Raw genomic sequence first — 72,089 nt, forward strand, 5'->3', positions numbered from 1 at the left:
GGTTCCTTCGGGCGTCTTCACTCTGTGGTAATTCATTCACTCTATTTCGCTATGCATCGCTAGGGCTTGTATAGCCTGCTATTTGGTTGAATGCAGAATGTGCTGTGCTAAGAAACTATCCAGAAATCATTCTATGATCTCCTCATCTAGGCTATTTTCGGTCATCTGTTTCTTTATTCCAATCTATTTGTAAAATTAGGTCCCCCACAATTGCCTTACCTTTCTGGCAAACCCTCACTACTTCTTGTCTATATTGCATCCTGTAATGTAGTTATTGTTAAGGGGCCTGTACAGCATTCCCATGATGGAATTCCTGCCTTTATCATTCCTCATTTCTACCCGAACTGCTTATACGTCCTGGTTACTTAAACTTAATATATCCTTCTCTATTGTGTGAATACAATCATTAATTAACAGAACCACCGTCCACATTTTTCGGGCTTGCTATGTTTCCTTATTGTCATGTACCCTTCAATAGTCAGGGCCCAAACTATGTCATCCTTCTGCCATGCCTCTATCATGATTATTCGATCACATTCTTTTCTACTTGATGTACCAGATCGTATATGTTGTGTTGATTGTTACGTGCAGTGAGACAGAGTCTTTAGATTTATCCTTTTATATTTTTATAAGCTCTGGCGTTATGTGTTGATTTACTACTGCATTTTCTATCCGTCGTGCCAGTGTCTGTTTATCATTTCCTATATTGACATCTTTCTCACTTCCCTTAATTAAGCAGATCTTTCCAATTTCATTCCTCAAATCCTTAAACGGAGGCATTTGTGGCAATGATAGTTTCCTGGTTTTTAACCCTCGTAAGAGGGGCATGTTTTGAGTTGAGGAAAATTTCACACCTGGATGTTATATAACGTTCTTATATATCATTATAAGCCTTGAATTTTAGGTGTTAAGACTGATTCGTGAACGTACATCATTGTGCATAACTCTTTCATTCTTCTTGCATTCTCTCTCAAAAATGAAGAACTCGCAAATGGAATTAGCATCATAACTTACAACTTTTAAAAATCAATTTCGTTAGTGTTAATTCGAGATGGAAACCAATGAATTAAATATAGTGCGTTTCATTCTGTGGTATCTCTGACAACAATTAGGAAGGTGAACGTTTAGATATTCCACGTGTTACCAAAAACAGAAATAAACTCATCACATAGTAATAAACACACGTCTTCATCTTTTAGCTTGGTTAGAGTAAGGAAAACCGTTCCCTTTGAATTTTATGTGCCTTCTAACCTTTAAGGAACTAAATCAAAATTTGCAATATCTTTGTCATTAGTATCTGGATATTTTTGCCTCATTGATGTTAATACTGATATTGCCATTCAAGGATACCTTAATTAACTTTTACCTGAATAAAGATATTGAGATTTTCTCCTTAGCTTATCCTAAAAAAAAAGAAAACCGGTGGGCAGGAGTTGCTCGAGGATTGACCCAATGCAAATTACTGGACAGGCTCGATACGCACAGAAATGACCCATTGAACGTGCAGAGACGGGGCAGATTAAATTCGGCTCACTGTGTCATATGATGTGTAGAATTCCATGCTCGATGTATGGTCTTCAAGATGAAACTTGAATTAGGCCATAAATGATCCAACATGGTTATATTAATGTCACCTGTAGAGTGTTTCCATGTTATTTGTTTTGTTTAACTCCTTACTTTGAACATACGAAGAGTCAGTGGGTATGAAAATGGCACACACAAAAGTTCACAAACGTCATGCATTAAATATTAGAGCACCGAGTCTGGATTGCACGATCACAATATCATAAATACTCATGATAAAGTAGATGTTTACAAGCTGAGGCAGAAAATAGTAGACCTTTGGGATAGAGAATATCTATTTGGAAATCACGTACATAGTATCAGGTAGCAATGTCCTCAATGAACTGTTTGTGACTTACGAGTAACTAATTTAATCTAAAACAGATTATTCACCAACAACTCAATGCATTGTGTAAAGTCAGAATAAAAGCTGACTTTCACACATTTGATTCAATTACTACATATTATTTGTGGATATCATATAATATCTTTAGGAAGAGGTATTTATGTAAAAGGTTAGCATTCTCATTACCCCGAAGTTAATAATGCAGTTTGGCGTGCAATGCCTTCGTCCCATAAAGCTCTAGACTACTCTCGCCCACAAATCAAAGAATGGTAGAATGATCGAATGATTGTCTTTATTCATTTGTGGGACATGGGCATCGCTGGCTGGCTAGCATTTATTGCGCATTCCTAGTTGCTCTTGTTCAAGGGCAGTTGGGAATCAACCACATGGCCGTGGCTCTGGAGTCACATGGAGACCAGACCGGGTAAGGATGGCAGATTTCCTTCCCTAAAGGACATTAGTGAACCAGATGGCTTTTTCCGACAATTGGTAATGGTTTCATGGTCATCAGCAGATTCTTAGTTCCAGGTTTTTTGAAAAATTCAAGTTCTACCATCGTGGGATTTGAACCCGGGCCCTCAGAACATTAGATGAACTTTTGGATTAATAGGCGGCACGGTAGCACAGTGGTTAGCACTGCTGCTTCACAGCTCCGGGGACCTGGGTTCGATTCCCGGCTTGGGTCACTGTCGGTGTGGAGTTTGCACATTCTCCTCTTGACTACGTGGGTTTCCTCCGGGTGCTCCGGTTTCCTCCCACAGTCCAAAGATGTGCGTGTTAGGTTGATTGGTCATGCTAAAAATTGCCCTTAGTGTCCTGAGATGTGTCGGTTAGAGAGATTAGTGGGTAAATATATAGGGATATGGGGGTAGAGCCTGGGTGGGATTGTGGTCGGTGCAGACTCGATGGGCCGAATGGCCTCTTTCTGTACTGTAGGATTTCTATGATTTCTATAATAACACCAGGCCATCGCCTCCACATTCCAGCACAGCAGAAGGTCATTGGATGTATCGTATACGTGTTGTCTCCCTGTGAGAGCAAGTCTGTTCGTCCCGTGTATTTTTTCTCCGTAGCCCTTCAACTCTCTCTCTTCAGTTAAATACCCAAGCCCCTTTCGAAAACAGTGTTGGAATCAGCCTGCAGAACACTCAGAAGGTGCATTCCAGATCGTAACCACCGTAGCTTAAAATAAATGTTCTTCATGCCCCCTCTGGTTCTTTTAACGATAAGTTTGAATTTGTGTTCGCCATCATTGGGACCTTCGACCAATAGAAGCAAACATGCACTGTGGTATTACCCAGTTTAATATACATGCGATAAAGCACCAGCAGATCAACGGGGAAGGACTGAACTGGTAAAAGCCACAATTCATGCTAAAGGCTGAAACACTGTGTGCCACTTAGGGCTGTCAGCAAAACAGCAGATAAACAGATAGTTAGTGCAAGGCATTATAGCAATATAGGAAATGTGGTGATAATGTGCTGCTAATATATTTTAGGGGGAACTGCCTTAAGATTAATTGTTTTGTTGTAAATACTCGGTTTATCGAGAAGGAATACAGCAGATGCTGGAAGGCAGGATAATTACTCAATATAGCCATCTAAATGTTTAATTGGCAGAAGGCTTAATTAGCTTTTGTTTACTAATGAAGAGGACCCTTGGAATGCTTTCTTGATTGAATTCATACAAGGATGCGTCGGGTAAACAGGGTCATATAGACATATGATACTAGTAATGGGAGGAACTAGATTTGTAGCCGAGAAAAATAGCTTTCCCAGTTCAGTTCTTGGACAGATTGTTTAAAGATAGAAACTTTCAAATATCACTCTCTCTAAAAAATCACTCTGAAAGTTCCAAAGCTGTTAACGAACGTTAAATCAAGTATGCCTCTATTTGCTAACTGTTTTTAAACTACTGTTTAAAACTATAACAGAAATATTGCTTGATTGGAACTGAATAGCAGTAAGTGAGAAGTTATGAGTTGTTTATTTTCATATTTAAAGTTTGTTCAGTGATTAAGATTCAAACTGCTTCATTTTGTTATTGGTATATTTAAAATCTCTTATGAATAAACGTTTTTTAAGAGATTCCCAATTTGTCGGTTCAATTACTCCTGGCGTAAAATATCCTGTTCTCACTTTTATGCCAAAATAGATAAATAGTGGGGCCCAGTCAGGCTTCATGATATAGCTTGGGGTTTCTGATCTGGCATCCTAATATAAACTGGGGGCTCCTCCCAGATGAAAAATTACAATTCCTTAGTTTGGTTAGAATGAATGAATTCCAAGACAGTGGATGTTGCATTTGGTCAGTTCAAATGGGAAGTGCCTTGTGGAGAAATCGATTTCCCATTGAATAAAGATTTTCTGGGTCTGGAAGAGGGCACTCAGAGCGAATAGGTTGTTAAGGGAACACTTTTCGTTTTAGCATACAAGCTGCAGTTCACTGCATCTGGAGTGGCGAGGAAGGCAGAGATTTTCGTGATAACTTAACATTTAAAATTTGCAAAAAAACAGTCTAAACCATTGGACTTGGCTAAAATTCAGTTACAAATGATACAGTTGCAACAGGAGAATGGCACAGTGGCAGAGTGGTTAGCAGTGCTGACTCAAAGTGCCAGGGACCCGGGATTGATTCCCAGCTTGGGTGATTGGCTGTGCAGAGTCTGCATTTTCTCCTCGTGTCTGAGTGGGTTTCGTCCGGGAGCTCCAGTTCCCTGCCACAGTCTGAAAGACTTCCTGGTCAGGGCACTGACAATGTTAAATTCCCCCTCAGTGTGCCCGAACAGGCGCTGGAGTGTGGAGACTAGGGGATTTTCACAGTGACTTCACTGCAGTGTTCATATAAGCCTACTCATGACACCAATAATTAAACTTTAAAACTTTAAGAAAAATAATTGAAACAGTTGCAACAAGAAAGGGAAATGAGACAGATTGATTTAGAAGCAAAGGAAAGAGAGAGTGAGTCGCAAAAGAGAGAGAAAGAGAGGTAATTGTGGCAGAAAAAGAAAAGGATATTGCATTTGAACATCAGAAACTGGAAAAGCGAAAAGATGATCGACTCAGGATGGTGGTGGCAAAGGCAAACCTTGAGAAAAGTAAGGAAGACGTAGGCCATGTCTGTGAAGGAAAAACTGGACCGACGTTTAAACATATTCAAGCACTGCCAAGGTTTGACGAGAAGTATATAGAGACTATTTCATTTCATTTGAGAAAGTAGCTGTACAATTAGAATGGCCTCAGACCACGTTGGCATTGCTGATACAAAAACGAAGTCGTTAGTAGAGCTAGTAAATATTTTGCATCACTAGAAGAGGATGCATCTCGGGATTACAATAAGTTGAGAAAAGCCATCTTAAGTGCTTATGATCGCGTAGCAGAAGCCTACAGACAAAATTTCTGAAATCTACAGAAGAAACCAAGGCCGCTGTTAATAGAATATGAATAAATAAAACAAAGTAACTTTGACAGTTGGGTAAGAGCTTTGAAAATAGACCAGACATATGACGCTCTTAAGGAAACGTCTATTTTGTAGGAATTTTAAAAATCACTTCCCGAAGTAGTTAAAACTCATGTGGAAGAGCAATGTGTTAGAACTGCAATGTTGACAGCAGAAATGGCCAATGGCTTTGAGTTAGTTCATGAGTCAGAGATTTGGTTTTCGCCATCAAATTCAATCTGTGAGGGATAGAAACTGGGGAAAAGAGAAATCTCCTGCTGGTCAAGACAAATGAGGATTCGATGCAGATAATAAGGATAATTTACCTCACCTTAAAAGGAAATATATGAAGGTGGCAGAGGGATAGGAAACCTTAGATATTTTCATTGTAATAAAGTTGTACATGCAAAATTCGCAGAGTTGGGGGCTTAAGAAAGTACTGGGAAGATAGACGTGGTAAAACAATAAACCTGATGAAGGAGCAGCACTTTGAAAGCTCGTGATACCAAATAAACATGTTGGACTGTAAACTGGTGTTGTGAGACCTCTTACTGAAAACAATAAAAGCCAGTGGGGCTTGTTGCAATGGCAAAAGAAAGCAATCTTGAAGCTAAATAGGTGCAAAATAATATCCAGCCTGCTCAGTAGTTGGTTGATAAGCAAGTCTGCGAACTTTTTTAAAAATTATGTAGGTAAGGTTTACTCATGTGTACAAGGTGAAGTAGGGAAGGAAGTTAAAATCTGAAGAGATACAGGATCAAATTAATGTTTAATGGTGAGAGATGAGGATATATATATAGTTTGGAAGGAATACTGCCAGAAAAGGTGGTCATATGTGGAATTAATATCTAAAAGAGTAGTGTTTTCCTGAAGTAAGGTAAGGTTGGAGAGTCTACTGAAAAGTCAAGTGATGGAAGGAGTAATAGAGAAATGATCTTGTTCAAGGGCACAGTTTATCCAGGGTAACGATATAGCTGGATCAAAGGTGGGACTGATACCCACTGCTGTTGAAAAGCCAGTAGAAAATCAAAGAACTGACGTGTGCAGGAAGCATAGCAAGGGATGATTCCCAACTGTGTGGTAACAAGACCACAAAGCCACAGGGTAAGACCGGAGGAGAAGTGCAAGAGAAAATATAAGGAGATTGAGGTGCTGTTATCAGAAACCATCTTTGACCAGATGATTGACAGTGAACAAGAACAAGTGGAGGATGAAGAGGATATCTTTTGTTCAGGAAGGTTGGCATAACTACAGCAGAAATGTGCAGAGATAAAGCAGTTGTCTCAGAAAGTATACACAGAAGAAGAATCTGAGTGTATACTGGAGTCTTATTGACTTCGATATAAGGTCTTAATGAGGAAGTGGAGATCTTTGCATATTCAGCCAGATGAAAAATGGGCAGAAGTGCATTAGGTTGTGTTACCAGCGGGCTATAGAAAGGAGGTTTTGCTGGTAGCGTACTAAATTCTAATAGGAGGTTATTTAGGAGTGAGGGAAGCTCAGACGAAAATACAAAAACACTTTCATTGGACTGTATTACATAACGATGTAATTGAATTTTGCCGTATGTGTAACTCATGTCAGGTCATAAGAAAACCCCAAGTGGCATTTAATCCTGCGGCCTTAATACCCATCCAGCATTTGAGGAACATTTTATAAGGGTTATAATTCCTTGTGTGGGACACCTCCTAACATAAAAAGTGGGAATCAGTATTTGTTGACCATAATGAGTGTCCAGTAGATTTCTGGAGGCCATTCCACTACATAATAATACAGGTAAAAGGATCGTAGAAGAGCTACTTATGTTTTTTTCACCATATATACTGCCCATAGAAATTCAATAAGGCCAAGGATCCAATTTTCCATCTAAATTATTGAGGGGGGGGGGTATGGATAGCTTAGGAGTAAAGCAATTTAAATGAATCGTTTCCCATCCACAATCACAATCAGCATCACAGAGTGGCATCAAACTTTAAAGAGAATGTTGAGGGCATATAGTCAGAATTATCCAGAGGATTAGGATCAAGAAATTCCGTTTGTACTTTTAGGAATTAGGGATGCACCTAATCAATCAACTAAATCCAGTCCATTCGAATTGATTTTTGATCATGAGGTAAGAGGACCACAGAAATTGAATAATGAGAATTTGGTGAGTCAGCATACTGAGGCTGCATTGTTCGGATATATGTCAAACCTTAGGGAAATATTGACTAGTGCCAATCAGTTGGTTAGACAGCTTTTTAAATGGGCGCAGCATCTGATGAAAAAAGAAACAGATAAGTGACCAAAAATCCTTCGCTTTTGTTAGGGGCAAGAAGGACTTGTATTATTAACAATGGGGAGGGGGGCGGTGAACCATTAAAGGCAAGGTTTAGTGAGCCTTATCAAATCAAAAGAAAACTAAGTGAGGTGAAATATTTAATAAGACAGGACACACACGGATTGTTAACATGCATGTTAATATGCACAAATGCTATTTTGATAGGGAAGCAAAGCAGAAAGAGGATGTGTTAATTGTTACAACTAGGAGTGAAGACACAGATTATTTTCAATTTGACATTCTGCAAATTAGACTGGGCAATGAGGAAGTAATCAGAAATTGAGATAAATTACTGAGTTACCTTCCAGAAGAACATTGAAATAACCTGAAAGAGTAATTATAAACACATAGAGCTACATTTGGGAATTAACTGGGAAGTACCGAAGTAATTGTGCATGATGTAGATGTAGAAAATGCTGTTCCAATTAAACAACATCCATATAGACTGAATCCACTAAAGTTGTCACAGGTTCAAAAGGAATTGAAATGTGCGTATGAACAATATCATTAAAATAAGTTGCAACGAGTGGACCTCTCTCATAGTGGTATTACTAAAACTAGATGTTACATAATGCATGGACTATAGAAATGTCAATGTAATTACGAAGTCAGAGTTGTATCCTATTCCTCGAACGGAAGACTGCATTGAAAGGGTGGGCAAGTCAGTTGAATTGCTAAACTTGATTTACTTAAAGGATACTGGTAAGTATCGTTATGAGAAGGCGTGAAGGAGATTTCGACTTTTGTGACGCCAAATGTTCTGTAACAATTTAAAATCGTGCCATTTGGAATTCAGAATGTGCCAGTGACTAACCAAATTGCTCATTTATGGACTAACTAACTATTCCGTATAGATAGACGATCTGGTGGCTTTCAATCAAACGTGGAAGGATCATCTGGAACATTTAAAAGAATTGTTCATTTGATTACAGGAGAAGGGTTTTATGGTAAACGTGGCTGAAGGTGAATTTGCAAAAGCCCAAGTCGTGTTCTTAGGCCATCCAATTCTACATGGACAGATGGCCCTGCGGAATATGAAAACTAAAGTTATTGGCGAGTTCCCAATGCCGTCAATGAGAAGATAAGTGCTGAGATTCCTAGGCACGAGTTTTTCCTCAGGACATTCGTGCCAAAATTACCAGTGTGATTGCTCCACTGACTCAACTGTTGGAAAAGCACAGAAAATGTCAGGATGCATTCCCAAATTATGTTATGAATTCAGCTTGTCATGGTAAAATATCCCAAATTTGTTAGTGGAATTATCCCTGGAGTAAAACATCCTTTCCTCACATTTATGCCAAAATAAGAAAAATGTTGGGGTCTAGTCTGGCTTCATAATCTACCTTGGTGTTTCTGATCTGGCTTCCTCACAAAAAGCAGTTAGAAACTAACCTACCGTGCCTTCTGCTAGCAGTGGAAGCATTTGGTCAGACATACCAAAACGTCCGTTAATTAGATAAACATAACTCATCATTAAAATGAATTACCTGTGTGCATTAGAGTTGCTGTCTAAATTAGCTGATCACATTGGCATCCCGGATATTCACTTCACTGAATGGCAAAGTAGGATGGCAGGGTTTCAGAAACAGGAAATCGCTTTTCGAGGACTCTGGTGATAAACAGACAGTGTACCCAAAACCTTCAGTTTGAGCAGGCCCGCTATAATTCAAAGGCGGCTTTGTTGCAGATCTCTGATTAAAAACGTTATTCGAATTGCTTCTTCTGTAAGGACAAGCTGTAGAATTGTAGTTTTCTGCAATGTTTCTCTTTTGTGTAAATTTCAAGACGATCAGAAAAATGATGGTCACGAGAAACAAAAATGAAGTCGATCCAAAAATGATGATCAAATAATGATTTAAATCGGAGAAATATTCCAACTGGTTTGGGGCGTTACTTTGTCCAGAAGATGTTTTAGTAATATTGGGAACGACTGAAAATGAGACTGTGACTGTACTGGAGAGGCTTGGCTGTCCATTATCCTTCACACTGAGGATCAATCGTTCCGTAATTATGTCTTGCTCTCTCAATCGTCTAGTTGCTCTTACTTCTCCAGTCAGGGACCCAACGGTGAACAGACTGGGATCAGTGGTCCCCAGCAATTGGTAGAAAAGCCTTGCATTCTGACCTGAATCGGCATCAGTCGCGATTAGCTTGGTGATCAGGTAACCTGGATACACTGATTGAGGGCTAATCTCCACTGATGCTGAACTGTTCAAAGTTACAGGTGAAACAATAACAGGAGCGTTGTCATTTTGGTCCAAGATGATAATATTCACGGTGGCAGTGCTGCTGAGCGGGGCAGATCCAGCATCCTCAGCTTGAACTTTGACATTAAAACGCTTCAGTTTTTCATAATCAAAGGACCTAATCGCGTAAAGTTTCCCATTTTTGGAATTAATTGTGACGTAAGCTGACATCGGTTCCTCATCTACCTGATTGTCGATAATTGAATAGAGGACCTCCCCATTCTGATCCAAATCTGGATCCAAAGCAGTAACCGCAAATACAGATCCTCCAGGAGTATTGTTCTCCATCAGATACACGTTATATGAGGATTCTATAAAGCGAGGTGCGTTGTCATTTATATCTGAAACAGAAACCAAAATGGTTTTGCTTGTATGAAGAGGGGGGGACCCTCTATCCCAGGCTGAAATAGATATGTTGTATAGTGGGGCCGTTTCGCGATCCAGAGTATCGCGTGTTACCAATTTATAGTTATTCGTCAAAAACCTTTGAAGTTTAAATGGAATATCTCCGGAAACCTGACATTCCACCTGACCATTTGCTCCAGAATCTAAATCTGTCACACTGATCGCAGCTATTACCGAGCCTGGTGCAGCATCTTCGGGAATGATGTTGGACACCGAGCTCACCTGTATCTCAGGGACGTTATCATTCATATCAATTAGATGGACCATAACTTTGGCATGTGCTGCCATAATAGGTGGAGCGCTGTCCACGGCTCGCACATCAAGTTCGTAAACACTTGATTCTTCAAAATCCAATACAGCCTGAACTCTGATCTCTCCAGTTATTGGGTCCAATTGGAACAGCTCGAAAATTCTTTGGGACACGTGACTTGTGAAAGAATACGTTATCTCAGCATTCACGCCTTGATCTAAATCTACAGCCTTGATTGTTGTTACTGAGGTACCTTGAGGGGCATTTTCTGGGATTATTGCCTTATAGACTTCATGATCAAATACTGGTGCGTTATCATTGCTGTCCATTACAATAATTAGAATCTGTGTGGTGCCGGATCTGTGCGGAATCCCGCCGTCAATTGCGGTCAGTACAATATGAAAACTGGACTGTTGCTCACGATCCAATGACTTCTCTAATAACAACTCAGCAGTTTTGCTTCCATCTGTTCTTGTCTGAACTTTAATGCCGAAGTGCTCGTTTGGGCTGATTTCGTAAGTGCTGATTGCATTTGGACCTGCATCTGGATCGCGCGCTCGCTCGACTGGGAAGCGCGCACCTGGGGTGCTTAACTCACCGATTTGCAGAGAGAATTCATCCTTTGAAAAACTAGGTGAATTGTCATTTACGTCCAATATTTCCACGGCGACATGATGAATTTCCAAAGGATTATCAAGGGCTACTTGAAACGAAAGGGAACACAGAGCGCTTTGTCTACAGATCAGTTCACGGTCGATTCTTTCATTAACATATAAAATCCCATTTTCTTGATTTACCGCCATGTATTGTTTCTTGTCATCAGAGACCAACCGAAATTTGCGAGCCGGTAATTCCCAGACTTTGAGTGTTAAATCCTCAGCGATATTCCCCACAAAGGCCCCGTGCTCCAGTTCCTCGGGAATCATGTAACGAATTTGTCCAGAAACCAGGTCGGCCACACAAAGCAGGAAAATGAAAAACGCCCCGCTCCTGAGTATATTCGCCATTGCTGTGACTGCAATTTGTCGTAAAATTTCAAAACATCGGCCAACCATTTATATTATTTTTTTCTTCTGCGACATGAATAAAATATATTTCTAAATGCTAACATTAAACTGAGGACTGAAAAGACCCGACCTGAGCAGCTTCTTTGAGCATGGCCGCCCAACAAAAAGGCAGGCACTGTCTGTCTCTTCTCTTCTGTTGTTTCTCTGCGGGAGGAGGCGGGTAGATCACTGCCAGTCTCTCAGTTCCTTATTGGTAGACAGCGACACGAAGAGACTTAACCAATAACTGCAGCTACTGTACTTAAAGCTACACTGTTCCGAAATGTTTAATATTTCAGAGTGAGCAACTTAAAATCTAATAAATGGTCTGGTGGCGCAATATGTGCCGTCTCCACTGTGAGCCTGAAGCACTGGACTTGAGTCCCGCACAAGGCGTAATAACGAAGAAAGGTGCGTTTATTACGCAGTGAAACAGGATGATCAACCTGCAAATCCTTCCAACGTATATATTGCAGGTATTATGAGTGGAAGAGCCTTCTGCTGAACCATGCTTGATGCAGAGTGGCACACGTTTGGCTTCAAGAAATGAAATCTGCAGAAACAGACTCCGAATGTTTATGTATCCCTCGACACGGGAAATCTAATGGAAAACTCCGCAGAAACAACTTTTAAAATATACATTTTATTTCAGCCTTATGTTTTAAAATGCTGGGGATACACGCGACTTCTTCCACGCCAGCAATAGTCAAGGATAACCCAGCGTGCTGTTGCCGTAACGATCGACATACTTACAACCTCTGACTGCAGAACCCCTACAATGTATGTAGAACAACCTGGAAATCATCCGTAGAAGCATCCTGTCATTGGTGAGTAAGTTTCCTACAATAGGGGCGGCACGGTAGCACAGTGGCTGGCGCTGCTGCTTCACAGCTCCAGGGACCTGGGTTCGATTCCCGGCTTGGGTCACTGTCTGTGTGGAGTTTGCACATTCTCCTCGTGTCTGCGTGGGTTTCCTCCGGATGCTCCGGTTTCCTCCCACAGTCGAAAGATGTGCGGGTTAGGTTGATTGGCCGTGCTAAAATTGCCCCTTAGTGTCCTGAGATGCGTAGGTTAGAGGGATTAGTGGGTAAATATGTAGGGATATGGGGGTAGGGCCTGGGTGGGATTCGTGGTCGGTGTAGACTCGATGGGCCAAATGGCCTCTTTCTGCACTGTAGGGTTTCTATGATTCTATGATGAATTGCCCAACGTCAATGATACATCCGAATAATTAGGCAAAAATTGTGTAAGGTTGGGGCATTTCAAAAATAAGTTCTTCAAAGCAAATCGTGCAATAATGAATCTAGTGAATAGGCTTTCGAGGAACAATCTTTAATTTCAGTGAAGTTTAAGCTTGACAGATAAACTTTTCACACAACTATTCTACAGGAAATTGGTCATTAGCAACATTGCATTCTGTTTTACATGTTGAACAAGTGCATCAAATCAACATGTGAAATAAAGCACGAGCAGATTATAATGTCGGAAAGCTAGGTAACATAGTGTTCTACTAATAGATTGGCGCTATTTTCCATTAAGACAGGAGCAGATTAAGATCACATTCCTGAAAAACTTTAGGCAACTTGTGCCTCTAGAAAATGAATCTAATAGTTTATTTTTGGCCGGACCAGTTCATGATAACCATTGATGCATCTTGTAGAAGAGACTGACCCTGAAATGCAGCTTCGGCGAGTTATTTGACTCTATCCATCTTCATCATGTGCAATACCCAAAGAAAACAGTCACTAATTACCATCAACCCGGTAAAATAGAATCATTTGCTACTTCCCATTCAATCCATCTCAACGTAATCAACTGTTTTGGATGTGCCATATTTTTCCTTCCTTTGCCATAAGTGATATGATTTCGTTGCTGAACGTGTAAAAACGAATGGCGTGTGCTGTTAGGGGACAAGGTCCGTTTGTGAAGAACAAGTAAACCAAATGTTTACATTTTGAGCCTCAATAATCGGGGCGGCCACATAGAATAAGCTCAATAAAGAAGCTTATGACAAATGTAATAATTACCTGTTAATCCGCTATAATCAATGTGTCTCTCCGGTTTCTTTTCCGAAGTTCAGCCTTTTGGCGAATACTGCATGCACCACTTGCGTTTTTGCTTCAGAACACAAACTGAGAAGTGCAATGAAAGGTAAAACCATCTATTCACTGCTCCATTATCATGTTGAAATTGCCCTGGAGTTGATTAACCATTGTCAATCGTCAAATTCATGTAAAGTTGTTGTTAAATCAATTTTAGAAACATCGTGGTGGGATGTTGAAAATAATTCTTCGGAATTGTTCGCCAGCTCATGAACAAATTGAAATATATTCCACGTGCGTTAATAGTGAGCACATTCATTCATAAACTCATTGACAATTGCTCAACATTTCGCGCTGAAACACAACTCCCTGATCTGACGTATTTGGCATCTGGACGCATAATTTAGTGCACGTTTGAGAGTGTTTTCTTCCGATTCGTTGGTCCAGTAAATATCACATGACGTTCCATCACAATAATTATCAGCAATAACTTTTGCTTCCGATCACTATCGCTGTAAGCTTTCTATTAAAAGTCTGAGTGGTGAACTGTCATTCACAACTGACATGGTAATTCAGGTGTCTGTTTCATCTTCAACAACATTCCAACAATGTAATTTTCTCATTCAATGACGGACAAACATGAACTGGGAGCTGTAAGTCTTTGAAATTGTCATGGAAAGGCTGGTGTTTAAAATAAATTCCAGATGGAGTTGAAAGTCAAAACTTGCTTTGCTGTTGTTTAAATCAGTAACAGGTGTGAGCGATAAGGAAAGGTGCGGAACAATGCTTCTTATTTATTACGATCTATAAAAGCGGGAAAGGCCGAGGACACAATTTGACAGAAATGGCCCCTTAAAGAACATACGCCAAAACGGAAATTAATGGTGTGACCAAATGATAGTCAAACAAGTGGATTTTAAGGAGAGTTTCGGAAAAGCTAGAGATGTCGGAAGATCGAAATGTTCAACCACGTTGTTGACGGAAAAGCCGCAAATATTTGATTTGACTGGATGTATTTTGATTTATTATTTTCAGATGTATTGGAATACAGTGAAAACGAATGTTTCTTGCGCGCTATACAGCCAAAACATACCGTTCATAGAGAACATAGGGGAGAAAGAAAGGAGAGTGTGCAGGTTATATTGTTACAGTCATAGCTAGCGTGTAGAGAATGATCAGCTGAATATATGGTACGTCCATTCAAAGATCTGATCGCAGCAGGGAAGAAACTGTTCTTGAGTCGGTTGCTACGTGATTTCAGACGTTTGTATCTGTTTCTCAATGGAAGAAGGTGGAAGAGAGTGTGTCCCCGGGGACCTTGTTTATGCTGGCTGCTTTTCCGAGGCAGCAGGAAATGTAGGCGAAGTCATAAGGTGGGAGGCTGATTTGCGTGATGGACTGGGCTACGTTGACACCTCTTTGTAGTTTCTTGCGGTCTTGGTCAGAGCATCAGCCATTCCAAACTGTGATACATCCAGAAAGGATGTTTTCTATGGTGCATCTGTAAAACTTATTGAGAGTCGGAGTGGGCATGCCGAATTTTCCTCGCCTTCTGGGAAAGTAGAGGGGCTTGTCATTTTTATAAATGACCTGGATGAGGGCGTAGAAGGATGGGTTAGTAAATTTGCGGATGACACTAAAGTCGGTGGAGTTGTGGTCAGTGCGGAAGGTTGTTGCAAGTTACAGACGGGCATAGATAAGCTGCAGTGCTGGGCTGAGAGGTGGCAAATGGATTTCAATGCGGAAACGTGTGAGATGATTCATAAGAACATAAGAACATAAGAAATACGAGCAGGAGTAGGCCATCTAGCCCCTCGAGCCTACCCCGCCATTCAATAAGATCATGGCTGATCTGAAGTGAATCAGTTCCACTTACCCGCCTGCTCCCCATAACCCTTAATTCCCCTACCGATCAGAAATCCATCTATCCGTGACTTAAACATATTCAACGAGGTAGCCTCCAACACTTCAGTGGGCAGAGAATTCCAGAGATTAACCACCCTCTGAGAGAAGAAGTTCCTCCTCAACTCTGTCCTAAACTGACCCCCCTTTATTTTGAGGTTGTGCCCTCTAGTTCTGGTTTCCTTTCTAAGTGGAAAGAATGTCTCCACTTCTACCCTATCCAGCCCCTTCATTATCTTATATGCCTCTAAAAGATCACCCCTCAGCCTTCTAAACTCCAACGAGTACAAACCTAATCTGCTCAATCTCTCCTCATAATCTACACCCCTCATCTCCGGTATCAACCTGGTGAACCTTCTCTGCACTCCCGCCAAGGCCAATATATCATTTCGCAAGTAAGGGGACCAAAACTGCACACAGGATTCCAGCTGCGGCCTCACCAATGCCTTGTACAGATGCAGCAAGACTTCTCTGCTTTTATATTCTATCCCCCTCGCGATAAATGCCAACATCCTATTTGCCTTCTTGATCACCTGTTGAACTTGCAGACTGAGTTTTTGCAACTCATGCACAAGGACCCCCAGGTCCCTTTGCACAGTAGCATGTTGTAATTTTTTTCCATTTAAATAATAATCCAAGTTGCTATTATTTCTCCCAAAGTGAATAACCTCGCATTTGCCAACGTTATACTCCATCTGCCAAATCCTCGCCCACTCACAGCCTATTCAAATCTCTCTGCAGACCTTCCGCTTCCTCCACGCAATTCACGTTTCCACTTAACCTTCGTGTCGTCAGCAAACTTTGTTACCCTAAACTCAGTCCCCTCCTCCAGATCATCTATGTAAATAGTAAACAGTTGAGGCCCCACTACCGATCCCTGCGGCACGCCACTAGTCACCATCTGCCAAACAGAAAAGCACCCATTTATTCCAACTCTCTGCTTCCTGTTGGATAGCCAATCCCCAATCCACGCTAACACCCTACCCCCAACTCCGTGTGCCCCAATCTTCTGTAGCAACCTTTTGTGAGGCACCTTATCGAATGCCTTTTGGAAATCCAAAAACACAACATCTACCGGTTCCCCTCCGTCAACCGCATGAGTCACATTTTCATAAAAATCCAGATTCACTTTGGAAGGAGTAACAGGATTACAGAGTACTGGGCGAATGGTAAGATACTTGGTAGTGTGGATGAACAGAGAGATCTCAGTGTCCATTGGCATAGATCCCTGAAAGTTGGCACCCAGGTTGATAGGGTTGTTAAGAAGGCGTATGGAGTGTTAGCTTTTATTGGTAGAGGAATTGAGTTTCGGAGCCAGGAGGTCATGTTGCAGCCGTACGAAACTCTGATGCAGCCGCACTTGGAGTTTTGTGTACAGTTCTGGTCACCGCATTATAGTAAGGATGTGGAACCATTGGAAAGGGTGCAGAGGAGATTTACTAGGATGTTGCCTGGTATTGTGGGATGGTCTGATGAGGAAAGACTGAGGGACTTGAGGTTGTTTTCGTTAGAGAGAAGAAGGTTAAGAGGTGACTTAATAGAGGCATACAAGATGATCAGAGGATTAGATCGGGTGGATAGTGAGAGCCTTTTTCCTCGGATGGTGATAGCTAGCACGACGGGACATAGCATTAAATTGAGGGGTGATAGATATAGGACAGATGCCAGAGGTAGGTTCTTCACTCACAGAGAAGTGAGGGCGTGGAATGCCCTGCCTGCAGCAGTAGTGGACTCGCCAACATTAAGGGCATTTAAATGGTCATTGGATAAACAGATGGATGATATTGGAATAGTGTAGGTTCGATGGGCTTTAGATTGGTTTCACTGGTGGGCGCGACATCGAGGGCCGAAGGGCCTGTACTGCGCTGTAATGTTCTATGCTCTGTGGTTGGTGGGCTTCCCTAACTAATTGCAATGGTAAGAAGCTTGTACCAGCGGCCTTTAGTCGATACCTTGGTAGGTATTCAAATTTTCCTTCGGAGAAAATTCGCCGAAAGCACAATGACAGTCATGCAATCCAATAACATACAATCTGTAAAGTGATCGATGTTGATGATGCAACGGTAGAATGGTTTCCAACAAAATAATATGTAGAATCTGGCCAAATATATATAAATGATGCCACCATTGAAAATAATCCCCTGAAGGCAAAGCAGAAGTGAAATGGTCCAAGTGCGGGGAGAGAATGATCATCCAGTGAACTGTATTACACATTATCAACGTTTATTGCAATCAACAAGCCAGGGAAGTGACAAGAGAATATTGGTCTGATGAAAGACCATGGACCATAAAACGTTGGCTTTGTTCTCTCCACACATGCTGTCTGATCTGATGAGAATTGCAACATTAATTGTTCTTATTTCAGAATGCACGGATCGTAGTATTTTGTGTTTGGTCGTGCAAGTATGGAAATACAGTTGGGTAATATATTCTGGTCCAAGATGTGAAAGGCCTCAGTGAAGAAAGGAAAGTCGCGGGAGGACACTGCGGTGACAATCATACAAGACAATCATCTGTGATTTTGGTCACTTTTGTTGCGATCATGTGAGTGGAAAATATCCGGAGAGATTATACTGAATAATCACGGAAAGTGTATCAGCGTTTCTTTTTATTACAGGGTGCATCTGAAAGCAAATGCTGGAATCCCCCTATTCGCAGTCACTCGCAGAAATGCAAAGGTTGCTCTCAGAGGCTCCTCCAGAGGGCTCGCCGTTGGAGATCTCGCTGATAGATGCAGACCTGAGGTCACTGGTGTGAATCAGGGTACCTTCACTTTTGCCCTACACTTAGGGTGACTGGAAAATTAGGGCTCATGAATTTAAGTTCATATGCATTTTCAAGGGTGCAATTTAACAATGATGAAGTTTTAATAATCTCTGGCGATGGAAAAAAAGCTACCTGGATAAGTGCAAAGTCACATTACCTCAGAAGATAATCAAAGTTGCAGAGCCAAAATAAAGCATCTTTCATTAGTACACACCACTTGGACATCCACCCCAGCACCCGGAACCACGTAAACGCCCAACCTCGCAGCTCCCTCCTTCTAACACACACCACCTCAACAACCACCTCCCCCCCCAACCACCTAAAACACGACAGAAGCAGAACATCACGCTTCCTTTTCCCCCACACATCACCCCACACAAGAAAAAACTAACACGGATAATAATGTATAATACATCAGAAGAAAAAGGCCCAGGAGGCAAGAAGACAACAAGCCACAGAATAAAGGCAAGGTATCACGGGGAGCAACAACGATTGGACGTGAGCCGAAAGAAAAGTGGCAGAGCACGAAGAAAGGGGGATATATCCTCTCTCTGTCCTATCCCAAAAATCTGTCAATATGTGTGACACGCCCAACCCGCCCCCCAACGATGCACAGCCAACGAAAAGGAAAGAAAAAGCCCAAAATATGAAGAACACAGAAGGGATGGAAAGAGGTGTAAGAGTAGACCTGCACGGTGAGTGCTGCCGGGCTGTGAGGAGTGCTTTTGGAGTTGGATGGAAACAGGGAGTTAAGTGAAACAGGCAGCAGAGGCCACAAGGGAGAGTGCTGATTGGTAAGTAAGTGCTATTCTTGATTCTCTGAAACTGACAGTGAGTTCGGACTAAAGAAACTTAGAAGTGACAAAACAGAAGGGCTGTGATTTGATTGGCTAATTGGGGGCTGTGCTAAATTTGAAAATCCATTTAAATTACTGGTTAGAAATTGCGTTGAGACTGAGGTAATAAGGGGATATATAATTTTTAAAAAGTTTAAGTACGAAGAATTAAAACCCAAATTAAAAAATTAATTACATAAAATAGAGATGGAGGGTCAGGTGATGTGTTGTCCCTGTATGATGTGGGATCTGGTGGGCCCCATTGTGGTTCCCAGTGAGCATATCTGCAGTAAGTGTTGGTTGCTTGAGGAACTCCGGCTCAGAGTGTATGAGCTGAATTCTGAGCTCCGGACGCTGCGACACGTTAGGGAGGGGGAGGGATGCCTGGACACTGTGTCCCAGGATGTAGTCACACCACTGAGATTAAATACCTTGAATTTGTCCAATGGCCAGGGGAGGTGAGTGTGGCTGCGAGTGAGGCGGTAGATTGATCGAGCAGGTAGGGTTGCAGGATCCTCAGTCCCCGAACTTGTCCAACAGGTTTGAGATTCTTGCTCCCTATGTAGACGGGAAGGGGTACTGCAGGGAGGATGAGCGAACTGACCACGCACCGTGGTACACGCAGCTGTTCAAGTGGGGGGAGAAAATAGAAATGTAGTCGTCATTGCGGATAGTATAGTTAGGGGAATTGGCACTGTTCTCTGTGACCAGGATCGAGAATCCCGAAGGTTGCGTTGCCTGCCTTGTACTTGGGTCCGGGATATCTCATCTGGGCTGCAGAAGAACTTGAAGTGGGAGGGTAAAGTTCCAGTTGTCGTGGTCCACGTAGATACAATGACATAGTTAGAACAGGAACAAAGGTTCTTTTAAGGGAATATGAACAGCTAGGAGCTAAATTTAAAAACACAACCGAAAAGGTAATAACCTCTTGATTACTACCTGAGCTACGAGCTAATTGGCACAGGGTCAATAAGATTAAGGAGGTGAATGCGTGGCTCAAAGATTGGTGTGGGAGCAATAGCTTTGAATTCATGGGACATTGGCACCAGTATTGGGGAAGAGGGGACCTGTTCCGATGGGATGGTCTTCAACTGAATCATGCTGGCATCAGAGTTCCGGCGAATAGTATAACTAGGGATGTAGATAGGGCTTTAAACTAAATAATGGTGGAGGTGGTGGGGGGGGGGGGGGGGGTGGGTTCAGTTGTATGGGGAAGTAGAAAATCAAACTTCAAGGGGAAGGTACAATTGCGGGTTAATGATGAGGGCTTTCAACGAGTTAAAGGAGACGAGGGCTCAGGAAAGGTTAGTAAATTTTCAAGACCACGTGATAGAACAGAGCGTATAGAAGGTGGCAGGAAACTAACCGCAGTCAGAGCAAAAAAGGTGACAATATGAGAAGGGACGTGGACAATGCAGGACTGAGGGTGTTGTACCTAAATGCGCACAGTATATGGAACAAGGTAAATGAGCTGGTTGCGCACATTGAAATTGGCCGGTACGATGTTGTGGATATCACAGAGGCGTGGCTGCAAGTCTATCAGGGCTGGGATCTAAATATCCAAGGATGTGTGTCCGATCGAAAGGACAGGCAGATGGGCAAAAGGGGCGGGATTGCATTGTTGGTAAGGAATGAAGTTAAATCGATAGCAAGAAACGATATAGGATCAGAAGGCATAGAATCTCTGTGGACAGAGTTGAGGAATCGCAAAGGTAAAACGACCCTGATGGGAGTTGTGTACAGACCCCCCAGCAGTACTCAGGATGTGGGGCAGAAAATAAATCAGGAGGTAGAAAAGGCATATAAAAAAGGCAATATTACCATAATCATGGGGGACTTCAATATGCAGGTGGACTGGGAAAATCAGATAGGTAGTGGATCCCAAGAAAAGGAACTTGTGGAATGTCTAAGAGCTGTTTTTTTGGAGCAGCTTGTGACAGAGCCTACTAGGTAACAGGCAATTCTGGATTTAGTGATGTGTAATGAGGCAGACTTGATTAGGGGACTTAACGTAAAGGAATCCTTAGGAAGCAGTGACCATAATATGATAGAATTTACCCTGCAGTTTGAGAGGGGGAAGCTGGAATCAGATGTAACGGTATTAAAATTAAATAAAGGTAACTACAAAGACACGAGGGAGAAACTGGCCAGAGTTGATTGGAAAGGGAGTCTAGCAAGGAAGACCATGGAATGACAATAGCAGGAGTTTTGGGGGTTATTCGGGAGGCACAACAGAAATTCATCCCAAGGAGGAGGAAGCATGCTAAGGGGAGGACGAGACATCCATGGCTGGCGAAGGACGTCAAGGACAACAAAGAAGCAAAAGAAAAAGCATATAAAGTTGCCAGGATTAGTGGGAAACCAGAGGATTGGGAAGCCTTTAAAAGCGAGCAGAGGACAACTAAAAAAGCAATAAGGGGTGAGAAGATGAAATATGAGTGTAAGCTAGCTAGTAACATAAAAGAAGATAGAAATAACTTTTTTCAATATATAAAAGATAAGAGAGAGGCGAAAATAAACATTGGACCACTGGAAAATGAGTCTGCCGAAGTAGTAATAGGAAGCAAAGAAACGGCAGAGGAATTGAGTAGTTACTTTGCATCAGTCTTTACGGTGGAAGAGACCAGTGGGATGCAAGAGCTCCAGGAGAAACAGGGGTCATAGGTGAATGTAGTGGCCATCAGTAAGGGGAAGGGCTGGGGAAACCGAAAGGTCTGAAGGTGGATAAATCACCTGGACCAGATGGACTACACCCCATCCGGTTCTAAAAGAGATAGGTGAGGAACTTGTGGAGGAATCACTCGAGGCAGGGAGGGTCCCAGAGGACTGGAAAGTAGCTAATGTAACAGCACTGTTCAAGAAGGGAGGGAGGCAGCAAACGGGAAATTATAGGCCAGTTACCCTGACTTCGGTCATTGACAAGATTTTAGAGTCTATTATTAAAGATGAGATCGTGGAGTACTTGGAAGTGCGTGATAAAATAGGACTGCGCCAGCCGGGCTTCGTCAAGGGGAGGTCATGTCTCACAAATCTGTTAGAGTTCTTTGAGGAGGTAATAAGGAATTTAGGTAAAGGAGAACCGGTGGACGTGATTTATTTAGATTTCCAGAAGGCCTTTGACAAGTTGCTGCATAGGAGACTGTTAAATAAGTTAAGAGCCCATGGTGTTAAGGGTAAGATCCTGGCATGAATAGAGGATTGGCTGACTAGCGGAAGGCAGAGAGTGGGGATAAAGAGGCATTTTTCAGGGTGGCAACCAGTGATTAGTATGTGCCTCAGAGATCGGTGCTGTGACCACAACTTTCCACAATATGCATTAACGATTTGGAAGAAGGAACTGAAGACACTGTTGCTACATTTGCAGATGATACAAAGATATGTAGAGAGACAGGTAGTATTGAGGAAGCAGGGGAGCAGCAGAAGGATTTGGGCAGATTAGGAGAGAGGTAAAGAAGTTGCAGATGGAATACAATGTGGAAAAATGTGAGGTTATGCACTTTGGAAGGAGGAATGGAGACATTAACTATTTTCTAAATGTGGAAATGCTTAAGAAATCAGAAACACAAAGGGACTTGGGAGTCCTTGTTCAAGATTCTCTTAACATCAACGTGCAGATTCAATCGGCAGGTAGGAAGGCAAATGCAATGTTGGCATTGATATCGAGAGGGCGAGAATACACGATCAGGGATGTAGCTCTGAAGCTGTATAGCTCTGTCAGACCCCATTTGGATTATTGTGAGCAGTTTTGAGCCCCATATCTAAGGAAGGGTGTGCTGGCCTTGGAAAGGGTCCAGAGGCAGTTCACAAGAAATATCTCTGGAATGAAGAGATTGTCATATGAGGAATGGTTGACAACACTGTGTCTGTACTCGTTGGAGTTTAGAAGGTTATGGGGGGATCTCATTGAAACGTACAGGATACTGCGAGGCATGGATAGAGTGGTCGTGGAGAGGATGTGTCCACTAGTTGGAGAAACTAGAACCAGAGGGCACAACCTCAGGCTAAAGGGACGATTCTTTAAAACAGAAATGAGGAAGAATTTCTTCAGCCAGAGAGTGGTGAATCAGTGGAACTCTTTGCCGCAGAAGGTTGTGGAGGCCAGGTCATTGAGTGTCGTTAAGACCGAGAGAGATTGTTTCTTGATTACTAAGGGGATCAGGGGTTATGGGGAAAAGGCAAGAGAATGGGGATGAAAAAAATATCAGCCCTGATTGAATGGCGGAGCAGACTCGATGGGCCGAATGGTCTAATTCTGCTCCTATGTCTTATGGTCTTATCATTCGGCATGACGAGTTTGCTGCACAATTCAAACAGATCATGGCTGATTATCAACCTCGTATGCCAATTCTCCCACTATCCCCAGATCTCTGATGCCATTGGTACATTATCGATTTCTGTCTTTAACATATTCAGTGATTGAGCTTCCACACCCCTGTGGTGTAGATAATTCCAAAGATTCATCAGCCTCTGAGTGAATAAATTTCCCTTCATCTCATCTTGAAATGACTTGCCCCTTATTTTGACACTGTGTTCCCTGGACCTAGACACAACCGTGAGGGGAAGCATTCTATCGACATCGAAGTAAGTATGTTGTAAGTTTCAATGGATCACCTCTCGTTCATCGAAACTCTCGAGAATACAGGTCTAGTTTCTTCTATCTCCCATAAGACAATCCCGCCATCCCAATGATGAGTCCGTTTACCTTCCATTGCAACGCCTCTATGGCATACACATCCTTCCTTAGGTAAGAACGCCAAAATTGTACACAATACTCCAAATGCAGTCATACCTAGGCTTGATGCAATTGCATCAAGATATTTTTACTCCTGGACTGAAACAAGCTTGCGATGAGGAACCACGTATCATTTGCCTTCCTAATTACAAGCTCAACCTGCACGGTGTCTTGTGTGACTCATAAACAAGGACACACAGTTCCCTGTGGACTTCAATGCTTACCAAGCTGCCGCAATTTAAGAAATGCTCTGCCCTTCTGTTTTTCTGACCAAAGTGGAAAGCATTGCACTTATATCCCATCTACCATGTTCTTTCCCATTCAACTAGACTGTCAAAATCATTTGGATCCTCCTGGTTTCCTCCCTATATCCTACATTCCCACCTAGACTGGTGTCATCAGCAAATTTGGAAATATTGCATTTGGTCTCCACATCCAAAACATTTGTGTATATTTTAAATAGCTATGTTCAAGTTCTATGGGAGGCAAGGCCGGAAATAGCAAGGGCTCTGACACAACAGCTGACGTAATTCCACTTTTCAAGAAGGGTGGTAGAGATCAACGGAGAAATTAAAGACCAGTGAGTCTCACGTCACTGGTAGAGCAAAGTTTGGGGAAATTTTCGAAGGAGAGAATTAATCTCCACTTGGAAAGGCACGGGTAAATTAGTGATAGTCAGCAGGGCTTTGTCAGAGGGAGGTTACGCCAAACAACCTTGATAGAATATTTCGAAAACTCCTGTGTGGATGAGGCAAGGGCAGTTGATGTAGTTTATTGGGATTTCAGCAAAGCTTCTGACAAGGTTCTAGGTGAGAGGCTGATTGAGAAATTTGAAGCACATGGAATTTAGGGGAACTTGGCGAGATGGACACGAAACTTGCTTAGTAATAGAACAAAAAGAGTGGTGGAGGAAGGTTGTTTTACTGACTGGAGTCTGGTGGCATACCAAAAGGTTCACTGCTGGGTCACGTATAGTTTATTATCGACATAAACGATATAGATGAGAATGTGGGGGGGAATGATAAGCAAGTTTGCAGATGGCACCAAGATTGGTAGGGTGGTAAATAGTGAAAAAGAAGGTCGTAGGTTACAGGAAGATATAGATGGGTTGGTCAGATGGGCGGAGTAGTGGGAGACATTTGGTATCCCTGAAAAATGGGAGGTGATGCACTTTGGAAGAAGTAACATGACAAAGGAGTTTTTACTGAACGGCTGGACATTAAGACGCTTAGAGGAACAAATGGAACCTTGGGTATGTATTCAAAGATCCCTCAAGGCGGCAGAACAGGTGATTAGGATAATTAAGAAGGCATATGAGACACTTGCATTTATCAATGGTCGCATAGAGTATCATTACAAGGAGGCAATCTCGGGATTGTACAGAACTTTGTTTAGGCTAAACTGGAGTGCTGTGTGCAGTTCTGGTCATCTCACTATAGGAAGGATGCGTTTGCAGAGGAAATTCATCAGGATGTTGCCTGTGATGGAGCGTTTGAGCTGTAAGGAGAGACCGGATGGGCTTGGATTGTTTTCTCCAGAGCAGAGAAGGCTGGGGGAGAACATGATCGAGTTTTATAAGATTATTAAGGGTATTGTGAAGGGTACGGACAGGGTGAGTAACAAGCAGCTGTTTTCCTTGGTTGAAGGGGTCAATCACGGGAGGGCATAGTTTTGTGGTAAGGGGCAGGAGCTGCAGAATTTGAGAAAAACATGATTTCCCACTCAGAGTGTGGAAGGAATCTGGAATGCACTGCCTGGGAATGTAGTGGAGGCTGGAAATCTAACAACTTTTAAAAAGTACTTGGATGAACACTTGAAAAGTGATAACATTCAAGGATATGGGACACGTGGTAAAAAAAAGGGAATAGCCCGACTTTAGTGATAGTTATTGTCGGTGCAGACTCGGTGGACTGAAGGGCCTTTGCTGCACTGCATGACTCTATGACACTATGAGTACTGGTCGCCTGCTATCCTGAGGATGACAACTTCATTCTGACTTCTGTTTTCTGACTGTTAGCTAATTCTCAAGCCACACGAGTAAATTACCCCAGTTTCTCGTACTGTAATTTTATTGCCAAGTTCCTGTGTGGGACCTTCTCTAAAGCCTTCTGAAAATCCAAGTAAACCACATGCACGTGTTCTACTTTATAATTGCGTTAAGTAACATCCTCAAAAAACACCAACAGGTTTGTCAAAAATAATGTTCCTGCCATAACTCCGTATTGATTCATACTATTCATCATTATCTGTCCAGTTATGATACACTTTATAACAGATTCTAACATTTTCCCTACCACTGACATCCAACTATCAATTTTGTAGTTCTCATGTTTCGCTCTCCCTTCTTTCTTAAATAATATGGTTAAATTTGCAGCTTCGCAGTTTGCGGGAAACTATCCAGAATATATCGAATTTTGCAATGTAACCACCAATGCATCCGTTATCTCCATGACCACTTTGTGCAACACTCTGGAATGTAGCTCACCCTGGGTCCGAGAGATTGATCAATCTTTTATCCAAGTGATGTTTCCAGTACTACCTCTTTATTTAATGCCAGTCAGTCTAAATTCCCTATTTTCACTCGTCCCTTGGATCACGAATTTTCTCGGAGATTTTCTGCCTCTTCGTCCATTAAAACAGACGGAAAACAATTTGTTTATTTTCGCTGCTATTTTCCTATTTTCCATTATCAATTCTCCTGTCTTTGCATGAAATGGACCAACAATTGTCCTTGACAATCTTTTCCTTTTCACAGACTGTGACGCTGTCACAGTCCACTGTTTGTTACTTGCTAGCTTACATTAATATCTTATTTTCCCTTTCTTCAGCAGCTTTTTGTCATTATTTGCTGGATTCTAAATTGCTCCCAATCATTGGACTTAATTTTTTTTCTGGCAATCTTACAAGCTATTTCCATTGATCTTCTTTTGTCAGCCACGGATGATTAACATTTCCGTTTGAGTATCTATGTCTTAAAGGAATGTATTTTTTGTTGTAGACCGGGAAAAATATATATACTTAAATACTAGCCATTGCCTTTCTACAATTAAATCTTTTCATCCATTTTCCAAATCCAACATAGCCAAATTTCTTCTCATAAATTCATAATTTTAGTTGCTCAGATTTCAGACCCTAGTTTCAGAATGAACTATGTCACTTTCAAATTTAATGTAAAACCTTTTCATATTGCAGTCATTATTTCCTAATGGCTGCTTTACAGGAAGATTATTACTTCGCCCTTTCTCATTAGATGATGCTGAATCAAAAGTGGCCAAGGCCCTAGTTGGATCCTCAACGGACTGCTCCAGAAACGCATCTCATTCACATTCCAGCAAGTCATCCACCACAGCATTAGTGCTCATTAGGGCTACCCAGTCTTCATGTAAATTGAAGTCGCCTGTCATCATTGTAATACCCGTGCTAGATGCAACGCTAATTTACTGATTTACATCGTGCCAAACATTGCACCACAGTTTGGTGGCCGGGAAAAAGTCCCACCAATACTTGCTATCCCTTGCTATTTCCAATTCCACCCAAACTGATTTTATAGCTGGATTGGTTGACCTAAGATACCCTGGAACGAATGGGCTGATCTCGTCCCTTATTAACAGAGCTAGCCCACCTCATTTTCCATGCTCTGGCACTTCCTAAATGATGAATCACCCTGAATATTCAGTTGCCAGTACTGGTCATCCTGGAACAACACTTCTGAAATCGCAATTCAGTTATGGCTATTTACCTCTTACTTACGCCTTCAAATCATTGACCCTGGGGCAAATGTTGCGTGCATTCAGTTAAATTGCCCTTAACCTTGTCACTTTAAGAATTATTCTGCAGTCTAATGCTTTTGCTGCTTGCCTTCTACATGCGCTTGCGACGTTTCTACGTCATGTTCTTGTTTTGATTTTGTCCAACCTGACCCCCCTCTCAGGTTACATCACAATTCCCATCTACTTTAACCCCCCCCCCCCCCCCCCGCCTCCCCCCCCCCCCCCCCCCCCCCGCAAAAAAACAGTACGCAAATCTGCCTGCGAGGATGGTAGTCCCGGTTCTGCTCAGGAGCAACCCACCCATTATTACAAGTTCCACTTGTCCCAGAACCAGTACCAATGCCTCAGAAAACCGATGCCCTCCCCTCGACACCAATTCTTCAGTAACAAATTGAGACACTCAATCCACCGATTCTGAGCACGCAGTGTAAACCTGCGATAAGTTTCTGCTTATTAATTTATTTACTAACTCCCTAAAATCTGCTTTCGGAACCTCCCATATTCTTCTCTATTGTCTTTGGTACCTATGTGGACCACGACGTCTGACTGTTCACATGCACCACCTCGGCACTGAAACATTTGCTGAAACAGACTTATTACCTCATCTGATAAAACTTGGAAGCCTCTCTGGGTAGCTTCATCCAAGGTAAACAGAGTTGCTCCTTAGCTACTGAGACTGAAATCCAGGCCAATGAATATATTTTTTGCAGACAACCGGAGAAATATATCAGATCTAAAAAAAAAGTTAGGAAATATTCTCTGCGCTTTGTAGGAAGCGTGACGCTATTGCTCTGACTTTAAAGTTGTAGAAACAGTGCGCTACCGGCTATCACGGGAAAGCGTGAGACTCTTCCCTTGGGATATTACGAGTTCAGCAGCACCTTCAGAAATAACAGGCACTGGATTTTGAGCGTCTCGATTCCTAACATAATAACACATGATTACTGGCATATGCAACAAATCAAGTGTTTGACATTAACTCTGAAGCAAAGCTGAGAGAGTATTATTTCCTCAACACAATAGATATAATTTACTTTTGGAATATATGAGCATTTTCCGAGGGAGGTCGTTATTGTCAAGTATCAAAGTTCCTTCGGTGTGCGCTGATAAAACCATATCTGTAATTTCAATTTATCATTTAAAGAAAGGTTAATTCTATGAAAGGCCCTTTTGACAATCACCGAAATGATGCCTTGTGATGCCAATCGGTTTAATGCACACGCAGTAAAGAGCCACCACAGCAGCGGAGTCAAGAAAACAGAATAAAAACACATTGATATGCATTTCACCAAAGCACAAATTGAAACAGGTAAAAATCAGCATTCATACTAACGTTAATACAGTGTGCACTACTCAAGCCAGTCAGAAAGCGGCAGGCATATTTACATTATAAACTTTTAGGCCCAAATGACCAAGAGCAAAGAAATTGACCTATCGAGCATTCGACTCACATTATGAGGATTTAGGTCATAACACCTACCCATCAATTGTTGCAGTATACATTGTCCTCTACCAAGTTATTTATGTGGCATTCCAGTCATAAACTTATGTTTTTGAGTTGGTCTCGAGGACACCAATGTCATTGAAAGGCAAGGTCGGGTGACTGGGCTTCAGAAACAGGAAATCACTTTTCGATGATTCTGGAGATAAACAAACGGTATATCGATAACCTTCGTTCTGCCCAGGTCCGGGATAATTTAACGTTTCGTTTACTGCACGCCTCCCACTAAAAGGATTATTTGAATTACTCCCTCTGTAACAACATGCTGCAGAGCTGTAATCTTCATCAATATTTCTGTCTTGTTTATATTTCAGAAGGACCAAAAAAATTATGGTTACGAGAAACAGAAAAGAGGTTGATCCCAAAATGATGATCAGATAACGATTAAGATCGAAAAAATATTCTAGTTGTCTTGGTTCATCAGTTCGTTCAAAGGATTTTTCAGTGATATTGGGCAAAATTGAAAAGAAGATTGTGGCCGTACTAGAGAAGCTCGGCTGTCCATTGTCCTTCACGCAGATAACGATTCTCTCTGTGATGATGTCTTGGCTTCTCAAACTCCGAGATGCTCTGATTTCACCAGAGAAAAGACCCACAGTAAACTGGCTGGTGCCAACAGCCTCCAACAGTTTGTAAGAAAGCCTTGCATTTTGACCTGAATCGGCATCCGTCGCGATTACCTTGGTGACCAAGTATCCTGGTTGCACTGACTGGGGAATGATCTCCACGGATGCTGAATTGTTTACTATCAAAGGTGAAATAATGACCGGGACGTTGTCATTTTGATCCAAGATAATAATATTCACCACAGCAGTGCTGCTCATTAAGGGAGATCCGGCATCCTGAGCTTGAACATTGATCTGGAAATGTTTTATTTGCTCATAGTCAAAGGATCTCAGTGCGTAAATGTTGCCATTTTTGGAGTTAATTGTGACGTATCCAGACCCAGGGTTCCCGTGTATCTGATTATCTAGAATCGAGTAGACCACCTCACCGTTCTTCTCCAAATCAGAATCTAAAGCGCTAACAGCAAAAATGGAAGCACCAGGCGTGTTGTTCTCCATTAGGTATTTGTTATACAACGATTGCGTAAAGCTCGGCGCGTTGTCATTGATATCAGAAACAGAAACTGAGATGATTTTACGCGATGACAAAGGGGGCGTCCCACCGTCGCACGCTGAAATGGTTATGTTGTACAATGTGCTTGTTTCACGATCCAAAATCTCATTGGTAACCAATTTATAGCTATTCCCCGAAGATTTTTGAAGTTTAAAAGGAGCACCTGCGAGGACTTGACACTGAACATCCCCATTAATCCCAGAATCTAAATCGCTTACGCTGATTGTAGCAATCACAGTCCCAAGCTGCGCATTTTCGGGGACCGTGCCAGTTATTGACGTTATCTCTATCTCAGGGGCATTATCGTTCAGGTCAGTTAAGGTGACGATAACCTTTGCGTGCCCTGTTAAACTTGGAACACCGTTGTCTACTGCTTGTACATCGAGTTCATAAATATGTGATTCCTCGAAATTTAATACTCCTTGAACTCTGATCTCTCCAGTTTTAGGACCCAATCTGAACAAGTCGCGAATCCTTTGGGAAACGTGATTCGTGAAAGAATATGTTAAATCTGCATTCGAGCCTTCGTCCAAATCAACAGCATCGATTTTCTTCACCAAGGTATCTGGAGAGGCATTTTCTGCTAAAGTGGCGCTGTATAGCTCATGGTCGAATTCAGGGACATTATCATTCCCGTCCACGACAGTGATGATAACTTGAGCAGTGCCAGATCTTTGGGGAACCCCGCCGTCAATAGCGGTCAAAATAAGATGAAAGTTTGATTGCTGTTCCCGGTCTAATGGCTTCTCTAACACCAGTTCGGCACTTATACTGCCACCCCTTCTTGTCTGCATTTTTATACCAAAGTGTTCATTTGAACTGATCTGGTAGGAACTGATTGTATTTGCACCCACATCCGGATCACGCGCGCTCACGAGAGGAAATCGCGCTCCTGGTGCAAGCAACTCGCTTATCTGCAAGGAGAATTCGTCCTTCTCAAAACTGGGCGAATTATCATTTACATCTAAAATGTCCACTGTGATACGATGCATTTCCATAGGACCATCCAGCGCTATTTGAAAAGAAAGGGAACAGATAGGATTTTCCCTACAAAGCTCTTCTCGGTCAATCCTTTCATTCACAAATAAATTGCCATTTTCTAGATTTACCTCCATGTATTGCTTCCTTTCATCGGACACCAGCCGAAACTTGCGAGTCGATATTTCTTGAACGTTTAGTGCTAAATCCGCAGTGATTTTACCAACAAAAGTCCCATATTTCAGCTCCTCGGGAATTGTGTAGCGCAGCTGACCGGCAACCAGGTCCGACACGCAGAGCAGAAAAATGAAAGGCGCCAGGCTCATGAGTACATTCGCCATTGTTCTGGGCCGAAATTTCTTGAAAAATAGGGAAATATTCCGAAATATATTATATTGACTTGTTTCTTATGTCAGAACAGATAATCGATTATATATCTATACATTAGTACTCAAACAGGAACGCAATGACCCAACCTGGGCTGTTTTTCTGAACATGGCCGCACAACATAAACACAGGCGTCTTCTGTCTCCTCGGTTCGGTTCTGTGTTTCCCTGGCAGAGGAAGGGGTCGATCTCTCGCAGAGTGGCGGCATTTTATTGGTAGGCAGCGACACGAAGAGTCTCAACCAATAACTGCAGCAACTATTCTTAAAGCGAGACTGTATCGGCATCATTTATAATGTACCGACCGTTATATTTACGGATATAGAATTTAAAAGCATCTAGGCAAGCACGGAAAAAAATGTTATTCTTTATGTATTCTATACAGCTGATATGGAGATATTCTTGTCAATCTCATCGTCACGTCAGCAACAGTCGCCAATGATGGTTCGTCATACTGCATAGACAAAACAAATTTCCTTCATGTTGCCTCCGGTTCTTTTGCTAACTACATTAAAATAGTTTCTCCATATTTACTATATCAAACCTGAGGCATTGATTGCAGCAGTTCGTCCGAGAAATTAGTCACTTCTCTCCATTTGTTTATTGTCAGTACTGGCCTTCTCTCTGATAGTGATTGAAGTGGTTTCCCAGCTGCTCATATATATAATTTCTGCTAAAAATAGCAAGGTTCTGCTATTAAATCATGTCAGTATACATTTCCTGTCATACGCCTTATCCACCTTTCTCCACGGATCACAAAGAGAAACGAAAGAAAGTTTTTATGTTAGGAAGTTGACATATTATTAGATTTTGCCACAACTAACATCAGTAACAAAATTATTTTGTACCATTGCGTCAGCTACTTGAATGATACGTGAAGGAAAACAGGCCTGTACATGGAAAACAGAGAAGTTCAATTTTAATACGACTTCATGCTCACTTCTGTAAACAATAGCCTTGTTAGATTTGTTGGAGCCTGCAGCTCATTTCCTCCCACCACAATTACTCGCCCTTAAGTGTCCGCTATTCCCAAAGTCCTCCCCAATTCGCCTCCCCCGCCGCATTACACATGATCTGCAAGGGCAACTGTCATGGAGAGTAAGCTATTGATATTTGTTGGAATTCCATTAAAACTGCAGCTTAGACCTTACAATCAAAACTTAAGTGTTCGAATAATTGAATTCGCGTCAGCAAAGAGCTTGTGAAACACAAGTCAACTTCAATAAATTATGTGATATGTAGGAATTCCTACAAATCAATGCAATATGGATATTTCTATTGTAACGCATTTGGAGTATTGTGGCCAATGCTATCACGCATGAGGAACATTGTGCCTTGTTTGGATTGCGTACAGAGCTGATTTGATGTAATGGCACCAGGGACGAAGGACATCTGTCAACCACAAAAGTACCTAAATACCTCTTGTGGGGGCATAGATGCAATTCGATATGCATCTGTTTTATATTACTCAACCGTCCGTGGAATGTTCAAAGGAAACTCCATAATATCGACCAGTAGCGTTCGTTGCGCTACTTCTGGATTGAACTGTCACATAAAGAGTAAACCGTGTTTGAATAGTAGGGTCACACATTCAGTTAGGCTGCAATCAAAATAACTGTCAACGTCTTACTGTTGAAAAACTGAATCATAGAATCCCTACAGTGCATAAGGTGACCATTTGGCCCATCGAACCTGCACCGAAAACAACCCCACCCAGGTCCGATCCCCGTAACCCCATGCATTTACCCTGCTGGTTCCCTTAACACTAAGGGGCAATTTAACATGGCCAATCAACCTAACCCGCACATTGTTGGAGTGTGGGAGGAAACCGGAGCACCTGGAGGAAACCCATGCAGACATGGGGAGGAGGTGCAGACTCCGCACAGATAGTGACCCAAACCGGGTAACCAAAACCGGGTCCCTGGTGCTGTGAGGCAGCAGTGCTAACCACTGTGCCACCGTGCCACCCCAAATCCATACCGAAAATGTTCATGTTTGACATGAGCAAGAAAATGTAAAAAAACATAATGCAGCAGGCATGAGCACAGCTTACTAAATTCACAGTTAAATTCAGCCACGGGTGTAAAGTTGAAAATGAAAGCTGGCTGGGATGCTATTCATAGAACATAGAACAGTACAACACAGAACAGGCCCTTCGGCCCACGATGTTGTGCCGAGCTTTATCTGAAACCAAGATCAAGCTATCCCACTCCCTATCATCCTGGTGTGCTCCATGTGCCTATCCAATAACCGCTTAAATGTTCCTAAAGTGTCTGACTCCACTATCACTGCAGGCAGTCCATTCCACACCCCAACCACTCTCCGCGTAAAGAACCTACCTCTGATATCCTTCCTATATCTCCCACCATGAAGCCTATAGTTATGCCTCCTTGTAATAGCTCCATCCACCCGAGGAAATAGTCTTTGAACGTTCACTCTATCTATCCCCTTCATCATTTTATAAACCTCTATCAAGTCTCCCCTCAGCCTCCTCCGCTCCATAGAGAACAGCCCTAGCTCCCTCAACCTTTCCTTATAATACCTACCCTCCATCCTGGTATATCTCCTCTGCACTCTTTCCAGCGCTTCCACATCCTTCTTATAGTGAGGTGACCAGAACTGCACACAATATTCCAAATGTGGTGTCACCAAGGTCCTGTACAGTTGCAGCATATCCCCACGGCTCTTAAACTCCAACCCCCTGTTAATAAAAGCTAACACACTTTTGGCCTGCTTCACAGCTCTATCCACTTGAGTGGCAACCTTTAGAGATCTGTGGATATGGACCCCAAGATCTCTCTGTTCCTCCACAGTCTTCAGAACCCTACCTTTGACCCTGTAATCCACATTTAAATTAGTCCTACCAAAATGAATCACCTCACATTTATCAGGGTTAAACTCCATTTGCCATTTTTCAGCCCAGCTTTGCATCCTATCTATGTCTCTTTGCAGCCTACAACAGCCCTCCAACTCATCCACTACTCCACCAATCTTGGTGTCCATCAGCAAATTTACTGATCCACCCTTCAGCCCCCTCCTCTAAGTCATTAATAAAAATCACAAATAGCAGAGGACCAAGCACTGATCCCTGTGGCACTCCGCTAGCAACCTGCCTCCAGTCCGGAAATTTTCCATCCACCACCACCCTCTGTCTTCGATCAGATAGCCAGTTACCTATCCAATCGGCCAACTTTCCCTCTATCCTACACCTCCTTACTTTCATCATAAGCCGACCATGGGGGACCTTATCAAATGGCTTACTAAAATCCATGTATATGACATCAACTGCCCTACCTTCATCAACACACTTAGTCACCTCCTCAAAAAATTCAATCAAATTTGTGAGGCACGACTTGCCCTTCACGAATCCGTGCTGACTATCCCGAATTAATCCGCATCTTTCTGAATGGTCGTAAATCCCATCCCTAAGGACCTTTTCCATCAATTCACCAACCACCGAAGTAAGACTAACTGTGTTTCATGTTCATGAAATGTTCTGACTGACATGAGAGGCGACAAAAACACGAATAGAACAACGCATAATCAGTCTCTGGTTCAAAGAAGAGGCCACTGCGAAGTGTGATCAAAGGATTGCTCCAAGAGTTGGGTTTGAACGACGATTATAAGTGGAGAAGCAGTGATTCTCTCCAGGGGAGGAGTTTAATAATATTCGAAATGGCAGCAGAAGGCGCAGCCGCCACAGCTTCTGGTTGAGTTGTGTGGCAGAGATGAAGGAAGGTGCTTATAATAAACGCCTGAGTGGGAAGAACTCAAAGTCCCGGATGAGTGTGGTCGAGTTGCAGCAGTAATAAGAAAGAAACTTTGCTTCATCTCAGCAAGAGATTGCCGATCTAATTTGGGGGTGGGGCGGGGAAGTGTTCTGGGGCCAGAAATCAAAGCGCATTAAAAAATGCATAGGATTTGCGCTGTAAAATAACCATTGAGCAGAGATCATGGGTGAAGGAAAACATGTCGCCATCCCTTTGAACGAGTTGTATTTTGAAGTATAAAAAAGTATTGCTGCCTCACAGCACCAGGGATGCGTATTCAATTCCGACTTTGGGTGATTGTGTGGAGATTGTGTTTTCTCAGTGCGTGTGCGTGGGTTTCCTCCGGGTGCCCTTCATAATTTTATATATCTCAATCATCTTCCCGCTCAGTCTCCTCTGCTACAAGGAAAATAACCTCAGTTTATCCAACATCTCTGATAACTAAAACTCTACAGCCCAGGCAACATCCTGGCAAATCCCCTCTGCACCTTTTCTAGTTTTATCACATCCTTCGAATTTCAGAACTGCACACAATCCTCTAGCTGTGGCCTAACGCATAGTCAGCATCACCTCGTTGTCCGTGCATTGGAGAACGCTCAGAGCAGATTTGTTGGAAAGGCATCAAGGACGATTGAATTTAGTTATGTGGAGAGAGAATATAAAATATTATCTTCTGTCCTTAGAGCAAAAATTGTTAGGGAAGAGTTAACAGATTTGTTCAAAATTATGAAACGTTTTGATAGCGAACATGGTGAAAACCTGTTTTCCTGGTAAGCAATAAGGAGGCGTGGATTTCATGCAATTGGCATACTGGCAGGAGGAATGAGTTTCCCCTCGTAAATTGTGACGATCGGGAATGCAGCAACTGAGAAAGTGCTGGAAGGAGATGATGTAATGCCTTTCATATGGGAGCTGGGTGCATATTTCAAAAATTTAAAAAAAACTGCAGTGAGATTTAAGCTCCTCGTTAACCAATTGAATATGGAATACCAAGATTACTTGCCCAGCTTTATATTAAGGTGGAACACAGGAGAGAGTTTTTTTTTTGGAGTATTCAATTTAATGAGTGTATAAGTTGTTTTTGGAAAATGTGCAGCATTTTCAGATCCGTGTATTATTGTTCAAAAACTGTCGAAATTCTCATTGCGTGCATTCTTACAATTGGTTATTTTAAAGCAACCTGGCATCAGAAATATAAGGTTTAGTTCTGTGAAACGATGCTGATGGGTTCACTTGGGTGCTGAAATTATACTTCGGATACAAACCAGTTTCATGCACGTGTTATACAACAGCACCTCATCAGCAGAGGAAAAATGACGGGAGAACACAATGATATTAATTTCACCAAAGCAGAATGAAGCAAATAGTCACCAGATTTTGTGCTAATCTTAATGGAGGATAGACTAAAAGCGGCTTGTATATTCAGCACCACAGACACATAGGTCATCTAGACAAATGAAAGCAATTTAGCCTGCCAGTCCTTCTGCTGGTGTCAAACATGTACAAAAAATTCTTACTGCCTCATCGTATAACGATATTTCTTCACCAAAGTGAAGAAACGTCCGTCATTCCGAGCACGGCAATAGCTTCTAAATCATTTTATTGCCCTGGTCCCCCGAACACCCAGATCATTAAAAGGCAAAGTCGGATTGCAGGGCTTAAGGAATAAGAAATCACTTTTCGATGATTCTGGTGATAAACATACTGTATAACGATAACTTCCAGAGTGAGCAGACTCGGTATAATTGAATGGCTCGCTCGCTGCAGGTCTCCGATTAAAGGCATCATTCGAATTCCTCCTTTTATAACAACAAACTGTCGAGCCATTGTTTTCAGCACCATTTCTGTCTTGCTTAAACTTCAGAACAACTAGAAAAATGATGGTTGCAAGAAACAGAAAGGAAGTCGATCCCAAAAAGATAATCAAGTAACGATTAATATGCCAAAAATATTCAGACTGTCTTGGCTCATCAGTTAGTTCCAAAGATTTTTCGGTAATATTGCACAAAATTGAAAAGAAGAATGTTGCCGTGCTGGAGAGGCTCGGCTGTCCATTGTCCTTCACACAGACAACCAGACTTTCTGCGACAACGTCTTCGTCGTTTAAACGACGAGTTGCTCTGATTTCTCCAGAAAGAAGTCCCACTATAAACAAACTGGAATCAGAGGCCCCCAACAGTTGGTAGGAAAGCCGTGCGTTCTGACCGGAATCGGCATCAGTCGCGATTACCTTGGTGACCAAGTAACCTGGATACACTGACTGAGGCACAATCTCCACTGTGGCTGAACTGTTCCAAGTTAAAGGGGAAACAATAAAAGGAGCATTGTCATTTTGGTCCAGGATAATGACACTGACGGTGGCCGTGCTGCTCAATGAGGGAGAGCCAGCATCCTGGGCTTGAACTATAACCTGGAAGCTTCTCAGTTTCTCATAGTCAAAAGAACGCAGCGGGTATATGTTCCCATTTTTTGAGTTAATCGTGACGTAAGCTGGCGTAGTGAGTTCTTGCGTCGGATTCTCCAGAATGGAATAGGAGACCTCCCCATTCCGGTCCAAATCAACTTCCAAAGCGGTAACGGCAAATATAGAAGCACCCGGAGTGTTGTTCTCCAACAGATACAAATTATATAAGGATTGCGTAAACCGTGGTGCGTTGTCGTTTATATCCGTTACCGAAATTATAATGGTTTTACTTGTAGAAAGAGGCGGAGACCCACCATCCCAGGCGGAAATTGAGATGTTGTACACTGAGGCCGTTTCGCGATCGAGATTATCACTTGTAATCAATTTATATTTGTTTCTGAAAGGCTTTTCGAGCTTAAACGGAATATTCCCAGGAACATGACACCGAACTTCTCCATATTCACCGGAATCTAGATCCGTTACGCTCATCAGTGCTATCAGAGTCCCCGGAGGAGCGTCTTCCGGCACCTTGCTGGACACCAAAGTCACTGTTAACTCAGGGGCATTATCATTAATGTCTATTACATCAACTACAACTTTGCACCGTCCTGACAACCCAGGCGGAGCATTGTCTACAGCCTGTACATAAAGGTCACAAACACGTGCTTCTTCAAAATCTATTTTTCCTTGAACTCTGATCTCTCCAGTTTCTTGGTCCAATGCGAACAACTCACGATTCCTTTTAGAAACGTGGTTAGTGAAAGAATATGTTAGGTCAGCGTTGGTGCCTTCGTCCAAATCAGCCGCGTTAAGCTTTATCACTAATGTGCGTTCAGCGACGTTTTCTACTACTTTGGTCCTGTAGATTTCTTGATCGAATACGGGCGCGTTGTCATTCGCGTCCACTACGGTAATGATAATCCGCGCCGTGCTGGACCTTTGAGGAAACCCGCCGTCAATGGCCGTCAGTACAAGGTGGAATGTCGACTGCTGTTCACGGTCTAATGGCTTCTCTAATGACAGCTCGGCATTTCTACTCCCATCTCTCATTGACTGCACTTTCATACCGAAGTGCTCGTTTGGACTAATCTCATAAATACCGATTGTGTTTGTGCCGATATCCGCATCGTGCGCGCTCTCGAGGGGGAATCGCGCTCCTGGTGCAATTAACTCACTGATCTGAAACGAGAATTCATCCTTTTCAAAGCTGGGCGAATTATCATTTACGTCTAGGATCTCTACTGCGATAGGATGCAGTTCGATAGGGTCATTGAGCGCTATTTGAAAATGAAGGGAGCAAGTAGAGATTTGTCTGCAAAGCTGCTCTCTGTCGATTCTTTCATTAATAAATAAATTTCCGTTTTCCAAATTTACCTCCATATATTGCCTTCCGTCATCGGACATGAGCCGAAACTTGCGAGCCGATAATTCCCAAATGTTCAATCCTAAATCCTCAGCGATATTCGCAACAAAGGCTCCGCGTTCCAGCTCCTCCGGAATCGAGTAGCGAACTTGTGCCGAAACGAGTTGCCAGACACAATGTAGCAATATAAAAGAGGCCCCGATCGTCGGTACATTCACCATCGTTCTGATATAGAATTTCTTCCAAAATATCGAAATATCTGTCAATTGTTTATAATAATTCCGCTTTTAAACAACGATTATTTGAATATATTTCTAAAGACCGAGTTTGAGCCGTGAATTGCAGAGACTGAATGGGTGCAGCTTTTCTGAACATGGCCGCACAGCAGAAACGCAGACACCGTCTGTCTCTTCGACTCTCTCCTGTGCTTTCCTGGCGGAGGAGGGGGTCGATCTCTCTCAGCGCTTCATCTCCTTATTGGTCGACAGCGACACGAAGAGTCTCAACCAATAACTGCAGCATCAGTTCTTAAAGCTGGCCTCTTCCAAAAGCGCCAAGTGTCATATTTTTGAGTGCACAATCAAAATACTCTGACACACATGCATAAAAGATAGTAGATATTTTTTCAGAGTCAATTTATAATGCATATGTGCGACTGTAGTCCGGAGGCTGCTTGCAATTATACCTTCCCCGTCACCAACGGTCGCCATTTGTTTTCCTGTGCATGCTTACAATATTATTTCTAAATGTTCTGTATATGGCATTCAATAGGCGTTTCCTCGAGTGATAATAAAAGGCTTATCATAAGCATTGAAGTGGATGGGATGAAAGAGGCAGTAACTGCTTGATTCAGTAATTTCGAAAGGAACGGAAAGTACTGGTGATGACTACCTCACAGTATCGGTAATAGGACCATTAATATTTTTGTTATATTTCAATGACCGAGGTTTGGGCCTTTGGTATGCAGGACATAATTTTGATCATGAATGCAATTGACTTCAGGAGAACATAACGTCGCAGGTAAATCCGCAGACACGTGGCAGATGAAATATAATGCAGAGAAGTTTTGACTTGATTTTGATTTGATTTGATTTATTATTGTGACATATATTAGTATAAAGTGAAAAGCAATGTTTCTTGCGCGCTACACAGACAAAGCATACAGCTCACCGAGAAGGAAAGGAGAGGGTACAGAATGAAATAGTTGAATCCAAAACATTAAATGTATTCAAGAAGGGGTTAGATATTGCAGTTGGGGCGAATGTGATCAAAGGTTACGGGGAGAAAGCAGGATTAGGCTATTGAGATGGGCGATCAGCCATGATCGTGATAAATGGCGGGGCAGATTCGAAGGGCCAAATAGCATCCTCCTGCTCCTATCTCCCATATTTCTATGTCATAACTGGGATGTAGAGAAAGATCAACTTATGAAAAGGTAAGTCCATTCAACAGTTTCATGAGAGCAAGTTGTTCTTGAGTTGGTTGGTACACGACCTCAGACTTTTGCATTTGTTTCCCCGACAGATGAAGGCGGAAGAGAGTTTGCCCGGCGGCGCTGTGTCCTTGATTATGTGGCTGCTTTTCGGAGACAGCGTAAAGTGTAGAAAGAGTCAGTGAATGGAGGGCTCGTTTGCGTCATGGATTGGGCTTCGTTCATGACCCTTCGTAGTTTCTGGAGGTCTTGGACAGAGCAGGAGCCATACCAAGCTGTGATACATCCAGAATCAATGTTTTCTGTGCTGCATCTGTAAAGGTTGGCGAGAGTCGCAGCAGACATGCCGTATTTACTTAGCCTCCTGCGAACGTAAAGGCGTTGGTGGGCTTTCTTAACTGTAGCTTCGGCGTGGAGGGTCAGGACAGATTGTTAGTGATCCGGCCACATAGAAACTTGAAACTCTCGACGATTTCTACTTCATTCCGGTTGATGTAGCCAGCATCACGTCCTCCACTACGCTTATCTCTCCTTGAGGGAGACATTATTGTTGGCGCACCAATTCACCAGATTCTCTATCTCTTTCTCATCATTGTTTGAGATCCGACCACCTGTGGTGTTTTCATCAATATAACTTGAAATTTGAGTTGTAGGGGAATTTGGCCACAAAGGCATAGGTGTATGAAGTGTTTTGTAAGAGGCTGAGAACACAGCCTTGCAGGGCACCGGTGTTGAGGATAATCGTGGAGGTGGTGTTGTTCCCTATCCTTACTGATTGCAATCTGTGGGTTAGGCAGAGAGGGAGGAGCCGAGCCTTAGGCCACAGAGTTTTGTAGGAACAATGGTGTTTTCGGCTGAAATGTAGTCAATAAATTGGAGTCTGACATAAGTGTCTTTGTTATCCGAGTGTTCCAGTGGGTTTTTATCAGCGGGACCTTTCCTTTCGCAAGTTTGATTTGACGCCATGAAATTTCATGTGGTCAAGAGTTAATGTTGAGGACTACCAGCACAACTCCTTATTGAATGTTCACCAGTGTGCCAGCACCTCTGGCGGATCTGCCCTGCCGGTGCGACAAGCGTACCTTGGGTTGGCGATGGTGGTGGTGCAAAATAGTTTGTCAGTTATGATTCCCTGAGCATGGATATGCGGTCACCAGTGGGCCTATCAACACCAAATGTGGGAAAGAATCAATCTGTGATTGGAAGTGCAGCGAGCAGTGAGAAGGTGAGTGCCTTCCTTTTTTAACATGGCGTTCGCTCGCTTGCGTTTGGCCGCGCTCTCTCGCCCTCCCGTGCAGGTACCGACTCCCCAAAGGAACACAGGGGCCACGATTTCGGAGCGGGCCAAGGACACCACGAGGCATAGCAACCGCAGCAACAGCGCCTGTACGGCCCATGTTAACCCCCCACCTCCCACACCTCCCCGCCCCACCCGCCCTCCGACCTCTGTCCGGGGAACCTCGGGCCTGCGCGAGAGCGCAGTGAGGACGCGCATCGCTGCATCATCACAACCACCCTGAACACCTCCCCGGCGATAAAATATTCAAACCTGCCGTGGCCGAGTGGGGAGTGATTGTGGCTTACTGTGTGTGAGTGAGTGTGTGCGAGTGTGACTGTTTGAAAGTATTTGAACGTCAGAGACTCTCTGTGATTGAGCGTGTTTGTCTGTGTGTGTGGGTGAGTGTGGGTGTATGAGTGTGAGTTAGTGAGTCCAAGTGAATGTGTCAATGTGAGTCTGTGGTGCTGAGTGTGCATGCCTGAGTGAATGCGTAAGAGAGTCTTTGTGAGTCAGTTTGTGTGAGTGTAAGTTTGTGAGTGAGTGCATGAGTATGTAAATACGAGAGCCGATGTGAGTGAGCATGTTAGTCCATGTGTGTGAAAGTGCGTACCAGTTTCTGTGTGTGTGTGTGTGTGTCACAGAGTCTGTGAGGTTGAGTGGGTATGTGCATGAGTGCGTAAGGAGTATGAATCTGTGTGTGTGAGCATGAGTGCGTGAGAGCCTATGTGAGTGACCGTGTTAGTCTCCGTGTGTGAGAATCTGTGCGTGTGAGTGGATGTGAGTGTGTGAATCTGAGAGATTGAGTGAGTCTGCATGGGAATGTGAGTCTGTAAGAGTGAGTCTGTGTGAGCGTAAATCTGTGCGTCTGTGTGAGCGTAAATCTGTGCGTCTGTGTGAGCGTAAATCTGTGAGCATGTGTATGAGCGTTTGTGTGAGAGAGTCTATGAGAACGAGTGTGTGTGTATGTGTGTGTATGAATCTGTGTCAGTGAGCGTGTCCTTGAGAGTGAGTTTCTGAGTCTCTGAAAGGGAGTTTGTGAGTATAAGTGAACATGTGCAAGATTGAGAATCTTGAGATTGGGAGCGAGCAACGAAAACACAAAAATACCTGCCCAAAATTCTTTCCACAAATCAGGCAGGAGAAGAGAAAAAACCTGGAAGCAAGGCAACCCATTTTGGAACCCCACTTCCGTATGATTTTTGCCGAAGGTAGCTCAAAGTGCATGCCACCAGAGCCGAACTGAAGATCAATGTTAGTTAACGCCAACTCCTTAGCTCCGCCAGAATCTCCACCAATTTCCTGGTGAAGAAGCCGCCGGGCTTAATCGGTCCCTTCAGGATTGATTTTAAGCTAAAAAGCACGAAATGTATATTAGTTAGCTCTGCTGTTGTCACTCTTTAAGTGACGGTTCTTAAAATGCCTCTTTTTCCAAAAAAAATCAATTTGCCAGCTTTGACGTTGATTTTTGTTTTGGTTTGAAATTCACGTTTAATGATGAACCAGACCTTATAATTCTGAAGTATGTTTGTCGGGCCGTTGAGTGAGAAAAAAACGAAATGTTGTCCCTCATGCAACAAGGTTGGGAAACCTACTTTACCACGTTTCAAGGGACCTGTGAACGTTCTGTTTTTGACGATTGTGCTGGTCTACTCGACATATCTCTCTGCGTATATCTCTCGCTGACACTTGCGAACCTTCTGCCATCTTGAACGTCTAACATATAAAGAAGAAAATATTTTGGAAAATACTGAGGATCTTCCACCGGGCGGCACGGTAGGACAATGGTTAGCACTGCTGCTTCAAAGCTCCAGGGACCTGGGTTCGATTCCCGGCTTAGGTCACTGTCTGCGTGGATTTGCACATTCTCGTCGTGTCTGCGTGGGTTTCCTCCGGATGCTCCGGTTTCCTCCCACAGTCCAAAGATGTGCGGGTTAGGTTGATTGCCATGCTAAAGAATTGTCCCTTAGTGTCCTGAGATGCGTAGGTTAGAGGGATTAGCGGGTAAATATGTAGGGATATGGGGGTAGAGCCTGGGTGGGGTTGTGGTGGTGCAGACTCGATGGGCCAAATGGCCTCTTTCTGCACTGTAGGGTTGCTATGATCAGTGGATAGGATTGAAAGGTACTGATGCATTTTCAGAAATTAGTGATACTACTCAGGTGTCACATTCCAAATTCAGCACGCAGAGTGACATCGCATTCAACCAACCTCGTTTGTAAACATGGGATTTTTAGACGATGTGTGACCTCCAAATAAAATCTTTAATTTGGTCATGAAAAAAATGGAGTTGTCAGCTTCAATCGTACAATCTAATATTTGTACCTTTTGCGATTTTATTCACGTGTACTAAACCGATATTTAAACATTATAAATGATTGCTGCTTGACTATTCAACACGTTTCGAAAACATGTGAGCTTGTAGGAAGGGACTTAAGAAAGAAATTAGGAGAGCCAGAAGGGGTCACGAGAAGGCCTTGGCAGATAAGATTAAGGAGAACCCTAAGGCGTTCTATAAATATGTGAAGAGTAAAAGGATGAGATGTGAAGGAATAGGACCTATAAAATGTGATGGTGAGAAAGTATGTACAGAACTGGAAGAAAAAGCAGAGGTGCTGAATGAATATTTTACCTCGGTATTCACGGTGGAAAAAGACCTGGCTGGTTGTACTACAGGATTGTGGCGGACTGAAAAGATTGAGTATGTGGACATTAAGGAAGAGGATGTGTTGGAAATTTTGAATAGCAGCAAGATAGATAAGTCGCCAGGACCGGATGGGATGTACCCCAGGTTTCTGTGGGAGGCGATGATCTTTGCGTCGTCGATGGAGACGGGAGAGATTCCAGAGGATTGGAGGATTGTGGATGTGGTTCCTATATTCAAGAAAGGAAATAGGGATAGCCCAGGAAATTACCGACCGGTGAGTCTAACCTCAGTGGTTGGTAAGTTGATGGAGAACATCTTGAGGGACAGGATTGATGAACATTTAGAGAAGTTTAGTGTGCTCAAAAGTAGTCAGCACGGCTTTGTCAAAGGCAAATCGGGTCTTACGAGCCTGGTGGAGTTCTTTGAAAATGTGACGAAACACATTGATGAAGGAAAAGCAGTAGATGTGGTTTACATGGGCTTCAGCAAGGCGTTTGATAAGGTCGCCCATGCAAGACTTCTCGAGAAAGTGAGAGGGCATGGGATCCAAGCAGCTGTTGCCTTCTGGATCCAGAACTGGCTTGCCTGCAGAAGGCAGAGAGTGGTTGTAGATGGGTCTTTTTCTGAATGGAGGTCGGTCAGCAGTGGAGTGCCCCAGGGATCTGTTCTGGGACCCTTGCGGTTTGTCATTTTCATAAATGACCTGAATGAGGAAGTGGAGGGATGGGTTGGTAAGTTTGTCGACGACATGAAGGTTGGTGGTGTTGTGGATAGTTTGGAGGGATGTCAGAAGCTGCAGCGTGACACAGATAGGATGCAAGACTGGGCGGAAAAGTGGCAGATGAACTCCAACCCGGATAAATGTGTAGTGGTCCATTTTGGCAGGTCAAATGGGATGAAGGAGTATAATATCAAGGGTAAGACTCTTAGCAGTGTAGAGGATCAGAAGGACCTTGGGGTCCGGGTCCATAGGACTCTTAAATCGGCCTCGTAGGTAGAGGAGATGGTTAAGAAGGCGTATGGTGTGCTGGCCTTCATCAATCGAGGGTTTGAGTTTAGGAGTTGGGAGATAATGATGCAGCTTTATAAGGCCCTCGTCAGACCCCACTTAGAGTACTGTGCTCAGTTCTGGTCGCCTCATTACAGGAGGGATGTGGAAATTATTGAAAGGGTGCAGAGAAGATTTACAAGGATGTTGCCTGGATTGGTTGGCATGCCTTATGAGGATGGGTTGAGGGAGCTCGGTCTTTTCTCCTTGGAGAGACGAAGGATGAGAGGTGACCTGATGGAGGTGTACAAGATGTTGAGAGGTATAGATAGGACAAAGAACAAAGAACAAAGAACAATACAGCACAGGAACAGGCCCTTCGGCCCTCCAAGCCCGCGCCGCTCCCCGGTCCAGGATTGAATGCTGAATCCAGGATCCCCGCCCAATTTTCCAGCCTATCTACATCCTAATATCCTATCCACCGAGCTGTCCCTCACAGCTCCGATGCTTTGTTCATCACAACCTACTAACTCACCCCCACCCCCCCATTCCAGACCATGTGATCTTCAGGGAGAGGCGAAAACCCAGAGTGAAAACCCCAGGGCCAATATGGGGAAAATAAAATCTGGGAAATTCCTCTCCGACCCCCTGAGGCGATCGAAACGAGTCCAGGAGATCACAGTGGCCCTGATCAGAAAATGCTTCCCAACCCTATTCATTTCCACTTCTGCTTTACGAACACCATCTGAATTCCCTGCCCCCGAGACAGGTTCCCAACTATCCGCAGTCTTGCTCTGTACTGGCACCAGCAAGATGATCATATAATGAAGCCTTGAAACGAGAAACAAAGAACAATTAGCCCGCGCCGCTCCCTGGTCCAAACTAGACCACTCTTTTGTATCCCTCCATTCCCACTCCGTTCATATAGCTGTCTAGATAAGTCTTAAACGTTCCCAGTGTGTCCGCCTCCACCACCTTGCCCGGCAACACACTCCAGGCCCCCACGACCCTCTGTGTAAAATATGTCCTTCTGATATCTGTGTTAAACCTCCCCCCTTCACCTTGAACCTATGACCCCTCGTGAACGTCACCACCGACCCGGGGAAAAGCTTCCCACCGTTCACCCTATCTATGCCTTTCATAATTGGATCGGGTGGATTTTCGGAGGCTTTTTCCCAGGGCTGATATGGCTGCTACGAGAGGACACAGGTTTAAGGTGTTGGGGAGTAGGTACAGAGGAGATGTCAGGGGTAAGTTTTTCACTCAGAGGGTGCTGGGTGAGTGGAATCGGCTGCCGTCCGTGGTGGTGGAGGCAAACTCGATAGGGTCTTTTAAGAGACTTCTGGATGAGTACATGGAACTTAATAGGATTGAGGGTTATAGGTAAGCCTATATATAAGCCTAGGTAGGTAAGGACATGACCGGCGCAACTTGTGGGCCGAAAGGCCTGTTTGTGCTGTATTGTTTCTATGTTCTATGTTGTAAATTGTACGAACCCATCTCTATTGCTTTCACTAGAACGTAACAGCAGGAAAACGTGAAAATTCCGCTCCAGAAATTCTATCACAGTTAAATTATTCATACCTGGAAAACGTAAAAAACAAAATCATCTACAGTATATTCTGTTTAACTGCCATATATTTATTTTTTTAGAAAATCTGCAACTTTTTCAGGCAGACGCCTTAACTGACAAGTGCCAACGTTCTCATTGCATACACTGATAAAACATTTTCTTAAATCAGCTTGGAACCTGAAACAAAGGCTACAGTTTTATCGAAGTTCCCCTTTGCAGCCACAAGTGAATGCGCTTCAGACTCTGAAATTATGCCTCGTGATATTAATCAATCTTTTATACGCATGCGTTAAAACACAATCACAACAGCGGAGGAATTATCGAGGAAATATTGATATGCACTTCTTCAAAAGAAAAAAAAATGACCCAGAAAGAAGGTAGTTTTCATTCTTATGCTACTACTTTAGCGGTGAGACAACAAGAAGAATATCATTATCGACATGTGCGACTATAAGAACAGCAGTACGAAATACAGCCTAACTGGCCGGCAATTACCAATGCGAGAATTTAGCCATTTGAAGAAAATCTGTAATTTACTGATGAACAGATAGCTTGATGCTTTAGATATGGGAGAGGACCCAGAGCATCGGAGGATTGCAAATATTACACTTGTATTGTAAAAGGAGAGTAGGCTATATCTAACAATTACAGGACAATCAATGTTTTGGGAGAACTATGGGCACCATTTCCAGGGGCGATACTAATACCCACTTAGAAAAGCATAATGAAGGCTTCCAGAACAGATTTGTTGAAGGCGAATAATGCCTAAATAAACTGGTTGAGTTTTATGATGGAATAAGGTTGAACGTGGATGAATCTAATGGAACAGCTGGATATTTGCGCATTAAAATGAAATTTGATAAGTTAGTACAAAACAAATTTATTCAACAAATGGCAGAACATGGGATTGACAGGTTGGTGGTAATTTTGGCATATAACCGACGAAATCATAGGGGGAATCGGGTAATGGTGAACGACTTTTTTTATTTAACAGGAGTTAGCAATGCGGTTTAAGTTTAAGTTTATTTCAGATAAAATTTATTTATTCGTGTCACAAGTAGGCTTACATTAATACTGCAACAAAGTTACAGTGAAAATCCCCTAGTCGCCACACTCCAGCGCCTGTTCGGGAACATAAGAACATAAGAAATAGGAGCAGGAGTAGGCCATCTAGCCCCTCGAGCCTGCCCCGCCATTCAATAAGATCATGGCTGATCTGACGTGGATCAGTACCACTTACCCGCCTGATCCCCATAACCCTTAATTCCCTTACCGATCAGGAATCCATCCATCCGCGCTTTAAACATATTCAGCGAGGTAGCCTCCACCACCTCAGTGGGCAGAGAATTCCAGAGATTCACCACCCTCTGGGAGAAGAAGTTCCTCCTCAACTCTGTCTTAAACCGACCCCCCTTTATTTTGAGACTGTGTCCTCTAGTTTTATCTTCCTTACTAAGTGGAAAGAATCTCTCCGCCTCCACCCTCTCCAGCCCCCGCATTATCTTATAAGTCTCCATAAGATCCCCCCTCATCCTTCTAAACTCCAACGAGTACAAACCCAATCTCCTCAGCCTCTCCTCATAATCCAAACCCCTCATCTCCGGTGAGGGAGAATTTAGCATGGCCAATGCACGTAACCAGCACGTCTTTTGGACTGTGGGAGGAAACCAGAGCACCCGAGGCAGTCCACACAGACACCGGGAGAATGTGGAGACTCTGCACAGATAGTCACCCAAGCCGGGAATCAAACCTGGGTCCCTTGCGCTGTGAGGCAGCAATGCTAATGACTGTGCCACCGTGCCTCCCCCATCAATCAGTATCCCCGGGATTGATATTAGGACCCTATTTTTATTGTTACATATTAATAACCAAGACTATGGTTCAAGAGCAAAGGTGTCTTGCTGCAATTGTAGAGAACCCTGGTGGGACTTCAACTGGGTTATTGTGCACACTTTTGGACTTCTTACCTGAAGAAGGATATATTTACCATAGGGGAAGTGTAAAAGGTTTCACCAGAGTGATTGTGGGATGGCTACGTGGTCCTATGAAGACAGATTCCCTGGAGTTTGGAGGAATGATAGGGGATCACGTTGAGACATGTAAAATTCTCACAAAGCTCGAAAACATTGATGCAGGAAAGAAGTTTCCACTTGCTAGGGGTCTCCAACCAGAGCACACAGTTTCAGAATGCGGGTTGGCCATTTCGTTCTCAGAGGAGGAGGAATTCCTTCACTTAATGGGTGGTAAAACTTTGAAGTTCCTTGGCAAAGGAGGTTGCGCGGGCTCAATTTAGTATGCTCACGACTGAAATCGTTGGAATTTCTAAACAGTAAAGAGATCAAGGAACCTGACAATAGTCCGGGAAAGTTTTGAGATGGCAGGTCAGTCATCATCAAATTGAATGGCGGAGCATACGCAAGGGGCATACGCTTTCTCCTATTTCCTATGTGTCTGTAACGATTACCATGTCCGATGTTGCAAATTGTAAAACAGGAAGGCGTAATAAATAGTGAGGAACATACTTAAAAGATTCCAGAAGAACACAGATAGAACTAGTGAAATCGGCAGACACATGACAAATACAATTAAATCCTATTAAATTTGAAAATGCATGCTTTGAGAGAAACAAGATAGAGCATCAAAATATGACACACTGTGCTCTTTGAGATGCTACACGAACAGGGGAGAAACCAATGTGCACATTCATAAGCCCTTAAAGACAACAGGGTGGTTATGAAAGCCAGTGGGATGATGGATTTGTGAAAGAAATACAAAGGAATGAAAGACAAGATAAATTTACCTATCGCTCGTTAGATTTAAGCTGAAGTATTCAGTAAAATTTTGAGCAGCAGACTTTGGAAAGGATATTTAAAATTTTAACAGACTGCAGTGAAAATTTACCAGCATGTTACCAGAAATGAAGGGCATCAAACATATGGAGAGATTGGAAACCTGGATTTGTCCTCCCTGGAGCCACCAATGTTAAGGCGAATTCGTGCGGAAGAATTCAAAATTACGAGGGTAATTGCCGAGATTAATACGGAGAAGCTGCGTCTTCTGATAACTCAGTTAGTAATCGGATGTCATAGATTTAAACTAATTGACAAAACAACCAGAAAAAAAATTAAACGAAAAATGTGTTCACAAAGAAGTTTGCTAAAACCTGGAGCGCAAGACCTTGAAAGAATGGTGCAAGAACCTTCCATTGGAAATTTCAAAAGATGATTGGGCATGTTATAGAAAGTATGGGGGGACCCAGAAGATTCTGGAATGGAAACTAATTATATTACACTTTTAGGCACACAGGAAAATGATTTTCTTCTGCACTGTATAATTCTTCAATGACATTTACCATTCTCAGCAGAGACATTTCCTGAAATTATATCCCTGGGTCGGAGTCCGGAGTGACTCGGTCCGTGAAAGGCAAAGTAGGATGACAAGGCTTCAGAAACAGAAAATCACTTTTGGATGATTCAGGAGACAAACAGACGGCGTAACGGTAACGTTCAGCTTGACCTGGTCCAATATAATTTAACTGTTCGTTTACTGCTGATCTCCGAATGAAGGTATGATCTGCATTACTCTGGCTGTAACAGCAAATTGTAAAGCAACTGTCTTCAACGACGTTTCTGTCTTGTTTACATTTTAGGACGACCAGAAAAATAATGATGACAAGAAAGAAGAAGGATGTTGATCCCAAAATGATGATTAAATAGTGATTTATATCCGAAAAATATCCCACAGTTCGAGGTTGGTAACTTAGTTCCGAAGGTTTTTTAGTAGCATTAGGCATGATTGAAAAGAAAATTGCGACCGTACTGGAGAGGCTTGGCTGTCCATGATCCTTGATGCAGATAACGATTCTCTCTGTGGTGAGGTCTTGGTCTCTCAAACTGCGAGTTGCTCTGATGTCTCCAGAGTGAAGACCCACAGTAAACAGACTTGCATCAGTTGCTTCCAACAAATGATAAGAAAGCCGTGCATTCTGACCAGAATCCGCATCCGTAGCGATTACCTTAGTGACCACGTATCCTGTAAGTACTGTTTGGGATGGAATCTCCACTGATGCCGAACTGTTCCACGTCAAAGGAGAAACAATGACCGGAGCATTGTCATTTTGATCCAAAATAATGACATTCACCACGGTCGCGCTGCTCAGTGGGGGAGATCCATTATCCTGAGCACGAACGTTGATCTGAAAATGTTTCAGTTGCTCATAGTCAAAGGAACGCAGTGCGTAAATGTAACCATTTCTCGAGTTAATGCTGACGTAAGCAGACGCAGACATTTCTTGTAACGGATTCGACAAAATAGAATATGACACTTCCCCATTAGAATTTAAATCAGGATCTAAAGCAGTAGCAGCAAAAATAGAAGAACCGGGAGTGTTGTTCTCCATGAGATATAGATCATATGAAGATTGTGTAAACCTCGGGGCGTTGTCATTTACATCAGTTACTGAAACTAAGACAGTTTTATTTGTTGAAAGAGGGGGAATCCCTCCGTCCCAAGCTGAAATAGAGATGTTGTACATCGAAAAGTTTTCGCGATTTAGTACAGTTTTGGTAACCAATTTGTAGCTGTTTCTCAAAGATTTTTGAAGTTTAAAAGGAAGCTGCGCTGGAACCTGGCACTGAACCTCTCCATATTCGCCAGAATCTAAATCTGTTACACTGATCAGAGCTATTACAGTCCCCGGGGGAGCATCTTCCTGCACCGTACTGGACACCAAAGTCACTTCAAGATCCGGGGCGTTGTCATTCGTGTCGATTAGTACGACTATGACTTTGGCATGTCCTGCCATGCCGGCCAGGCCGTTATCCACAGCTTCCACATCAAGTTCATAAACGCTTGATTCCTCAAAATCCAGTACACCTTGAACTCTAATCTCTCCAGTTACCGGGTCCAGTGTGAACAGTTCCCGAATCTTTTCGGACACGTGGCTTGTAAAGGAATAGGTCAACTCAGCATTCATGCCTTCATCTAAATCAACCGCATTAATTTTTGTTACCAAGGTACCTTTGGTGACGTTTTCGTCGACACTCGCCCTGTATATTTCATGATCAAATGCAGGCGCGTTATCATTGACGTCCAGCACAGTAATCATTATCCGAGTTATACCAGATCTCGCAGGAATTCCGCCGTCAATGGCTGTCAGTACCAGCTGAAAGATCGCCTGTTTCTCACGGTCTAAAGGTTTTTTTAAAAGCAACTCAGCACTGCTACTCCCGTCACTTCTTGTCTGCACTTTAAGACCAAAGTGCTCATTTAGACTAATGTGGTAATTACTGACTGTGTTTGTGCCCACGTCCGGATCATGCGCGCTCTCGAGGGGGAAGCGCGCTCCTGGCGAAATTAATTCATTAATCTGCAGGGAAAATTCACTCTTTGGGAATCTGGGTGAATTATCATTTACATCTAGTATCTCCACTGCAATTGGGTGTATTTCCATCGGATTATCAAGAGCTATTTGTAAATTAAGGGGACAAGTCAAGCTTTGTCTGCACATTTGTTCCCTATCGATTCTATCATGAACAAGCAAATTTCCATTTTCCAGATTTACCTCTACGTATCGCTGCGTTACATCAGAGACGAGCCGAAAATTGCGAGTAGATAATTCCCAAACGTTTAATGCTAAATCCTCAGCGACATTCCCGACAACTGCCCCACGTTCCAATTCCTCAGGTATCGAATAGTGAATTTGTCCAGACACCAGATCCAACACACAAAGCAGCAAGATGAAATACGCCCTGCACATCAGTGTATTCGCCATTGTCCGGGGCTGGATTCTGTCATCAAATTTCAAAATATTTTCCGATCGTAAGGATTAACTGGCCTCCAAAGCTGATACAATCGCTCAACTATATTTGTTTATCCATATTCAAACACGGAATCTAGAAATGCAAAGTCTCGACCTCAGCTGCTTTGCTGAACATGGCCGCACAGCACAAACGCAATCACAGACTGTCTCTTCGCTTCTGTTCTGTGCTACCGCGGAGAGGGAGGGGGTAGATCCCTCGTAGCGTCTCAGCTGCTTATTGGTAGACAGCGACACGAAGAGCCGCAACCAATAATTGCAGCAACTGTTCTTAAAGCTAGACTGTTTCGAACTCGTTTGCAATGCAACGAACAGAAAAATTTGCAGTGCGCAACCAAAAATGCCCACAAGAGTTCATATCAAATAATTCAAAGATAAAAAGAGCGATCGTCGCATATGATCTACAGCTCAATTAGATACGCACTGGAAGTGTCTTAACGTACAACGCTAGTGGTAGGAGGTGGAAAATTCCAAATGGAAGAGAAATGGAAAATGGTATGAGGCTGGATCTGCCGTTTCTTTTCGGTCAGCACCATGACGGAAGAAATTATCTTCTTCAGTGTAATTGGAGGATGTTAGGAAACTAGAATGGAAATTATAGACATACTGTTCCACTGTCAGAGATGTGTCCGCTAATGAGACCAGTGGCTGCCAAGGCGGGCAAAAAATTGTTGCTGTACGTCCAGCAGTGCTGTGATGCATGTCAGTGAGTTCAAAATGTTACTGCATTCGGTGTGTAATATAATCTTGAGTACGCTGTACAATTCCTACTTTGACTTAGGACCTAATAAAACGGAATTCAACTTTCAAAGGTAAACATTATCGAAGTCATTAAAGTAAAGGGGCAGCACGGTGGCACAGTGGTTAGCACTGCTGCCTTACAGCGCCAGGGACCCGGGTTCGATTCCCGGCTTGGGCCACTTTCTGTGTGAAGTTTGCACGTTCTCCCTGTGTCTGCGTCAGTTTCCTCCGCGTGCTCCGGTTTCCTCCCACAGTCCAAAGATGTGCTGGTTATGTGCATTCGCCATGCTAAATTCTTCCTCTGTGTACCTGAACAGGTGCTGGAGTGTGGCGACTGGCGAAATTTCACAGTAACTTCATTGCAGTGTTGATGTAAGACTACTTGTGACGAATAAATAAAAGCAAGTAACTGCAGATATATTTCATTCATGCATCGGACGTGAGCGTCGCTGGCTGGTAGGATTTTATTGCCTACGGCTTGTTGCCCTTGAGAAGGTGCCGGTGAGCTGCCTCCTTGATACGCTACATTCCATGTGCTGTAAATTGCCAAACAATGCTGTTCGGTCGGGAATTCCAGGAATTTGACCCAGCGACTGCAAAGGAACGGCGATATATTTCCAAGCCAGGGTGGTGAATGGCTTAGAGTGTAGTGTTCCTGCGTATCTGCTGCCCTTGTCCTTCTCGGTGGAAATGACATAGAATTGGAAGGGGTTGTCTAAGGTCTTTGGTGAATTTGGTGAATTTCTGCAGTGCAGCTTGTAAGTAGTACACACTGCTGCTACTGAGCGTCGGTGTTGGAGGGAGGGGACGTTTGTGGATGTGGAGCCAACCAAGCGGGCTGTTTTGTCCTGAATGTTGTCAAGCCGTTTTGAGTGCTGTCCGAGCTGCAAACATCCAGGCAAGTGGAGAGTAATCCATCACACTTCTGATTTATGGCTTGTAGATGGTGGATAGGATTTGGGGAATCAAGGGTTGAGTAACTCGCCGCAGTATTCCTAGCCTCTGACCTGCTTTTGTCGCCAACACGTTTATGTGATGAGTCCACTTGACTTTCTGGTCAACGGTAACCCCAAAGATATTGACAGAAGGGCATTCGGTGATGGTAACACCATTAACTGTCAAGGGGCGGTAGTTTGATTGCCTCTCATTGGTGAAGGTCATTGCCTGGCATTTGTGTGACGTGAATGTTACTTGCCACTTGTCAGCCCAGGCTTGGGTGCTGGAATCTGAAAATTTCAGCAGGCATGACAGACTCGGTGGAGAGAAAACAGAGCTGACGTTTCGAGTCTGGATGATTTCTTCTCGCTCGAAAGAGGTTGTCAGACCTGCTGAGATTGTCTTGCATTTTCTGTTTTTGCTATCATTGAAGTAAATGTTGCCATTGAGAGACAATGTGGAACTTGAGCTAACAAGTCGGCAAGCTGCTTACATTCTTGTCCATAACTGCTTGACTTTAATGGAAATTATAATGGGGGCTGATGGAAAATGTGTTACCAACTCGCTCCCAACCATTGCACTTCCGCACAATGTCAAGATTTATCTTACACAGCCTTTTGTCGACCATATCCCCTGGCACTGGATAGTCAATGTCTTTTCCCAAAGATAGGGGATTCTAAAATTAAAGGGCATAGATTTAAGGTGAGAGGGGAGAAATACAAAAGTGTCCAGAGGGGCAATTTTCATCACACAGGGTGGTGAGTGCCTGGACCAAGCGGCCAGAGGTAGTAGTAGAGGCGGGTACAATTCTGTCTTTTAAAAAGCATTTAGACAGTGACATGGGTAAGATGGGTATAGAGGGATATGGGCCAAATGCAGTCAATTGGAATTAGCTTAGGTGTTCAAACAAAAAGGCGGCATGGACAAGTTGGGCCGAAGGGCCTGTTTCCGTGTTGTGAACCTCTATGACTCTACATGCATTCAAGATTTCCACCTTTTTGTTGTAAACGGATGTTAGAGATAGCATGTCTGGGCGTTTCAAGACTCCTCTGTTCTTTTTGAATAATTGTGTTTGTTTTCTATGTTGTAAGTGTGATAACAAGGGAAAGTGTTAAGAGCTTTTTTAAATTCGGCAAAAACTGTTTCTTTAAGCCAAACGCACTGCCCGTTCTAATTGACAATAAAATTGCTGCATCATTGGAAATTCCTGCTTCCATACTGGCAGAAGGCGAACTGGGTGGACCTTACTCTTTTTCTTCCAGGAATTCCTACCTTTTCCTTACTCACAGCCGCTACTGCGTTTTAAAAAGTCAATCAAGCAGGTGTTTGGAATTTAAAAATTGCAGCTCTGGGACGAACGTCAGTGCCCTTCGCGAGGATAAGGCTTTTGATGAGGTATACTTGGTATGTGATAGGAGGTGGCAGCAACATTTTGCATGAACTAAAATTTACGCATTGTGCAGAACCTAACGGGCGCCGACCAGGAATACTTTGCAATAGTAGGATCTGGAATTGATGAAGATATCACTAAGTCTTTCACTGGGAGATGGGCTGGGATAGGAAAGGAGGCAGGTATGTTTTTGGAGGCTTAAGCAGTGATTGCAAGGATAAAATGATTTGGTACAGGGCTCTGACTGAAATGATTGAGAACACTCCTGTTCCGACTGAAGCAATGGCTGAGATAATTTCAAGGACCTAGCACTTATGATGAGGGCCGGAGACAATGCTTTCTGTCTGCTCAATGGCGAAGGGAAATACATCTCAGACTTCGATATTTGATCAATATTCAGACAACATTGCGATGATAAAAAATAGATCCTTGGATATCTCCAGAAAGAATATCATGCGTGCAGAAGGGGAGTCATGATTAGATAACATTGTGAAATGTGAAACCAGGAAAAACCGACCCAATGAACTGAACGACAGGGGAAAGATGCTGTGATCTATCGAACCAAGGGCTGCAGAGAGGGCTAGGTGAACAAAGGAGAATGTTTCACAAGAGCCACAGTCACAGGGAAAGCTTGGAAAGTATGGAAGCCGGAATTTCCAGTGATGCTGCCGTTTTATTGTCAATTAGAAAAGGCCGTGTGTTTGGCTAGAATAAACAGTTTTTTGCCGAATTTAGAAAGCTCTTAACACTTTACCGTGTTATCAAACTGAAAACACAGAAAGCTGTTTCTCCTAATAATGGTTAGTTTTATGATGTGGAGGAAAACAATAGATGTGTAATTCTACAACATGAATTTTGCAAGGAAGAGCTTTTGACTTATTTTCCTCGAACATACTTGGAGGAAAGGGCAGAATTACATAATTTCGAAAGCAGGCTGAATTATGTGTAAGAATATTCTGGCTGCATTGCATAACCACAGGATTGTGCAGTCACATAAACCTACAGTTAGAGTCTGTGACATGTCAGTCATTTCGCAGCACATGGAGTATTTATTTGTGAGAATATTGTGGGTACTTAATGTGAGAATATTGCGAATCCCGATATCCAAATATCAAAACAGGTTAATTCTCCCCAACAAACCAGAGGTCCTGCGTAAAATGAGAATTAAATGTGGGAGATACTTTTACCCAGGCAAAATTGGTCGAGATGCTGTATATTTTTTGTGCATGATATTTAATATTTCGTAAAGGATGATTTGTCAAACATTCTCACTACACATAATGGGAAAAGCATTTTTTTGACATGCTGTCTAAAAGAAAGCTTTCAACGTTGCACTCAGCTTTGAAAGAGTGAAGTCTGCAAATATGCTTTCTGCTACTACTCTGTCTACTGTACATGTGAATGCAAACATACACAGCAGGCGAGAGAGGAATCACAAAGAGGCATACCAATATCCAATTCATGTAAACCCTATAGTATAGAATGCTGTCATGCTGACATGGCTGTCAAAAAAGTCAGTAATATGTCGCACCGTGGACATATGGGCAGATAGGACCAGCAAGAAGCAGTTTCGCCTATCATGCATTCTAATAACTACACAAGGAAATAATCAAATAGACAAAACGTACTCCCTGGAACACAAAAATTAACCCTTCATCAAAGTCAATTACCTGTCAGCATAAAGGTTCTTGTCTAAATTATGTCATCCCGTTTGTGTTGTGGATATTCACTTCATTGAAAGGCAAAGTTGGATGACAGGGTTTTAAAAATAGAAAATCGCTCTTGGATGATTCTGGAGATAAACACACTGTGTAACCAAATCTTTCAGCCTGACCAGGCCCACTATAATTTAAAGACACGTTTCCTGTAGGTCTCGGATTAAAGGACAGGTTAGAATTCCTCCGACTACGGCAACAAACTCTGGTGCTGTGATCTTCAGCAACATTGCTTTCTTGGTTAAACTTCAGGGTGATCAGAAAAATTATGATGATAAGAAACAGAAATGAAGTTGATCCGAAAATGATGATCAAATAGCGATTCAAATCCGAAAAATGAACTGAGTATTTGGCTTCGTAGGTTAATTTGGGAGATTCCTCTGTAACATTGGACAAAATTGTAAAGGAGATTGTTGCCGTACAGGAGAGACTCGGCTGCCCATTATCTTTTACCAAGAGCACCAGTCTTTCTGTGATGATGTCATGGTCTGCAAAATGTCGAGTTGCTCTTATTTCACCAGACAGGAGATCCACATGAAACAGACTGGGATCAATGGCCTCCAACAATTGGTATGAAAGCCGTGCATTCTGTCCAGAATCGGCATCAGTGGCGATTACCTTGGTAACATGGTATCCTGGATATACAGACTGCGGCGTAACATCCACTGATGCTGAGCTGTTCCATACTACAGGTGAAACAATAACTGGAGCATTGTCATTTTGGTCCAGGATAATAACATTCACCGTGGCAGTGCTGCTCAGGGGAGGAGATCCACCGTCCTGGGCTTGAACTTTGAACTGGAATTGCTTCAGTTCTTCATAGTCAAAGGAGCGAAGTGAGTAAATGTTGCCATTTTTGGAATTAATTGTGACGTGACCAGGTCCTTGCTCCATCCGACTCTCCAAAATAGAATAGGCCACCTGACCATAATGGTCCATATCAGAATCTAAAGCTGTAACCGCAAATATGGAAGCACCAGGAGCATTGTTTTCCATCAGATACACGTTGTATAACGATTGTGTGAAACTCGGTGCGTTGTCATTTTTATCAGAAACAGAGACCATGATAGTTTTCCGTGTTGACAGAGGGGGCGATCCTCTGTCCCATGCTGAAATAGTGATGTTGTACTCTGGCACTGTTTCACGATCGAGGATATCATTTGTAACCAACTTATAGGCGTTCCGTAAAGACTTTTGTAATTTAAATGGAACATTCCCAGTAATCTGGCAATAAATCTGTCCATTTTCTCCTGAATCTCGATCCGTCACCTTAATTATAGCAATCACAGTTCCAGGTTGGGCATCTTCGGCGATTGCATTGGATACTGACGCGAACTCGACATGGGGTGCGTTATCATTCATATCAATTAGTTCAACCATAACTTTGGCATGTCCTACAAGTGGAACATTATCCACTGCCTGTACATCCAGCTCATAAACACTTGAATCCTCGAAATCCAATACACCTTGAATCGAAATCTCTCCCGTTACCGGATCCAATTTGAACATTTCACGAATCTTTCGGGGAACGTGTCTGGTGAAAGAATATGACAACTCAGCATTTGTCCCCTCATCTGAATCAGCAGCGTTGATTCTTAGGAGTAATGTACCCAGAGCCGCGTTTTCAGTCACACCAGTCCGATATATTTCATGGTCGAATACAGGTGCGTTATCGTTGCTGTCCAGCACAACAATGACAATCCGAGCTGTGCCAGATCTCTGAGGTACCCCGCCGTCCACGGCGGTCAATACTAGTTCGTAGCTGGATTGTTGTTCACGGTCCAAGGGGTTCTCTAATATCAGCTCCGCACTTTTACTCCCATCGCTTCTGCTTTTCACTTCGAGGCCGAAGTGTTCGTTTGGACTGATCTGATAAGTGTTGATTGCATTTGTGCCCGCGTCCGGATCATGCGCGCTCTCGACAGGAAAGCGCGTGCCAGGTGCAATTAGTTCACTGATCTCCAATGAAAATTCTTCCTTTTCAAAACTAGGTGAGTTGTCATTTATATCTAATATTTCCACCACAGCGCTGTGCATTTCCAACGGATTGTTCAGCGCTATTTCTAGAGAAAGGGAACAGCTGGAACTTTGCCTGCAAATCTCCTCTCTGTCGATTCTTTTATTAATATATAAAATTCCATTCTCCAGATTTACCTCAATATATTCCTTCCTGACATCGGAGAGAAGCCGAATCTTGCGAGCAGGTAACTCCCAAACCTGCATCTTCAAATCCTCGGCGATATTCCCAACAAAGGCCCCACGCTCCAGTTCCTCGGGAATCGAGTAGCGAATGTGTCCCAAAACCAGGTCCAACACACAAAGAAGGAAAATAAAAGGCGTTCTTCCCCTGCTCGTAATCGCCATTGTTCTGGGCTGGATTTTCTTTTAAAAATACCCAAATCTACTCCAATTGTTTAAATGAACTCCATGAGGGTCTCACATAGAATTTGATAACCGATATTAAGCCGAGAAATTGAAATATTAAACCTGACTCTTATTACTGAACATGGCCGCAGAGCGTAACGCACACACAGCCAGCATCTCTGTCTTTCTCTTCTTCTGGTCTGCTCTTACCGAATGGGGGAGGGGGTAGATCTCTTGCGACGTAACAGCTCCTAATTGGTACACAGCGACACGAAGAGTCTCAGCCAATAACTGCAGCAAAAGTTCCTTAAAGAATATTTGTCTCCATATGCATTCTGAAGCTGCCAACGATATTTAAAGTTATGCAACTAAAATTATAGATGCGTATGGCAGAGTGCCGCCTGACAAAGACCATCAACATTTTGTGCAATCGAATATTGACGTTCACCCTATTTATGTATAGTTTGTCCTGATCAGCAGTGATGCATAGCAGATGGATTTCTTGCATAATAATCTTTATATCCTGGCTTGTCAGATGCAACTTGGAAGCATCATATAAAAGACGACTAACCACGCTGCTGCCAGAAACATAAGGCTGCTGCTTGTGACATTTGTCATCAATTATGCAGTGCTGCATCAATTAACGTGGCTAGCATTTTGTAGGCTAACAATGCAGTGAGCGCATTGGCGAGCATTCCAGTATCAAAACGCATCATAAACAGCAAAATGCCAATCTAGAAAGTTCTCCCAAATTGCTAGATGCAACCAGAACAATGTTGCAATGATCTGATCGTCGTCTTGCTAATCCTCTTCGATTAAATACATTTTTCTCAGGGACAAACTGAATGTGGAGGAAGCAACGGTGAAAATCGTAATGCTCATAAATCCGTATTTATCTTTGCGACATGCTTTATTTTAAAAAGTTTTTAAACATGAAAAATCCCAGGACAGAGGCAATATAGAGGGGCTTAATGGAAGTTGTGGAAAAAAATGAATAGAAGCTTCCAGAAACCAGGGCATGAAAAAATGGAAACATCCAGAAAGACTGAATTTAAAGGGATAAAGAACTGAAATCTGAAGTTAAAGAAATTGTAAAGTGGGGCTCACAGTTAAAGGTCGGGTTAAAAGCTGCAGATATGGAGACATCAGCGAGCGAGAAGCCAGGCATCTATGCTGACCCCATTGTTGGTGAGATGTTAATACATCCTGTGAAGCAGTTTTGATCCTTTGGCTTCGCTAAGCGATTGTGTGGCAGCATGAATAGACGTGGCGATCCAGGGCATAGGAATACAAAATTAAAATTCGTCTTTTCCTGCTTAATAGATTTTTTTTTGTTCGTTTGATTAAAAGTTCATCAGCACCTCTGTGTCTCTTTTCGGCCACGGCTCTAAACAAGAAATACATTTTAAGATCTATCAAACCGGGTTCAAACTTGGAATCTGACTTGTCCAGTGGTCACGTCAGCTGGTAATATAACAGACAGTTGGCCAACTTGGCTCCCCTCATTTCTCAGCACCAGATCCAGCAATGCCTATTTTCCCACTGATATAAGAACGTACTGAACATGGTAGTTCTCCATAGCACATTTTCGAAAATGCTCCCTTACAGAAATATCGGGAAATACAGGATTTAATGAGTGGGAGGAACTGAAGGAAATCAATATTAGCATGGAAATGGTGTTGGGGAAATTGAAGGTATTGAAGGCCGATAAATCCCCAGGGCCGGGCAATCTGTATCCCAAGAGTACTTAAGGATTGGCCCAAGAAATAGTGAATGCATTGGTGGTCATCTTCCCAGAGACTATAGATTCTGGAAGAGTTCTTACGGATTAGAGGGTAGATAATGTAATCCTATTATTTAAAAGAGGAGTTAAAGAGAAAGCAAGAAATTATAGACCAGTCAGACCGACATTAAAATTTGTTTTACAGACTGCAGTAAGACATCCCAAACTTTAGAATTACTTTAGAAACATTCTGGATTATTTCAGAAACCTTTAGAAAACTAGCTTCTCAGCAGCCTTTATTCGCAACTTCGCCTATGATGTCCATGAACGGTATTCACTTATATTTCCAGGCTTTTCGTACCAATTGTCCTTTCGTTTCTCTGGGGCTTATTTTTTTGCACATTATTTCACTGTATAATTTTCCCTGCTTCGGGCAGAGCTGATAGATGTTCTCTCTCCAGATTTCTTTCTGCAATTGCTCTGACTTTCAGCTAAAAAAACTAAGAACAAAGTAAATCTTTCTCTCTCTGGAAAGTGGCCTCGTGTTACTAAGCAATGTAGTGCTTCTATTTATTCTTCACACTGTATCTCCCTCTAAGCACAATAGAACCCTATTTGGAATTGATACAGACCCCACACATACAAACACCTTTGCCTAGCAGGAATACACGTATAGGTTCCTTCCATGAACAAAGAGATTAAATTAAAACAATTTAAAACTATACCTTATTTCTACCGCTTACCAATACAAATATAAATCCCTAAAAACTACTTCTGTTTACCTAACACAACCCTGTGTCAGTCAGCTGAATTCAAGATGTGTGGCTTTTTATTGTTGATATATGTTCGAGATATCATTCATGGGATTTCAAGACTCCTCCGTTATTTTAAAGAATTGTAAGCAACGGCAGGTATTTTTCTGTTTTTTCAATGCAGTAACACGATAAAGTATTAAGTGTTTTTAAATTAGGCAAAACACATTCGTTCAAGCCTTATGCACGCTTTCTTGTTTATAGTTCACAGTAACACTCCGTGATCATTGTAAAGTCCGGCTTTCACATGGTAGAAGGCGATCTAGATAGAGCATGTTCGTTTTTTTCCTAAGAATTCATTTTCATTACTTCTAGTGACAAATAGTTTTCACAACTGATTCTAGCAGATGATCAGAATTTTAAAATTGCATAACTTTGGACATTAGTCAATGCACTTCTCGAAGGCAAGGCCATTGTTGAGGTATACTGGATGTGCGATTGAAGGTGACAGCAATATTTTGGATGAGCTGAATGTTGCGCGGTGCGTCGGACTGGACAGGACGCCGGCCAGAAGACCGTCGAAATATGATACCCTGGAAGTGATGAAAGTGTGAGTAAATGTTTCTGTGGTCGATGGGCTGCGATAGAACCGGAAGCAGTTAGCATTATGGAGGCGTAATCGTTCGTAATTGCAAAGATAAGTGATTGGGAATGGAGTTCTAAGTCAAATGTGTAAGAACACTCGTGTTCCGACTGATATAATGGCTGAGAATGTTTCAAGGATATAACAAAATACAGGTTGAGAATACCTTCTGTCTTCTGAACGTTTACCCTGGATAAGCCATCTCATCTAAGAATTGGGCACTTAGAGTCATTGAGTCATAGAGGTTTACAGCATGGAAACAGGCCTTTCGGCCCAACATGTCCATGCCGCCCTTTTTTTTATAAACCCCTAAGCTAGTCCCCATTGCCCGCATTTGGCCCCTATCCCTATATACCCATCTTACTCATGCAACTGTCTAAATGCCTTTGAAAAGAAAAAACTTGTACCCGCCTCCACTACTACCCCTGGCAGCTTGTTCCAGACACTCACATCCGTCTGTGTGAAACAATTGCCCCTCTGGACACTTTTCTATCTCTCCCCCATCACCTTAAACCTATGCCCTCTAGTTTTAAACTCACCTATCTTTGGGAAAAGATATTGACTATCGAGCTGATCTGTGCCCCTCATTGTTTTATAGACCTCGATAAGATCACCCTTCAGCCTCCGAATCTCCAGAAAAAAAAGTCCCAGTCTATCCAGCCTCTCCTTATAACTCAAACCACCAAGTCCCGGTAGCATCCTAGTAAATATTTTCTGCATTCTTACTACTTCAATAATATCCCTTCTATAATAGGGTGACCAGAACTGTACACAGTATTCCAAGTGTGGCCTTCCCAATGTCTTGTACAACTTCAACAAGGCGTCCCAAAAACTATTCAATGTTCCGACCAATGAAACCAAGCATGCTGAATGCCTTCTTCAACACTCTGTCCACCTGTGACTCCAGTAAAAGTTTCTATGAACGTGTACCCCTAGATCTCTTTGTTCTGTAACTCTCCCCCAACGCCCTACCATTAACTGAGTAAGTCCTGTCCTGGTTCAATCTACCAAAATGCATCACCTCGCATTGATCAAAATTAAACTCCACCTGCCATTCGTCAACCCAGTGGCTCAATTGATCAAGATCTCGTTGCAATCGGAGATAACTTTCTTCACTGTCCACTGCGTCACCAATCTTGGTGTCACCTGCAAATTTACTAACCATGCCTCCTATATTCTCATCCAAATCATTAATATAAATGACAAATAACTGTGGACCCAGCACTGATTCCTAAGGCACACCACTGGTCACATGCTTCCAGTTTGAAAAATAACCCTCTACAACCATCCTCTAGCTTCTGTCATCAAGCCAATTTTGTATCTTTTTGGCTACCTCACCCTGGATCCCGCGGGATTTAACAATATGCAACAACCTATCATGTGGTACCTTGTCAAAGGCCTTGCTAAAGTCCATGTAGACAACATCAACTGCACTGCCCTCGTCTATCTTCTTGGTTACCCCTTCAAAAAACTCAATCAAATTTGTCAGACATGATTTTCCACTCACAAAGCCATGCTGACTCTCCCTAATCAGTCCTTGCATCTCTAAATGCCTGTAGATCCTTTCTCTCAAAATACCTTCCAACAACTTACCCACCACAGATGTGAGGTTCACTGGCCTGTAGTTCCCAAGCTTTTTTCTGCAGCCCCTTTTAAACAATGGCAGTACGTTTGCCACACTCCAATCTTCAGGCATCTCACCTGTGACTATCAACAATTCAAATATCTCTGCAAGGGGACCCGCAATTACCTCCCTAGCCTCCCACAATGTCCTGGGATACACTTCATCAGATTCCCGGGGATTTATCTACCTTGATGCGCTTTAAGACTTCCAGAACCTCCTTCTCTGTAACATGTACACTCCTCGTGAGTTCACTATTTATTTCCCCAAGTTCCCTAACATCCATGTTTTCTCAACAGTAAACACCGATGACAAATATTCATTGAAGATCTCATCCATCTCTTGTGGATCCGCACATAGATGACCTTGTTGATCCTTAAGAGGCCCTACTCCCTCCCTTGTTACTCTTTTGCCCTTTATTTATTTGTAGAAGCTCTTTGGATTCTCCTTTGCCTTGTCTGCCAAAACAGTTTCGTGTCCCCTTTTTGCCCTCCTGATCTCTCTCTTATCTCTACTCCAACACCCCCTATACTCTTCAAGGGATTCACTTGATCCCAGCTACCTATGCATGTCATGTGCCTCCTTCTCCTTCTTGACCAGGGCCTCAATATCTCGAGTTATCCAGGGTTCCCTACTTCTATCAGCCTTGCCCTTCAGTCTAAGAGGAATGTGCTTACACTGAACACTGGTTAACACATTTCTGAAAGCCTCCCACTTACCAGACGTCCCTTTGTCTTCCCACAGACTCCCCCAATTAACTTTTGAAAGTTCCTGCCTGACTTCTTCAAGATTGGCCTTGCCCCAATTTAGAATTTTAACTTTTGGGCCAGACCTATCATTCTCCATAGCCATCTTCAAACTAATAAAATTATGGTCACACGTCCCAAAGTGATCCCTCACGAACACTTCTATCACCTGCCCTTCCTCATTTCCCAAAAGGAGGTCAAGTTTTGCCCCTCTCTAGTCAGGCCAACCACATACTGAATGAGGAATTCCTCCTGAATACGCTCAACAAATTTCTCTCCATCCAACCCGCTAATACTATGTCTGCCCCAGTCAATGTTGGGAAAGTTAAAATCCCCTACTATTACCATCCTATTTTTCTTGGAGCTATCTGAAATCTCCTTACATATTTACTCTTCAATTTCCTGCCGACTATTTGGGGGCCTGTAGTACAACCCTATCAAAGTGATTTCCCCCTTATTTCTGAGTTCTACCCATATAGACTCAATGGCCGGAACCCTCAGATATATCCCCTCTCAGTAATGCCGTGTGTTTTTCCTAATCAAAAGTGCAACTCCCCCTCCTCTCTTACCTCCTGTTCTATTTTTCCTAAGCATCTGGACCCTGGAACATTGAGCTGCCAGTCCTGTCCCTCCCTTAGCCATGTTTCAGTCATTGCTATGATATCCCCATCCCCCGTGTCCATCTATGCCCTGGGTTCATCTGCCTTGCCCGTCAGGTCTCTTGCATTGAAATAAATTCAGTTTAATCAGTATTTCCCTTGCTCTCTGTCTTGCTTTTGCCTGATCTTTCTAATACTAGGATTACTGACACTGCATTTACAATTTAATATGCTCTCTTTAGCTTCAACCCTCTCTTCTATCTCCCTACTGCTTCGGATCCCTCCCGAGTTTAAACCCTCCAGAGTGGCTCTAGCAAATCTCCCCGCCAGGATGTTAGTCCCGCTCCAGTTCAGGTGTAACCCGTCCCTCTTGAACAAGTCATCCCTTTCCGAGAAAAGATCCCAATGATCCAAAAATCTAAAACCCTGCCCGCTGCACCAGCTTGCAAGCCACTCATTCATCTGCCTAATTCCAATTCCTAGTCGCACTCGCACGTGGCACCGGGAGTGGTCCAGAAATTACTACCTTCGCGGTCCTGCACTTTAGCCTTCTGTCTAACTCTCTACATTCACACTTCAGGACCTCATCCCTTTTCCTTGCTATGTTGTTGGTACCAATATGTACTGCGACCTCTGTCTGCTCAACCTCCCCCTGAAGAATGTCCAGCAATCGCTCAGAGACGTCATTGACCCTGGCACCAGGGAGGCAACACACCATCCTGGAGTCTTGACTGCGGCCACAGAAACGCCTGTCTGTGCTCTAACTAGCGGGTCCCCTATTACTACTGTTCGCTTACTCTTTGCCCGACTCTGCTCTACAGCAGAACCAGGTGTGGTGCCACAGGCCTGGGCTGCTGCTAGTATCTCCCCCTGACAGGCTATCCCCTCAACAATATCCACAACGGTATACCTCTTTGAAAGGGGAATAGCCACAGTAGACTCCTGCATTACCTGCCTGCCTCTCCTGGCGGTCACCCATCTACCTGAAAGAATTTGTGGTGTGACAACCTCCCTGTAACTAGTGTCTATCACACTCTCTGCCACCTGTATGCTCCGCAGTGCATCCATCTGCCGCTCAAACTGAAGAATGCGGTCTGTAAAGAGCTGCAACTGGACAAACTTCCTTCAGACAAAGTTGTCAGGGAGACTAGATTGCTCCCTAATTTCCCACATCTGGCAGGAGGAGCATACGCTGTCCTAGCTGCCTTGGTCAACTTGTGGGCAATACAGAGGAAGTGCAGAAATCAAGAGAGGTAGCCGAGAGATATTTTGGGTTTTCATATGCACAGCTGTGGAGCTGGCCCATCATAAGAACATAAGAACATAAGAAATAGGAGAAGGAGTAAGCCATCTAGCCCCTCGAACCTGCCCCGCCATTCAATAAGATCATGGCTGATCTGAAGTGAATCAGTTCCACTTACCCGCCTCCTCCTTAATTCCCCTACCGATCAGAAATCCATCTATCCGTGACTTAAACATATTCAACGAGGTAGCCTCCAACACTTCAGTGCGCAGAGAATTCCAGAGATTCACCACCCTCTGAGAGAAGAAGCTCCTCCTCAACTCTGTCTTAAACTGACCCCCCTTTATTTTGAGGCTCTGCCCTCTAGTTCTGGTTTCCTTTCTAAGTGGAAAGAATCTCTCCTCTTCTACCCTATCCAGCCCCTTCGTTATCTTATATGCCTCGATGAGATCACCCCTCAGCCTTCTAAACTCCAACGAGTACAAACCTAATCTGCTCAATCTCTCTTCATAATCTATACCCCTCATCTCGGGTATCAACCTGGTGAACCTTCTCTGCACTCCCTCCAAGGTCAATATATCCTTTCGCAAGTAAGGGGACCAAAACTGCACACAGTATTCCAGCTGCGGCCTCACCAATGCCTTGTACAGATGCAGCAAGACTTCTCTGCTTTTATATTCTATCCCCCTCGCGATAAATGCCAACATCCCATTTGCCTTCTTGATCACCTGTTGTACTTGCAGACTGAGATTTTGCGATTCATGCACAAGGACCCCCAGGTCCCTTTGCACAGTAGCATGTTGTAATTTTTTTCCATTTAAATAATAATTCAATTTGCTATTATTTCTTCCTAAGTGAATAACCTCGCATTTGCCAACGTTAAACTCCATCTGCCAGATCCTCACCCACTCACTCAACCTATTCAAATCTCTTTGCAGACCTTCTGCTTCCTCCACGCAATTCACTTTCCCACTTACCTTTGTGTCGTCAACAAACATTGTTACCCTACACTCAGTCCCCTCCTCCAGATCATCTATGTAAATAGTAAACAGTTGAGGCCCCAGTATCGATCCTTGGGGCACGCCACTAGTCACCATCTGCCAACCAGAAAAGCACCCATTTATTCCAACTCTCTGCTTCTTGTTGGATAGCCAATTCCCAATCCACGCTAACACCCTACCCCCAACTCCGTGTGCCCCAATCTTCTGCAGCAACCTTTTGTGACGCACCTTATCGAATGCCTTTTGGAAATCCAAAAACACCACATCTACCGGTTCCCCTCCGTCAACCGCACTAGTCACATCTTCATAAACAATAAACAATGATGACATGAATGCGAATGGTAGACGAACTTTCATAGAACATCTACAGTGCAGAAGGAGGCCATCTGGTCCATCGAGTCAGCACCGGTACGCATCGTCCCTCGGCCCACCCCTGGAACCAACTCCTTAACCCCACAATTTACCCCGCAGATCCCCCTAACCGACAGATCCTGGGACCCTAACGGGCGGTTTTGAATGGCCAATCACCCTAATCTGCATATCTTTGGAGCGTGGGAGGAAACTGGAGCACCCGGAGGAAAGCCATGCAGACACGGGGCGAGCGTGCAAACTCCAAAGGCGACAGTCAGCCAAGGCTGGAATGGAACCTGGGTGCCTGGCGTCGTAAGGCAGCAGCGCTAACCACTGTGCCACCACTGTGAAGAAGAGGCGGGGCTGAAATCGGGGAATGGTGTGTGTGTGTGTGTGAGAGAGAGAGAGAGAGAGAGGAAGGGTGGTCTGTGTTGAAGATCGATCTTTGGATGTCTCCAACAAGAATACTTTGAGTACAGAAAGGGAAGTCAGAATTAGAGATGGTCCGGCTGTGATCATAAAGTCAAATGTGAAACAAAAAAAGAACAGGCTCAATAAGCTGAAGGATAATGCATATATATTGTGATTTTTTTTTAAATTTGATTATTTTTATTACATGTATTGGCATACAGTGAAAAGTATTGTTTCTTGCACGCTATACAGACAAAGCGTACCGTACATAGAGAAGGAAAGGAGAGGGTGAGAACGTAGTGTTACAGTCATAGCTAGTGTGTAGAGAAAGATCAACTTAATGTAAGGCAGGTCCAATCAAAAGTCTGATGACAGCAAGGAAGAAGCTGTTCTTGAGTCTGTTGGGACGTGACCTCAGACATTTGTATTTATTTCCCGACGTAGGAAGGTGGACGAGAGCACGACCGCGGTGCATTGGATCTTTCATTATGCTGGCTGATTTTCCGAGGCAGCGAGACTTGTCGGCAGAGTCAATGGATAGAGGGCTATAATCTGATGGAGGGCGAAGTTGAATGGAATATTTTGCAGGGGATGCAGTCATAGAGTAATCAGAAGATTCGCACTTTTATGATAATAATGGTTAGTTATATCATATGGAAAACATGGGGATAGATATTTTCAACTCACTAAGTTCACCTCACAAGTAGGGATATGTGCTCAAATATCGCATGCAAGCTCAAGTTGTTGGACAAGTCATCGCCTTCGAGGGAAACCTTTATCCAGGTATATAATACAAACCAGTTAGCATTGTCCTCGTCTCATTGCCCACTGTGCAATGATTTGAGTTAATTTAACTCCTTATTTTAACAACAGCGGGCAAATGTCAGAATAAAATAATTGAATTACGTACAAGATAGTAGGGACTGCATTGCACAATCACAAAGTAATGTAATCTCACAAAATTGCAGGTAGAGTAGGGCATGGCCTATGGAGTTGTGGGTTATTATTGTGAGAATATTACGATTCTTCATATCCAATTAACATAATTGATTAACTCGCCCAAGAATTCAGAGGCATTGCGTAAAATTAGCAATGGATATGAGAAATAATTGGACCCGGGAATAATCGATCGATTTCCTGTATATAATTTGTATATGACATTTCATATTTTAAAAGGGTATTTATATTAAACAACTAAACAATTTCACTGTCTGCAATGAGGAAGGCAATGATTTTAATTTAGCCTGGCATCTAACAGAAAACTTTTATGTCAGTGCAACGTTGTATTCAACTTTGAGAGGCCCAAGTCCTGGAATTACGCGTTGTACTGCTCAGTACATGCGAAAGCACACCAAAGGGAAGGAATCACAGAGATATATATTAATGTAGAGTCCATCTGCGCAGAAATTGAAACAAGTGGAAACCTGGTTATATGCAACATTAACAAGAATACGGCTATCAAAAAATCAGTAGTATTCCGCACCATGGCATATAGGAGGAGAAGAACAGCAGGAAGCATTTTCGCATATCATGCGTTCTAGTAACTACACGAGGACCTAATCAAATATACAAAACGTACTCCCTGATGGAATACAAAAACTAACACTTCAGCAAATTGAATTACCTGTCAGCATAAAGATTCTTGTCTCAATTAAATCATCCCTATGGCGTTGCGGGTATTCACTTCACTGAAAGGCAAAGTTGGATGACAGTGTTTTAAAAATAGAAAATCACTCTTGGATGATTCTGGAGTTAAACACACAGTATAACCAAATCCTGCATCCTGAACAGGTCCAGAATAATTTAAAGACTGTTTTCCTGCAGGTCTCCGATTAAAACTGTTATTAGAATTTCGCCGTCTGTTACAACAAACTGTACCGCCGGAGGGTTCAGCAGTATTGTTTCCTTGTTTAAGCTTCAGGGTGGTTAGAAATATAATGATGATAAGAAACAAAAATGAAGTTGATCCTAAAATGATGATCAAATAGCGATTGAACTCCGAAAAAATATTCGAATGTTTGGCTTGAGAGGTTCGTTCAGAAGATTTCTCTGTAACATAACACAGGATTGCAAAGGAGACTGTGGTCGTACTGGAGAGACTCGGCTGTCCATTATCCTGAACCAAGAGCACCAGTCTCTCTGTAATGATATCTTGGTCTCCAAAAGGTCGAGTTGCTCTGATTTCTCCACAGAGGAGATGCATAGTTATCAGACTGGGATCAGTGGCCTCCAGCAGTTGGTAGGAGAGCCGTGCATTTTGTCCAGAATCGGCATCAGTAGCGATTACCTTGGTAACTAGGTATCCTGGATATATAGACTGCGGCGTAATATCCACTGATGCTGAACTGTTCCGTACTACAGGTGAAACAATAACTGGGGCATTGTCATTTTGGTCCAGGATAATAAAATTAACCGTGGCAGTGCTGCTCAGTAGAGGAAATCCACCATCCTGCTTGGACGTGGAACTGGAATTGCTTCAATTGTTCATAGTCAAAGGAGCGAAGTGAATAAATGTCGCCATTTTTAGAGTTAATTGTGACGTGTCCAGGAGCTTGTTCTCTCCTGTTCTCCAAGATAAAATAGACCACCTCACCATTCTGGCCCATGTCAAAATCTAAAGCTTTAACTGCAAATATGGAAGCACCGGGAGTGTTGTTTTCCATCAAATACACGTTATATAACGATTGAGCGAAAATCGGTGCATTGTCATTTTTATCAGACACAGAGACCATGATGGTTTTACGTGTTGACAGAGGGGGTGATCCTCCGTCCCTCGCTGAAATATTGATGTTGTATCTTGGGACTGATTCACGATCGAGGATATCACGAGTAACCAACTCGTAGGCATTCCGTAAAGACTTTTGAAGTTTAAATGGAATATTCACAGGAATTTGACAATAATTCGGCCATTTTCTGCTGAATCCAATCTGCCACAC

The 72,089-nt window shown here is 43.0% G+C and overlaps 1 protein-coding gene and 4 pseudogenes across 1 annotated transcript; all 5 read right to left on the minus strand.

The window, feature by feature from the left end:
• Positions 1-9,181: 9,181 nt before the first annotated feature.
• Positions 9,182-31,601, minus strand: LOC144505601 (uncharacterized). The gene is made up of 2 exons (XM_078231713.1): positions 29,216-31,601; positions 9,182-11,583 (listed from the first exon to the last, which is right to left on the minus strand). Exons 1-2 carry the CDS (start codon positions 31,599-31,601, stop codon positions 9,182-9,184), a joined length of 4,788 nt encoding a protein of 1,595 aa, XP_078087839.1.
• A 5,409-nt stretch (positions 31,602-37,010) lies between these two features.
• Positions 37,011-39,404, minus strand: LOC144505602 (protocadherin alpha-C2 pseudogene; annotated as a pseudogene).
• An 11,074-nt stretch (positions 39,405-50,478) lies between these two features.
• LOC144505604 (protocadherin alpha-C2 pseudogene) lies at positions 50,479-52,872 on the minus strand (annotated as a pseudogene).
• Positions 52,873-57,681: 4,809 nt separating this feature from the next.
• LOC144505605 (protocadherin-10 pseudogene) lies at positions 57,682-60,063 on the minus strand (annotated as a pseudogene).
• Positions 60,064-70,804: 10,741 nt separating this feature from the next.
• Positions 70,805-72,089, minus strand: part of LOC144505606 (protocadherin-10 pseudogene) — a 2,381-nt pseudogene continuing 1,096 nt past the window's right edge.

This window comes from Mustelus asterias, chromosome 16 (assembly GCF_964213995.1).
Source record: "Mustelus asterias chromosome 16, sMusAst1.hap1.1, whole genome shotgun sequence".
Taxonomy (NCBI): Eukaryota; Metazoa; Chordata; class Chondrichthyes; order Carcharhiniformes; family Triakidae; genus Mustelus; species Mustelus asterias.

Coding starts and splice junctions, on each gene's coding strand:
- LOC144505601 (XM_078231713.1), bottom strand. CDS start 31,601: ATGGCGAATGTACTCATGAGCCTGGCGCCTTTCATTTTTCTGCTCTGC. Junction 11,584..29,215: donor TGTCCTCGAGACCAACTCAA/AAACATAAGTTT, acceptor GACAAATTGCAG/TCACAGCAATGGCGAATATA.